The 71,217-nt window shown below is 46.1% G+C and overlaps 1 protein-coding gene across 1 annotated transcript; it reads right to left on the reverse strand.

Annotated features, from left to right (window-relative positions):
- Positions 1-6,953: 6,953 nt before the first annotated feature.
- DMBX1 (diencephalon/mesencephalon homeobox 1) lies at positions 6,954-27,735 on the reverse strand. Its single transcript, XM_068199158.1, has 5 exons — positions 27,617-27,735; positions 13,638-13,803; positions 9,379-9,557; positions 7,847-8,201; positions 6,954-7,379 (listed from the first exon to the last, which is right to left on the reverse strand). The coding sequence occupies exons 2-5, from the start codon at positions 13,789-13,791 to the stop codon at positions 6,979-6,981; spliced, it is 1,089 nt and encodes a 362-aa protein (XP_068055259.1). The 5' UTR covers positions 13,792-13,803; positions 27,617-27,735; the 3' UTR covers positions 6,954-6,978.
- Positions 27,736-71,217: the final 43,482 nt, after the last annotated feature.

Raw genomic sequence — 71,217 nt, forward strand, 5'->3', positions numbered from 1 at the left:
TGTTCTGGTTCTCTGCCTGGCTTAAGAAAAAGCCACATTTCTTGAGAATATCTAAAAGGTTATTAATCACTGTTACAAATGCACTTGCATTTCCATCCAGATTACTTTTTCCCTTCTATGTGTCTCCCTTTACATTATTTCTGCAGTTGAGAAAAGAAATTGGGAAATCATATTAATGGGGATGACATTCTGAAATGGAATAGTTTGGGTTTTTTTTTTAATTAGCTTGGTTATCAGATGACTTCAGGAAAATATCGATAAACTCAGAAAAATATTTTTTTTCCATCTGCTTTATCAGGCATCAAATTGGGCCTATACCCAAGGTGAAAAGCCCATGAAATCACTACCAACTTCTTGCCCAAGAAGTTGGACAAGCTGGGCAAGTAATTTCACCTTTTAGGTTCAAAGTAACCCTGAAAGAACAGGAGGTGCAGGACCAAGTCTGCAGAAGCTTTTCTGCCATCTCCTGCAGTACAGCCCCCATGGCTAGGTGTAGAAAAGGGGACAGGTCCTCCACCAAAAGAACAGAAACATCCTCAAAATCACATGGAAAGCCCAGTTGTTCGAGAGTGGTCCCATTTATTGTGCACCCCTGTCTTTAGAGATGTGCTGGCTGGTCAGGTCTTTCCTATCTCCACCTCACCAGGCAGGATTTTTTCCCTGGGGTGTGCAGGAAGGTGACAAGAGGTGCTGCAGCCACTGCAGTGGTGTCTTGTGACCAAGGGGGATTTTCACCTGCCACGCCAGCTGGAGATGTCCACCCCAACAGCAAGAAGCTGTTATTCAGCACCTTTTTGTGCAGCTTCTTCTGTGTGGCCCCAGCCTCATGTTAATGAATGATTCACAAAATGCATTTTTCTTGGTTTTTTTTTTTTTTCCCTTTTTATTAGCGGAGTATGAAAACAGGCAATAATTTTACAGAAAGCAGGACTGGCACAATTGGTACATAGCATCATGCTGCAGCTTTTCAGAAATGAATATAAACTCTTTTTTTCTTCATCTTCTTTTACCTACCAGAATAAATAAATATGATACACGTTTGAGTTCCTCAATAGTGAATTCTAAAGCACAAGGTCTTACACTACAGCTCAATTTTACAGCGATCTGTACAGTGTATTACTTTGATTTCCTTTTTGCAATTTAAAAGCCTTTGTTCCTTTGCAAGATGGGTTTGACATACAAACACAGATACACTTTGGAGCTAACTGTACACCTTGGGTCAGAACCTGGGGGGAAAAAAAATAAATTGATGGCCTCCTCGTGTGAGAAAATAAACGAAAAAGTTATTTTCCATTGCACAGACATATCTAAGGTTCTGCTTTATGGGATGGCCCCGCTCAGCTGACAGAGCAGCTAGAAAAGGCTTTGGCCATTCATAGGGCACCAGCTGCACCATTTAACTTGCTATGGGTTTAATCTGTGTCTTAAAGCAGTTTTGAAGAGGACTTCCAGCCTGGAACCCAGACTATTAAAAATATAATTGATGTTTTTTTTTTGTTAGTATACAGAAAATTGTATAATCTTTACAAATGAGTGTGGGGGTTAAGTGTTGTTCCCAGCTGTGCTCCAGTGAAACTGGTGCAATAACTCCACTCTGGCAAGTGAGAAGGGTCCTAATTTGTGCACCTCAGCTTTTGCACCTCTTCCCCAGGAGCCCAGGCCAGCCAGGGACGATGTGGATGCTGCTGCCTGAGCAGCTGGGAAGCAAACAGCATCCACAAAGTCTGTGGAAAGCAGGGAAGGGAACCTTCATCCCTGCTGGGCTGGGGTGTAACATGGTGGGAGAGTCACAGCCGCATGGCAGAGCAGGGGATTTTTTTGTTTGTTTGATCTTGCATTGCTGAAATTTTTGGGGGTTTTTCTTTTTGTTGTTTGTTGCACCAACCTCTTCTTACCCTTCCACTACAGATTTGGCCTGAGAGCAGACCTATGCAGAGAAATAGCTTTTTTTCACTCAAAAGAAAAAAAAATATAGATGTATTATACTGCTCTAGAACAGATCATAAAAAACCAGCAAGGGGCACATGGAAGGCTAAGAAGGGAAGAAATGAAAAATCAACACAGCTTGTAAAAACCAGCAGGAAAGTTCTGTAATTGACTTTTTTCAAGCTTAATTGAATTATGTTTCATAGCTACTGTAATTAAACTAATAGAATATGGTGGACTTTAATTTGCATTCCTTTTCTAGAGAGGTTTATTTAATCCTTTATGTGTGAACTCTTCAGAAATGTCCTGATGTTGCTCAAAATTGTCATGTCAGTGGAAGTACCACACATGGAACACAGGGACAGAAATAATTACAGTTCCCACATCTGTGTCCACCCACTTTGGTTTTTCTTGAGTAAAAATGAGCATCTCTCTGGCTGGCTGCAGTGGCAACACATATCTAGACCTCATTAAAATTCTTCACATGGTGAAACATCTAAATGAGAAAGGAGATGTGGAGGGATCTGCTTGCTTATGGTTATTTTCATATTTGGCAACTTTTTTTTTTTGTTTCCTACACAGCAAATGATGATCTTTCTTGGAGGAAATACAGGGGGAAAAAGTATCTCCCTTTATTCCCCTTCTTAGCAAAAAAAAAAAAAAAAAAAATTAAAAAGACACAAGAAAAAAAAAAGGAAAAAAGGATGTTTCCTTTCAGCCTCCCAGCATCATTATTGGATACTTTCTCATTTAGCATTTCTCCCGCACTGTTTAAATATTTACTTTTTTTTTTTAATTAACACTTATTAGACTTCTCTTGCAATGTAGAAGACATTTAACTACAAACTTTTGCCTTCAATATAATGACTGATTTTCTCCTGGGACTTGATCCTGCAAGAACCATGATAAAACCTTTATAAATTCACTAAGGAGGGTTTGGAGCTGTAGCTGGTTTGCCAAGGAGAGGCAAAGAAAACAAAGCCATAGGAAGGGCAAAAAATTGGCAGAGGAAATCTCCAGATCTATAACCTGCTTCCAAATAGGAACTAGGGAGACTTTTTCCAGATTTTTCACCACTGTTTTTAAAGGATGGGGCAAATTCTTTTCCTGGCCTACATTCCACACTGCATTTTTTTGGCATTCCTTTCATACATTAAAAAATCAACTTGATAATTTACCTCACAGAACACAAAATGTGTCTTTCTTTTCTACATTTCACCTCCCTGTGGGTGGAGCTGTCCTGGGAATGCCCTGCCCTGGCACCAGGTTGGCACAGCATCCAGTGGGGATGGATAACTCTTTTTCTCCCCTGTAACAGTTCAGCTGTAGGATCTCTGTGTTACACTCCAAGCATTTTATGCCTGGGATGGAAGAAGCCACGCTATATCCAGCTAAAATGTTTGTTAAGAAGTGTCAGATCTCTGTCTGGAAGTGAGGAGGGGAATGTCAATCTGTTTTGATTCTGAGACTCATCAGTGACTTCATTTTCCTCAATAGCTGGGGCTGGTGGAAGGAAAGGGGACAAGCAGAGCTCACATCCCAAACTGGGACATTTGCAGGGGTTCTTCCCACCTGGAGAAACATCCAGCTTTGCTAAGTTCAAAGAGGAATGATGTAGAATCAGTCCTTTCAGCCTTCCCAATATATACACAGGATTATACTGAAGGGGGAGTTACTCCCAATGTTTGTTCATAAATTTCTTTTGCTCAGAAATAGCCCAAGAGCTCAGAGACCTTACAACAGATAATTAATTGACAGATAATTAATTACTACACTTTTGCAAGCTGTGAGCCTAGATTCTTGCATTTTTGCATTTCCAAGTCAGTTTTGGCTTTTCAGGTCAGCTCACTCCCCTCAGGGTTACCTTCCTACAGTTTAAGGCTGACTGTAAGAAGGTAAACCCCAAACTTTGTATAAAATACTTCAGGGGTTCATCTGTATTTAAGGAAATCTCCTATTTTTTTTTCTATTTATTTTTAAACTTTAGGTATTTTCATCCTGATTCAGAATGGGAGAAATAATCTCCAGCTGGGAATTATTCACATGCCCTGGTCCAGGACCAGCTGCACCTCAGTCAGCTGCTGCTCCTCGCAGAGGCAGATGAGGAGGGTGCTGAACAAATACCCCTGATGGAGATCTGATTGTCTCCTCTCCCAGCTTCCTTCCTGAGCCTCACCCCAGTGTTGGTTTTTAATGGGGTGAAAGATGCTCCACTGGGGAAGTTCCTGGTAGCAGCTCCAAGCCTCTGTGAGAAGGAGATCAGCAGAACACAGGGATGAAGGGGTCAGGCTCCAGGGCTGGTCAGACACGTGAAGGCTGCCAATGCTAAAATGAATTTTTGCACCGAGGCACAGGGAAGAGTTTCCCTCCTTGGCTCGGTGGGGAAGGTCTTGTCTCCCTCCAGAGGATCATGGCAAATCTAGTGCTGGATCAAGCTTATCTCCTGTGCCCTCTGTCCTCGTCTTGCAGGAGCAGGCCATAAATCCAGGTGTCCTGACCTTCCTGTGGCAGACGCCGTGGTATCCACTGTGAGCCATGGCAAGGCTGTGTGTGCCCTGATGTGAGCTGATGCCTCCCTTTCCAGCCCCATGGGCAGAGAAGAGACACCTGTGTTACCTGGGACGGTGCAAGAGTCACTGCAGCCCTCTGCCTCAAACACCCACTGACATGAGCTGCAGTTTCATGGGCATCTTTTATTAATTAAAAAAGAGCTCAAGTGCTGATTTGGTCTCACACCCAATTACCTCACTTGTTCACTGGCACCAGGGAACAACATCAGAAGGGGTGTTAATTAAATTTGTGTTTGCTCTGCTCTGGTAAAGCAACTCCACAGCCAAGAATGGTGCAGAGGTCAGCAGGGCACAGAAAAAAATATAGGTGAATAGAAGCTTTCAAGGAAGGAGGAGGAAAATTAAAGCTTTGTTTGGGTGTCCCTGGTTTGAGTGACAGACAGCAAAAAAAGAAAGCTGGGACTTTCTTTTTGGACAGAGTAAATGTGCTTTGGTGGTTTTAATTTACTCAGACTCCTTTGAAAGCGGCAGCCAAAAATCTGCTTTCTACAAATACATTTGGTTTTGGCAAAGTGGAGAATTCTGCCGGTCACGGTGGCTGATTTGACACAGTCAGGAAAACTAAAGCATGAGAGAAAAGCCCCAAACTGAAGTGTTTGGCACAACAGAAATATTTATGGAAGACACTCTGTTTTCCTTGGAAGCTAGTGCAGTTGATGAGCTGCCCCCTCCAGAGGTCTGCTCCTGCTACAACTTTATCAGGGACAAACTATTATTTCCCATCAAACAGCTGTTCTTACATCTCTATTTGTGGGAGTTAGATGCTTTTTCAAGAAGTAATAATGTCGCTGAAAACACTCTTTCCCTCCACGTTTAAATAGGTAATTTGACCCCCAGTATGAAGCAAGGTGGGAGTGAGAGGGGTCACACTTGGGTGGCTATGGGTCTACACTTCAGGTGAAATCAATTCTGATTATCTGCAAAGAGACAGCCCAGATCTGCCCAGGCTGGGTGTCGACACACCCAGTCGACACTCTTGGGATACAAACATAGCACCTGCCCCAGAGTCACTCTGGATTTTTTGATCCTAGGCAATATTAGAGATGCAATCTGAATGTCATCCCTCCTTAATGGTCAGAGGAATAGCAGTGAGTCCAAAATGTTTATTTGGTTAGGAAAAAAAAAAAAAAAAAAAAAAAAAAAAAAAAAAAAAAAAAAAAAAAAGTGATTTAAATTGGCAGAAACATCCCTTCTCAACAAGGAAAACCACCCAAGGGTGAATGATGGGTCATTCCAATGAAATGAGACTGAAACTGTTCAGTGCAATAATTCTGAAGCTGGTGAATTTTGGTTACTTGCAAACCTTGCATTTTTGGCAAGTTCATCTATCCCCCCTCAGTTCCCAAAAGAATATAAAGCCCCCGCTTACACTTGCTTTGCCTCCAGCACTTCAGCATTTTTCACTTGTTACATTTTCACTTGAAAACCACTTTCTGGACTGAGGGCTTGAGAATAGAATTTGGTGATCAGAGATTTTTTCCTAGACACAGCTTGCATTAATCAAGTTTTTTGTCAAAGAACCATAAAATTCATGGTGTGTGAACACACCAGGAGTCCATATAAAATTTTAATTACTACCTATTGTCAAAGTAAGACCAAAATGCTCTCCAAAAACAAAACCCTGTAACTTGTAAATAAAGTTTACACTTCACTGAAGTCAAAGAGGAAACAATATAGATCAAAAATAATCTGCAAATTTGGCCTTCATTTTCTCCCAGCCAGCAGCATTTGGCCAATGTATTGTTCTCTTTGAGCAAGTGCTATTAAAAAGAAAAAGGAAAATGCTTGCCTTATAGGAAGTGCTTAAACAGGAAATTCACCTTCAGATCATTTCCCGGTTGTTAAAAAATTAGCTTTAGCAGAGAAGGGAGAAGTGGAGTGTTGAAGTGCACGACCATGTCTCTTCCTCATGAACACCTTTAGGATGCCGACCCAAGAAGAGCAACTAGCTACCAGCTGAGGTCAAGATGATGGCTGATTTGTAACTCTGATACTAGCTACTAAAATTGAAAAGGAAAGGAGAATAAAAGCAAAAGAGGTCACAGTTCTGTAACACTGACAGTAACACACAGATGATGGGTGCTGTCAACATCATAAACTATATACAAGACAAAGCAGGACTCTTTCTTCCCCCAAGAATGTAACAGCAACAACAAAATAAAAGGTGAATATAACAGAGTTGGCACCTTATCGAGGGGATGAGGAGAAGGGGCTCCTCCTGAACGTTACAGGCTGAACTCATGGAAGTCCAGAGGACAGTTCATCTGTCTAAACACAGATCCTCTCCCCCTTCCTCATTAAATATTTAGTGAAGACCAGGCCAGTAGCAATGTCTGACGCAACCGTGGTGCTAGTAAGATGTTAATAAACGTGAAGTTTGCCCTGCAGGGGAGTGCCTCACTCCGGGAAGAGGTGAGGGTGCGTGGGTATTCAAGGAGTGCCGTGTGTAGTGCCAGCCTCTGGTGCACCTTCTCAGGGGCAGTCAGTTGGGGAGGGTGTCCAGCCCCAGGGACGCCGCGTGCTGCTTTGCCCGGAGCCTCAGGTTCTCAATGCTCGTGGTTTTACTGTTCAGGCTCGGCAGGGAGCTGGAGGCCTGCAGGATGGGGGAGGACCAGACCTGCTGAGCGTGGGACAGCGACTGGTAATAGGACTGACAGTGCAGGGAGCTCAGCGGGGCCATGTTGACGTTCATGCCCAAGTAGGGCATGGCAGACGGTGTCCCCATTTCAAAGGAGGAGTAATGGACCAAGTTGTTGGTGGCTGCCATGTGCTGGCGGAACTGCTCCTGCAGGCGGAAGAGGCTCAGGGGTGAGGAGGAGTAAGAGTGAGTCTGAGCCAGGCCACTGCTGGACGAAGGCGTCACAGTCGCGCTGATAGGGGACTCTGCAGCAGGAGACAGAGGGGATGGGGGTTATTCCTACAGGCTGGTGCTTATTCACACCCCAGAAAGGTTTGGGCAGCAGCATGGGCTTGTCTCTTGCACTGAAGGGCAAATGAGAGAGGGTGTGACTGCTCACGAGAGCTAAATGTGTGCCTTTCCCATACCTGGCACCTCAGAGTGTAGAAATGGGGCTGAGCTCTCTGCTGCTGCTGGGCACTGCTCTCCCCAAATCTAACTGGAGCAGAAGGTCTTTGCTCTTTCAGTGCTCCAGCTGCAATGGACATCCTGCCTTTTGTGGGGCCTGTTCAGTGCTGAGGACAAGAAGACAAGCCTGGGCAGCCTATCCATGAGCACCCACTCCACAGGGAATATGGGACTACACCCAACCACCAGCATCCCCTTGGAAAGGGGTCCTGACCACCAGCCTGCCAGTCCTGACACCAACCCCCATCAATACACTGCCCCTCACCTGCTTTTGGGCTCGCTCTCTTGCAGTTCAAAGTCTTGCTGTCCACACCAGGGCTCTTGTCCACTTTGGCCTCATCCAAGGTGCTCTTGAACTCCTCCTCTCTGTCGGTCTGGTCCTCAGGTGCCGACTCGCTGGCAGACTGCTCCGACAGGGTCAGGTTGAGGTCTGTGCCCACCTCACTGGGGAGGCTCTGGACCTTCTCAGTGTCCGGGGTGGGAGCCTGGGTCTCCAGCACAGGCGGCTCCATCTTTCCCTCACTGTGGCTCCCCTCACAGTCCTTCTGCTTCTGCAGCTGCTCTTTCTGCAGGCTGCGCTGCTTCTTCCGGAACTTGGCTCTCCGGTTCTTGAACCACACCTTCCGTGCCACAAACAGCAAGGGAGAAAAACCAGTGAGAATCCTGCTTAAGGACAAATTCAGCAGCACTCAGCCTCAGAGCTTCAGGGGAACCCGAAGTAATGAGGTGCTGCAAGCCCATGTGCCCAAAGGCCATTCCACTTTGCTGGACCTCAGAGCTCAACTGTTTTCAGTGCATCTACAAATAACATTTCAAACAGACTAAAAAATATCCAGCCTCTATACTGATTCTTTAACAGGCTCCACTACTGATATTTTCTGGGGTTTGTTAGTTTTTTTTCCCCTAAATTGATTAGGCAGCTGCATCCAAAAAGAATGTCTTGCAGCTGTAATATCTGATGACATTACAATGGCTTACAGTCTGTTAAGTTTCCAAATGCATTTGGTTATAAGTGTATCAGAACTATGATGGCAACACTAAGTCATTACAGGCATAGACTGTTGTCTAGGAACTGCATTTAGGAAAGGAGGAGAGAATCCATTATTTTTTTAACCTAAATCAGTAGACATGTATTAGAAGAAATATATTAGCAAATTTTGTTTGTTGTTTGCTTGGTTAGATAAGGGGACAAAGTATTTTTTAGATCAAAATGCCTTGATACTTTTATAAAAAAACCAATTTTTTTCCACAACTTTTTCTCTTCACAGTTAAAAATATTTGCCTTTTAAAACACAAGAACTGCTTCACCAGCAGGGTATGAACTAGCATATTTTGCACTAATTGAAACTAAAAAGCAAACAAAAACAAAAAGCAAACCCAAACCTTGGCCTGAGATGTTACAAATATTGACACTGGTGGAAAACAGCAGCTGGAATTACTTGGGTCTCTACTTTTTTGAGAAAGCCAGAAAAGCCTCACAAATAAATAAATAAATAGACTTCTGTTGCTGTTTCTAAAACTTCCCCCAAAGAAATGTGAAAGAACAAATGAAAGCCAGTGTACACTTCAGACAATCCTAAATTTAAAAAACATGCGCGTGGATTAGAAGTTTCTTAAGCAGATGTGTGACTTTGGATAATTTTATCCTCCCCGCCCCTGCCTTTGACAACTTCACGGCCCCAAAATCTTTGGCTCCACTGGAAGAATCCTGGAAGGTCAAGGGAGCTGTCAGCTCTCTGGGAACCTGGCTGTGTTCTTTTTAACATCCCCACTGGCAAAACCCCAAAATATCAGTACCTGGACTCTGGCTTCAGGCAGGTTTGTGCACATGGCCAGGCGCTCTCTCATCACCACATCTGGGTAGTGAGTCTTCTGGAAGGTCTTCTCCAGGGCCTCCAGCTGCTGGGCGGTGAAGGCCGTGCGACTTCGCCTTTGTTTGCGGTGCTGGGATCCATAACGTGCCTCCAAAATGATGTCTTGAAATGTACAGCCGTTGGAAGACAAGAAAAGTGGCCAATTTAATTATTGGAATTTGTACGCTGACAGCCGAATAAAGCACTTGCTAACATCAGACAAAACTATGGAATGTTTTTTCCATTGCTTTAGAGCTAATAAAACACATACATATGGATTTTACTGGTTAACTGAGGTGTCCAAAGAGATAAAATCATAGCAGAGGGGTTAAAACTAGATGACCTTTGAGATCACTTCCAGCCCAAGCCATTCTATGATTCTAAAAACCTGCTCTGGAGAGAGAACCTCTTTCTGTGACAGCTGTGAAAGCTGTTGAGACTTCAGTGCTGAATTTGGCTGAAATAACTCAATCTGCTCCAACATCAGTGGGGCAGGACATGCGGATGCCCAGACCCTACCGCGGCATAAGCACCTTCCATTAAGAAACACAACTAAAAATGATGTGGGGACATTCACTCTTGTACTTCTTTAATGTCTTGTGCATAGCCCACTGCAGTCTTCAAGGCATGATATTGGAGAGCTGTTCTGGGCTCCAGTTCAGAGAGCATTTAGTCTCATGTGCTCTTGTGCATTTTGCTCCGAAGCACATCCTTCACTGAGTATGGACACTCTCCAGCATCTGGGGTAGAAACAAAAGCCAAGGCCACGTCCAGCCTGACTGGTTGCAAGCCCAGAGCTCATGTGCTGAGCTCTTCTCAGCAGAGCACCTAGTCACCAGGTCTGACTTTGCAAACCAAGCTTGGAAAATTGAGGGCAGAGAAGAAATTCAGACTGGGGAAAGTCTGAGGCCAACAGTAAAGGGCTTATTATTTTACCAGAGGGTTATTATTGCACAACAGTTAGTGGGAGTAGAAAGAGCTTAAATCAATGAAAATAAGTTACTTGAAAATGAAAAAAACCCACCCTTTATTATGCAAGCTGGGACATGCTGTGCTACAGCCCTGGAATGAAACAGTCTGGCAAGAGGTTTGCTCTCATAGAGGAAATGCAGAAAGAGCAGTGTCTGGTATCACTTTTAATTCGGTTAAGAATGTGACTTCTAGTAGAAGGGAGGAATGAACACATGAGAAAACAACAGAAGAGGGAGAAAAGCTGGCACTATCAGCACACGGAGCCCGATGAAGGCTCTGGCTGCTGTTTGTTTGCGCTTTTGTCACGAGCATCGTGACATGAATCTAAGCAATAAACAAAAACCTGCTGTCAGGCCACCCCCAGCACCACACAGCCAGGTCTCAGATCCACTGGCTAACGAGCGTAGCAAATCAGCTTTGCATTCTCAAACATTCCTCTTCCAAAACTTCCAGCTGTTCCATTCTAGGTCAGCACTCACAGCGCCCTTCTGGGGGATTGCCAAAGCTGCGTGGTTTTGGCAACCTGGCAGAGATGTGATCAGGCTAAAGGTCTTCAACAATATAGTGCTGGTTGCATACAAGAGAGTTTTGTGTTTGAGGAATCAGAGCTCCTTGGGGAGTTCAAATGCTGGTGATAAAGCTGCCCCTGTGGAGGCAGAGGGACCATCCTTGTGCATCCAGGCACAGCTCACAGTGCAGCCAGGCACTGTGAGGAGAAGGGGTACTCCAGCACAAGAAATGAAATTGAAGCTGCCCCAAAACATTTTTAAAAGCTAACATTTGTGTTTCAAGTACACAAAAACAGGAGAAAGGGCACTGGTTAAACACCCTACCTAAACACCCTACCTGCAGGCTGGAGTATTCCCAAATTTCTAGAGTAGAGGTTAGACCCACCAGCTCCCCAGAGGCAGCAGCTCATGCATTAAGTTTGGCCACTCCAGCGAGAGGCAACAGCAATTATTTTAATGTTTTAACTATGTTTTCAGGCTTTGTGCAAGAAGGAGAATATAAATTGCAGGTGAGGCTTTGCAGTTACCACCAGAAACCTCTGTTTTCTGACTTAAGGTCATTTGCTTTTGTGCTGCTTTATTCTGACTGTCCCTGGAAGGCAAATGAGATCTATAACCTGCACTGAAAGATATTCAGAAGTAACAGAATGTGAGGCAACTGCAAAGGAAACAGTGTGTAGGTATATAATGCCTACACTGCCAGTGATAAGCAGACAAGGGGACTGTGGGATTTAATTTGGAAAGTCTTCCAGGTGGCTTATTAATTTCAGAGATAGGTCAGGAAACCAATTGAATCTTCCGGTCAAGAATATGAGAATAGTTTTTTTTATTCTTTTTTTATCTTCCTCTGCTTTAGCCTAGTTGGGCCAAAGATATTGTCCTCCATGCCTCCACGCTAAAAGATAGAGATCACAAACATCTTTCAAGAGATCCTTGCAGCTAGAAAAGTGGAACCTTGAAATGCAGGGGCTGCAAGTTACATTGCAGCGTTCAGGGCCATCTGCTCCCATCTGACAACCTGCATAGTGAAAAGGGGCAGGGAACAAGGGGATGGATGACCAGGGCAAGGACAGTGCTCTCCTCAGCACTCGGCAGCCCAGCAGCAGAGCCAGAAGAGTCCAGATCCCTTTGATTCCACTTTGGTTATTTATTGATGAGGACAGTGACCCCTGCTCGTCCCTGTGCCACTCCAAAGATCCCACAGGCCACTTAGAACCATGTTAAGAAGGTCACAAATAGCAGCTGGATAAGGGAACATTGCTGGCACAAAGATCTGACAGCCAGCTGTGGCTCACCGATCCCAAGAGTCCAAGATCTTTATCATCATCCCTTTGTGGACTGCCCATCTGGGAGGACCTTCCTGAAACTTCTGCATCCTTATTTTGGCTTAAGCCATTATTTATGAAATTTAGCCCACCAAAGCTGTCTGGACAGGTAATTCTTCCCAGCTACTCTAGACTGGAAGGAATCCCTCTACAATTTTTTTTTTTTTACTTTAATATCAGACAACTAGAAAGCTATCTTAGAACAGATACACATTTTTAGGCAGTCAGGGAAGATAATTCCATTCTGGGGAAGTTTCTAGAATCACAAGTATGGTAACTTTTTACTTTAGCTTCCACATCCTCGTTGTCAGGTCTGCTTTATATCACTGCATCCAAGTCCAGACCAAAACAGTGATGTTGATGTGTTGATCACTTGCACTGCAGGAGCCTTTGATGATCTCAGCCAGGTCTGGATGTTTCGTGGCAGGCTGAAATTTAGAGCAGATAGATGTGCCCTACCACACCAAATATTCTCAGGTCTCCATCCATTATTTTTGAACAATTACCTCTACCAAATCATAAAATACTGTCTGGGCTTTGCACTTCCTATTAATGAGAGCATCAGTGCAGTGCTGTTACAACCATGGCTGAACACAGAAAACCAGCTCAGACGCTCTGTAGCAGCAGCTCCTGTCCTGCTGCCCCACCATCAACAGTGCTGTGTAAATGACACTGCCTGGGTAAAGTCATGTGTGAGTGATTTGAGCTAAAAAGCTGTTTTATGAGAGGCAGCAGGATCTGCAGTAAAGTGTCACCCAACACAAGGTCTAGGATGCCAAGAAAGAAATAGGTCAAGGCGAAACCCAAATGAGATCCAAATGAAGATCATCTCCCAGAGAGAAAAAGGGGTTTTTAGGAAAGAAGTGGAAAATAGTTGCATGAAGAGACAACGTGCATACACAAGCTATGGCCTGGGATGGCAGGAGGTAGCTGTCAGGGAATGCAAGACCTGGGTGCCTGAGCTGGGGAATCCAATTTACTTTGTGATCACCTTCACTCTTGCCCCTATTTACTAACAAGAAAGGGAAATTCTTTGCTGTTTTCTGTTTACTTGTTAAAAGACATTTCAGTGTCTTTTCAATCCCATACAGCTGAGCCATCTCTCCCCTGAGCTTCCCAGCTGTCTGAGGCCAGTCTGAAGCAAGATGCCAGAACACACTGGAGGGCAGGTGTCCCCTGAGAGCTTGGCCACGGGGACAGCACTGAGGAGCACTTGGCTCTCTCACACTCCAGGAGAGTTTCACTCAATGCAAGCAAAAAGGATTTTTTTTGTGCTGAGTTTTTTGGTTTCTTTGTGTGTGCTGTTTATTTTTGTTGCTGGTGGTGGCTTTTTGGGGTTTTTTTTTGGGTGGGGTTTTTAGAGCCAGGCAAGGGCACTTGCCATGAGTTGTTCTTACCAGCCAGTCTTTCTGCCAGGGTGAGGGCGTGCACGGAGGGCCGGTAGTCGGGGGCGTGCTGGGCCTGCTGAGCTGCCTGCTGGTGGAGGTTGTACATGGCGCTCAGCGAGTTCATGGCGTGCAGGGAGTAGCCGTTCACTCCATAGTGCTGCATGGTGACATCAACCTGCAAAACATCAGCCACACGAGACAGGGGCTTAGGGACGTGCTGTTCCAGCAGCCTGGTGTCTCAGCAGAGCTTTGGAAATGCTGAGCTCAGAACTGAAGTGCTGCATGCGAGGCTCGTGTCTGACCACACAACTCCAACAGGTTCTGGGACAGGAATGGAAATATCTTCTGTACACATGAAGCACCGTCAACACAAGTCCAGCTTCCAAACTTAAAGCCCAGAATCTGACTACATCTCACTCATGCTGATCAAAATATGGGAAATTAATTTTTTTGCATACCACAATACAGTTTATCACATGACAGTGACTTTTAATGCATTGTCCTAGCTCTATCCCAGGGCTAGCTGGGATTTTGCCCCTATCACTGCCTACAGTGGACTATTTGTAATCCCAGCGCTGCAATGTCAAATAATGCTTCTCATCTGAGCTCACTCATTTATAATTTGTTTCCATTCATTATTTATTTTTCTAACAGGTCTTCTTAAGAAAACACAAATGATATGGTGGGGGGGGGGGGGTGGGAAAAGAGCATGTGGTGGAAAAAAAAAAATCTGCACCATAATAGCACCAAAAATGTTATGGCTAAAGAGGGAATAAGGTTTGCAATAAATACTGACATTTCATAGCTCAATAGCAAGGAAATTATTTCAGAAAACTAATGGCTTTTTTTTTTCCTAGTGTGGGCTCTGCGTGAAACTTCAAGCTCTTTTTCCTTACAGACCATCTGTAAAACCAAGCTAATATTGATCTCAAAAGCCAAGCAATACTTCATTCATCCCTGTTGTAAATGACTGAAGGCCTCCAGGATGTCGTTTCTGCAGTTTGTAAGACATCAGAAAGGAAGTTGTGAAACATTAGCCACAAAATAAATTTTTTAAACCACCGTTTACATCAGCAAGTCACCATCTGGAAAGTCACTGCAATGAACAAACGCTCAGGGAAAGAGGGTCAGCTGGACTAACTTAAGGAAAGCAGACATCTTTGCAGGCAGCCTCTTAGAAAACAATTTAAACTCTGGAGGGAGGTGATGATTTCAGGAGAAATGCCCATAGTTTTAGGAGGAATGTGATGCACTGAACAGTGAAAATTTGGAAGAACAATTATCTGCTGTATTTTCTGTACTGCGAAAAGACCTTCATCTTTGCCTGTAAATTATTTACACCACAGAGGGACACACTCATGGTGAAGAGGCAGAGATGGAAATGAGTTGGTGCCACTGCCACTCCTGCTCTGAACTTCTGTTCTTTCCACCTTGATGTAAGAAGTACAAACATGAAGTGACCTTGTGTAACAGCCAGAGGCCAAGTGGGAGCTCCTTAAAAAGCAGCTGAATTTAGTACAACAGGGTTTGGGGCATCTCTTGGCTTCACCCTCACAAGCATCTCTGCACTCTGGTGCCCAGGAACAGGGGAGGGAAACATGCAACTGAGTTTGGTCATACACTTTTCCAGCCCAAGGATGACCCTCATGAATCTGAGTTCTGCTTTTAGGACTGTCTTTTCAAAGATGCTACAGAAATTATAAACCCATAATTTTGAAATTTAGCACTCTGCTTCATTCCTTTTTCCCCAAGTCCCTCATGCTCTGCTACTGCATCACTTCAGCACTGAGTGCCAGTTGAAGGTGGCAGGTCTGGGTGTGGTGACACACATCCTGATGCCAGCTTCATCTGCTTTGTGTCTGCCTGTTCACCCACTCTGGACTGACTCCCCATTCTTCTAAGATAAAATGTGAAAATGGACATTTTCGTTTCAGGTGTCAACTGAAACACAAGGATGCCATAGCTCTGCGCTAATGGAGCTTAGGGAAGATTTAAGCAATGACAAAATTGTTTGCTGGTTCTCTGATTAAGGTGATGGACTTCACACACCAACAGATTTTTGGCATTCTTATCTGTTTTCCTCACAATGGGGTTCACAGCGAAATTACAGCTGTGATGTTGCTTCCTGGGACTGCAAAGTTTTGCTGCTGGTGGCACGTGGTAAGGGACATATCCCAGTGACATGGACCACTGACATGGCCACAGAGGACATCTCCTGTCACCTGGGAAAGACTGACCTGTGGTGCAGCCTCACCCCATCCTTGGTGTGGTTCATTTCCCAAGAGCATCATACCACCCAATACAGTTGTTCACTGCCTCACTGTCACAGACAAGGGCAGGACTGGCTTTTCTGGCCAACACAGGCAGCAAAACAGAGATTTGCAACTTCCTTCTGCCTCCTACCCTCTCACCACCTCACTTGTGAACCAGCTGGCTGGTTGTACCAGCTTTGGCCAGCGGGGTAGAGGTCTCAAAGCTTATTAAGATCCTGCATGTTTCGTGAAAACCATCTGAGGACACAGAACCTATTAACTGCCCTGGGCTGCTGCCAGACCTCTGTCCTTAATAGAGGCTGGAGAATCCACACCGGGCTCAGCCTTGCCAGGAGATACGTGGGAGGCCAAGTGTCTTTGACTCCCAACTCACAGAAATGCCTGTTTTTCTTTTCTAATCCCCCTTGCATGTCATCGGCTCTGTAGCAAGCTGGCACATTAAAGGAAAAACGAAGAGGGAGAGGAGGGGAATTTTCCCATACCATACAGTCTTCCCAGGACACTGCCAGTGGTGTTGTGTCTGGAGCCCAGTGTTTCCACTGAAGCACTTGCTCCAGGAATACTTCGGCGGTTTTGATTGTTAAAAGATTATTTTATGTGTACATTTTTGGGTGGCCTAGAAGAAAGTGCATTAAAAAAAAAAAAAAGAAAAAAGAGAATGACTTCATAGGGGTGGACTCAGGATTGGAGTCAATGCCCAACACAGCTTTGGTGATAACTGCCTGTTATGCTGCAGTGCAGACAATAGGCAGAACTTCCTACTCACTTGTGCAGCAAATGTATCATCCCAGATTCTGTATAAAAAATGAGGGAATTTGCTGAGCGAGACGGTTCAGCCGGGTAAGCAAAGTTAACTGAGACCACAAATAGCTCCTGTTTAACTGTCAGCTCCGAGCTCACTCCAACCCCAATAAATTAAATATTTAAAAGACATCATGCAGCAATTTTTTTTAATGGAGAAAGCCATTTATCAAGCCACTGCTGTGTTTCACAAGCTGTCGAATTGTGCTTACACTGGTTAAAATAATCTTTATATTTCATTAAGCAACCAAATAAGCTGATCCCTTCCCACTGGCTGTATAGATGGTTTTAATTTTCAAAATCTGCAAATGCATCTTTTATGTCTCTGCGTGGCTGGAGGGCCTCAGGAACAGCCACAGCCAGGAGCAGGATGAGAGCAAAGTTTGAACTCCTGCTTTGTTGAAGGGTATGGGCTTGAGTAGCCGTGGATAAGCTGGGAGGGTTACAGGGTTCGTCCCTGACTCCCCTGAAAGAAAGGGGATTCCTCATCCTGATTTTGTGCATCAGAGATAACTGAAGAGTTAGGAGCAGCCAAGGAAGGAGATGGAAGCTGAGGAAAGGTGCAGGAGAACAACAGGTGAGAGAAAAATGCCCCTGCCGGAGCCTGTGGGCTGATGCTGCCGCGTTTGCTCAGCACAGGGGGTGGATGCTGCGAGCTGGCACCTCCTGGGCCGGTGGTCTCTCCCTGCACGGCCCTCCAGGGCAGCAGCAGAGACTCTGCCACCCCCAGCATCACAAGTCGGGCCCTCTCCCAGCCCCCCTCCATTGCTCAGCATCGGCTGTGAGCTCTCCTTGCATGCCCTGCACCGGACCCTGCCGGGGCTCCCACTCCTCCTGTCTTCACAATCCTGGCATTGCCACCTCAGTGCCAAAATCCCTCCTATGGCTCTTACCCCTCACTTATGTTTTGCTATGGAAAACTCATGGATGCTGTGCCTACCGTTCTTCCCAAGCCTGCAGACTTCTCAGACTGCAGGGGCCGTGTCCTGCCAGGATCCAGCTTCACAGACAGGACACGGGATTTCCCCTAGCTTTAGCTGCTGCTGTCAATGAGAAACCCAGCTTTCTCCATTCCTGCATTGCTTTGAGGCCGGGCAATGCAGGATTCTGCCTATCCCAGACTAACCCAGAGACCCCACCACTCTGTATTCAGCTGTTCCATCTGATGCAAAACAATCTGCACATTCACCAGCCAGAAACAGGAACCCTGTTATCCCAGGGCAGAGCTGCACTGCTCCAGCCAGCGTGGCTCCCATCCATCCCTTCCCAGCACTGGCCTTGATAACCTCAGGTTTCCCTGAAGCCATACAGCACAAGAGTGGTGCAATTTATGGTGCGAAGCCATACAGCACAAGAGTGGTGCAATTTATGGTGCGCCTCACAAAAGTGTGGCATACAGGGGAGATCTGACCCTGGGTTTTAATATTCTCAGCTTTGTACAAGGCTTTAAGTTTCCCTATTTAGCTGGCAACTAATTTTGTATAATTCTGCATGCAATTCTGTCCTGAGAGAAGATGTGAAGAGAGACCCATGCATTTCCTCACCAGCTGAAAACCCCTGTTCCTAGTGGCTTGTGTATATGTGGAATTGAGACAGATCTGAGAACAATTTAAAAAATGAGGTATTGAAGTTTTCTGAAAGGTACCTGGCAAGAAAACATCCACATTTTTCCTTCTATCAGGAAAAAAAACAATCAACAAAATCACCAAACCAAAATCACAACCAAGACATTTGCCCTACTCAAGCAAACTCTGTCAGGTGAGATGAGGCTGAGGCTGGATGTAGGGTATGCAGCTTTGCAGGGGCTTTGGACCATTAACCCTTTTCCCTCCAAACAGTCAATCATCCCAAATTCCAAGAAATACTGAGACTAAGTTCATAGATCTACATGAGACACTCAGGTGCCATCATAAAGAGTGGGGTAATAGAATCTATGTGTCAGAAATACTGAATGATTCCTAGAGGTTTCAAAAAAAGGATGCCAGTCTGCTTTTGACTGGGCACCATGGGGTGTTTCTTTATCACTTCAGCAAAGCTGTCCCAAAAATGGGAGGGTTGGTGATGGTAGAGAAGGTGTATGAGGCTTTCTTTACATGGGAAATAAGCTGCACCAAAAAAAACCAAACAAAAAAACCCAAAAAACAAAAAAAAAAAAAAAACAAAAAAAAAAAAAAAAAAAAAAAAAAAAAAAAAAACTGTGGACTTCAGGAAGTCACTTTCAGAAGGGAGTTTCAAATTTCAACACTATATTTCATTGCTTATAGAAAGATTCACCACAGATGCATTTAAGGTTTGGAAGAGCATGGCACAGCCTCAGGTTGGTGCTCTGATGCAAGGCACAGCTTGAGCACAAGGAAAAGATCATTTAAAAAAATCAAGCATGAAACAGAAGTCTGGTGCACTTGACTGATGTTCAGGGTTCTGCAGGTGACAGAAAAAAAATAGAAGTAGCCCTGTCAGGTAAAAGGAAAGTTGTGGTCCTCAGCCTGAGCACCTGCAAAGGTGCTACAAATCACTGCTGGTGTTTATGCAAAGCACAGGAACCCACTGTTCATTACTAGCAGGGAAAAACAGCAAATGGTTTGTGCTGCAACATACTTTCCCCCTTATTACCACTGGCAAAAAACATCATTGAAAATAGAATCACAGCAGAATATCCCCCCTCACCTCCCCCGGAGCTGTTCTGCGTTTTGATTTTATGCTTTAATTCCTTATTCAGAAACACTTCAAATCAGAAAGATAAATAACAAATCTGACTCTGTGTAACTCACATTCTAGGAAAACAGGCTCACTCTATAGACAGACACTGGTTTTATATGTATTTTGTACTAAATGAATTACATACCTGGGGGGTTATGAATAAATGATCCTAGCAAGAGATTTTCTTCAATTTTTTTTTAATAGATCCCTATATCTTTTAGATATATAAAGGCCCAAAATCACGTAAGATAATAACCAACACGTTATAAATCAGTTTTGTTCCTCACGTGAGATTACCGAATGTCTAAGGAAACAATTTCACCTTTGTAGTGGATGAAATACCAATAATTTGAACTACTGTAACACATCATAGTTCCTCATTCAAATGTCAAAGTCCGAGAGCAGCATGCACTATAAAAACAGGCTTCCAAAAGACTTTCTTTATAACTGAATTAAGAAACTGAGAACAGCTCCAAAGAATCCCCCAAGACTCTGCATTTCTAATCTTCCTGAAATATTTTTACTCCTGTGAAAATCCCTGGATTTAAATAAAGTTAATTTCTAAGTGCAGAGAGAAATCTTAATTAAGCAGGATCTAGTTAAACCTAAGTGACAATGCACCGAAAGCCAAACCTGACCAATTACACCAATTCTTGCAGCTCACACTCAGCTATTCCTAGTGACCTTGGTATAAATACATATTCTTTTCTTAAAACCAGGAGGATTGCTAGCAGCTGAAACCTGAAAATACTTCCAGTTAGGGACAGGGTCACTGTTTTCGGGTAGACGTTGTCAAATAATTGACTCTGAGGCTGTGCTGATGATGAGCACGGCAGCTGTGTTTGTAATGCTCATCTATTTGCAGTGGAAACATAATAGGATGCAAGAGGGCTTGTAATTTTTCTAACACAAACCTCAGAGCATCCTGCTGAGACAAGAAAGTTTTGTTGCAGGACCCTACAAATTCTCAACAGTAGGTTGTGAGCAGCTGAGGTAACAGGCCCTGGCTGACAGGGGTAACTCGCGTCATTTGCTGTGATTTTTATTTAAGGCTTTTGTAAAATCATCTTTTTTCACCCAAAAGATAACGGAATTGAGTGATTGATCAGACACTTCCTGGCAAAAGAATTTCCAATGCCTCTGTTTGCAGAAGAATTCTTCAGAGGGCAGGCTTTCTAGGTACAAAATAAAGAAAATAAAAGAAAGACATCCTTAAAGGCTCTGCTTTTGGGTGGGGGATAAGTTTCAGGGCTTGGAGCCCAGCAGCTTGCAGTGTAGAGCCAGGAGTGGCACCACTAAATATCACTGTGGTGCAAAATCCGGTGCAAAATCCCTTGCTTGTCACAATTTGCACAAGACAAGCAGTGCTGACAGATCAAACCTGGACAAACCTCCCTTCTCCCCTTGACAGCAGCACTCAGACCTCAGCAGAAGCTCTTGGAAATTATATCGAAGTGGAGCATTTTCATGGAAAAAGAAAAGCTCTTGATATGAAAATAACTTTGACTCTTGTTTCTCATTCTGCTTCCAGATCAGTCAGCAACAACAACAAAAAAATCCTACATTTAAGATTTCCTGTCATTAACACCAGAATGGAAACTGAACCCTGCAGCCCAGCTCTGCCAGCGCTGCTGCTGCACGCTCCACATCCGTGGATATGAAATGCGGTCGCATCCCGCTGCAGCCAGGCTCGCACGCTCCTGTGCTGCCCACCTGCTCTCCCTCTCCAGACCTTACAGCACCTCTGCCTCTGAATTCAGAACTTGGAGTAACCCTAAAGTACCCTGCAGTCAAATTGCTGAATTCACAAACTGCTTAAAGGGTTTATCCTTGGTGGTTTTATGAAAAGAAAAGCAACGAAGTACCTGCTCAGTCCTTCGCCTCACTTCTGTGAAAAAGGCTTTCTTGAGAAACATCATTTTGTTTTCCCTAACACCGGCAAAGGGAATTTTCCAAACCAAACTCTGCACTTTTCCAGGGCTGCTGGAAGCGTGAGGGTGACTGCCTGCTTGCTCTCTGCCCCCAAAATAGCTTTTGCCTGAAGCATATTTGATTGCAGATTGTTCCCATGAGCAAACTGACTGTCTTGGAAGGCAGCCTCTTGGGACTTCTGGTTCAGGAATCTCCCATCGCTGGAAGATGGAGCAATATCCTGGAGGATTTTACCCGTGACAGTCTCATTAATAAGACAAGGATCTACAGTTCTGTGTCAAAATATGTTTTTAAGCCTGTGACCTTTCCTGTGTCTATCCTGAGCACCACAATCACGACGCTGATCTGACAATCTAAGCCTGAGCCCTAACAAGGGAGATCAAACCCTGCAAGAAATGCACAGATAAGCTTTGTGAAGATTTTCTGAGGCAGTTTAAGACATTCCCAGCTCCTCTCCTGCTGCTCCGAAGTGCTGCAAGCTCGACAGCCAGGCTGGCAGGAGGGAATGCGGGCTTGCCCCGGGTAATGCCTCAGCCCAGATGCTGGGCTCCACGGGCAGGCACTGGGATGAGGCACGAAGGGAGGGTGATTCCTCCCCCCACCACCACTACTCATCAAGTAGAAAGTAAAAAGTTGAAGCTGTAAGTTCTGGGTGTTAAGCTGAGAGAGTTTGGTACACACATGAGGAGGGGAGCAATGTGTCCTTGTGAAGTGCAGAGGTTCCTGCCACACTGCTGGAGTTTAACCCTGCGGGCACAAAAGGACTTTCCTAGGTGCTCTTTTAGCTGATTAGATGGAGGGTTGTGAGGTTATGATGCCAAGTCCAGTTCTGCCCAAAAGTGATTTTGAGAGATAGAAAGAGCAAGCAAAACTTGAAAGCAACAGAAGCTGAGAGCCGAACTCAAGATGTTTCTGCAAGTTCAGCTGGACCATGCCTCTGCAGATTATTCTCACAGCACTGCAAACAAGAGTCACAAAACACAGGATGGCAACTGCTCCTGCTCAGACTTAAATCAGCTATAAGAAAATGACGCACAATCCTACCTTGGTCTAAAAGGAAAAAAAAAAAAAAAAAACCCAAACCTGAAAGGCAGCTCCACAAGCCATGCAACTGTGGGGGGCTGCTAATAAAAGAATAAACTAGAATTTTAAATTTTTTCTTCTTTGCATGTGGCAACACAAATTTTCATCCTGCCACTAAAAAAGATGCTTGAGCTCAGTGGCTTTTACAAGGAGGGGCTGGGGTGGGGGAAAGACTTGTGCCACCTTAAAACAGGGCCACAAACTGGAGTTAGTGGCAGCAGTGCCAGGGGCTGGGGAGCACCACGGGCGCATGTAAGGCTTCCTTTCCCGTAAGCGTTTGGATCCCTACACTGAATTCAGCGCGGCTGCCAAGGTAAGCAATGTATTTTGGCCACCAGCAGGTGATCTGTGCTCTAAAGAGCTGTGTGCTGTAAAGCAGACAGAGCTGCTAAATGTCTGCTGGGTTTTGTGGGGAGACTGAAGTCCCCCAGCAGAGGCACGTTCACCCACCTCCGGCTAACACACGCCAAGAGCTCCCAGAGCCGCTCCCTGCTCGCTCCGCCCGGTGCCCGGCACGGCTGGAGACACCAGGTTTCCACAACTCCCTTGGGAAGAACATTTCCTCCCTGGTGAGATCCATCAGCTCGTCCCCCCCCACCCAGTGCAACTCTGAGTCTTTCTTTGGAAGATCCTAGTGGAGTTCCCAAGCATCACACCCACACTTTCAGTTTTACAGCACCATTTCTCAAATCAGTATTTGTTCTGGCCATACAGAGCCTGCTGTTGGTCCTAAGAGAGCTGTGCCAGCTACCCACAGCTCCTGGTGTAAATATCCATTTCCCTCCCTTTGGAGAACTGCTGCTCCATCCTGCTCCCAGCCCTCCCTCAGAGACTCTCTCCTTCCCATAAGCTGCAATTCCACCAGAACTGCTTTAGGAAACAGAAGAAGTCTGATCCAAAACCTAATGAAGTTCAAAGGGAAAAAAAATAATCAATTTCAATAACTCTTAAAGTGAAATAAAATGGTGGGAAAAGGTTTGGCTAACCCCGGTGCACCATGAAATAATTCTTGACTATTTGGCTACATTTCCAAATTCTCTACCAGCACATTTTGATGGAAATTCTTCTGAAGTAAATTCGTTTATTAATAACTGCATAGGATTGGAAATTTTGGGATTTATTGAATCCCTGCTCCTCAGCATTTTTCCTACTCCTATGTTTTTCCAAATGAAGCAAGGTAGCTATAAACATTCTGTTCAGACACAAGCTCTGGAAACCAGCACTCAAGCTTTTGAAAGGGTTTAAGCCCAGCTGACATTCGTCAGTGCCTCAGTAGAAGCATTTTCAATGTGACAAGCTGAATTTTGAGATGTCCCTGAAAAGTCACTGGAATCTTAGATAGCTGAACAGTTTACCTATAGCATTACCAGTAAAACCAGCAGGGAGCTGTATCAGAAGAACTGGTCCAGGACCTTCTCTGCAGCAGCTTTGTTTCATCAGGGCTGGTTGTGAAAATGACAGAGGAAAAAGAAACTGTTGGCTCCGGCTTCTTTTCCTCTGATTTCCCTCTTTCTCAGCAAAATCTTCTTTTAAAGGATGAAGACATTGAACCAAACCCACTACAGTCACTCCCTCTACAACTATATTGTGCAATACTTGCCTGGCAAGCCTGCCCTTCTCTCTGATTTGTGGGAAGCTCCTTTGACTCTGTTTCTTTGGTGCAGGCAGTGACACTGGCACTAAGGAAAAGCAACATCTGCACCAGCTCCGTGAAACAGAGCTGTGCCTTCTGATATGCCAATAAGATCACTTCTCATGTGTGTGAGCATGAGGAGAATCTCCCATTTAGACATCAAAATCTCTTTAAACTAGCAGGAAAAACTGGAAAGCTGATCTAAACCATCTTTCTGTGTACTGGCAGTACAATTTTGGGTGTATTTTTGCATTGACTATGTTGGCATAATTTAATATAACCTCTCATCAGTCATGGTGGGTAACTCAGGGTTGAAGTCACTCTCACCCTTTCAGGAATTTTGTGCCCATTGCAGTACTTAGTTAGAATGGAAGAACTGAACCTAGAAACACAATCCCAAGGCCAAAGGGTTGTAGGTCCAGTCCAAGTCTCTCTGGCTGGGGCAAACAAGGAAATGGGATTGACTTACATCAAGTTACTCATGGGTGAAAAGTGAACAGGGAAGAGAGAAGCTAAACAGTCAGCAAGCCAGTTCTGAGATGTGGTCAGGAGAAACACAGAGCAGTGAGAAACTGCAGATTTACTCTCTGCCCACCACTGCATGGGGGGTGTGGGCCAGAGAGGGTGTAAAAACTCTCATCCTCACGGTGAGTTCCACCTTGCTCTCCCTAGGACAGGTAGGGCAGAGGAAAAGCCTCATCTGCAGTAGGGCACCCTTTGGGGGTTGGTTGGGGGGAGCTCAGCCTTTGCCCTTCATCGAGAACACGACCCACGTCCTGGAGGTGGATGAGGTACCCAGCAGATGGTGGTCAGATGTCCACCGGCTTGGAAACTCGAGGAGGAGATGAAAAAAAGTAGCAGATATTGCTTGAAAAATTGGGGAAGGTGGGTGCTGAAGGTTACCCCCGCAGCCCTCCTCGCCAGCCGCGGGCAGGCTGGGAAGCGGCCAGCAGCTCCCCCAGCCTGAGGAGGGTCTCACCCGACCCAGCTAAGAGCAGATCTCGCCTCTCTTTCGCTTTGTGTTCCCTGCAGAGGTGAGGGAGGGGGAGGGTAAATAAACCCCAAACCCTCCAGCCCTGCCTTTGGGGAAGCGGGAGGCTACTTCAGACAAAACTGTTATCCATTAACATCCAATTATCACTCGGTCCAAGCCATTAATTATAAATCAGCCTCCTAATTGGGATAATTAGCTCTCTGCTACTTAATGTAGTATGACTGATGCGTTTGGAAAGAAGGTAATCAGTCCATTTGTTTAGCGTTAGGCGAACAAATCCAACTCTCATGGTTTAATTTCAGCCGCAGCCTTCCCACCGCCTTCCCCCCTCTGCCCACCATCAGCATTCAGAGCTCATCGCAGCTCCGTTAATTGTTTGGGAATCGCGGCAGGGATGGGCACACGCATCTCCGCGGGGCTTTCGGGACAGCAGCGCCCAGCCCGGGGATGCGACCGGACTCGCCCCTCCCTCGAGGGGAACTGCTGGGATTTTGGGGAGGGGGTTAATTAGAGGGGACGGGTTTGAACCTGAGCGCGACCCCACAGTTGGGATCGTTCCGGAGAAGCGAGGGGCTCCGCTCCTCGCACCCCCCGTCACCTCGGCCGGGCCTCGCCTCTAGAAACCATTTCAGGGAGAGCGGAAAAACTTTCCTCTTTATTTTTTTCGCCCCCTCTCCTTTTCTCCACTTCCCCTGGATGTCTCATTAATGCCGGCTGCTCGGCGAGCCGCCGATAGCTGCGGGACATGATTAGATATTTATTACTGTCATTTACATGGAAAACTTGAGCTAACCAAGTGGAACTGGAGGGGGCCGCCGGAGGGGACGGGATGAGGCGGAGCGGGGACATTACTTTTTCTTCGGCCGAGGCGGCATGCGGGACACAGCCGGAGCAGAGGGTGCGGGGACAGCCCCGCAAAGCCCCCAGCCACGGGCAGGGGTGTTGGGCCGAGCCCTCCCCGGGTCTGCGGCTGCGATGCCACCTCGCTCCTGCCGCGTTTCGTTTCCAAAGGCAGCGGGCAGCGCTCGGTACGGGAATCCCACCGGGAAACGGGGGATGTTGCCCCCTCCCTCCTTTCTGCTGACGGCCCCGCCGAGGCGACCCTCGGGGACACCAAGGACCTGTCCCGAGATGCGCTGACCCCTTTTTCCCCCGAGGCGCCCGAGGTCGCCGCCTGGAAATAAATGGAAATCGCAGCCGGGAAAAGCCACGGACCGCGGGGACCGGATGGCTCCGTATAGGGCTCTTCTTGTCCCTTCTCTCCCCAAATAAAGGGACACGCACGGCAAGTGTCGCAGTCAAACCCCATCTCCAGCGGAGGAGAAACTTCCCCGAGGGCCTCGCTTTGGGCTAAAGCAGCCCGTGTGTCCGGTCCTCCGCAAGGCGTACGGAAGGTCACCCTCGCCCTCTCCTTGCCCCCTGCAAAGGGAACGGGTCCCGGGTGCCCCGGGCAGCCAGTACCGAGTGGAGACACGGACTTTTTTCCGCTCAAGTGCTGGCCGCGGCGGAGCACAACCCACCCCCCTTCCCTATCTGTTATCCCATGGCCCGAGGGGCGACTCTGGCGGAGATGTATGAGATCTCTTGCGGTAAAAATATGCATGCGGATCCCCATTTGGTTAGCCCTATAATGGAGGTGTAAATAGGTTTCGACTGCGAAGCCCTTAATTTATCAAGAAGGGCTGACAGCGCAGGTCCGGGATTTATACACCCCTTAAAGAGGGAGAGCGTGTAGGGGGGCCGCAAAGACCGGCCTGCCAGCTCCTTACAGGGGGCTCCCCGTCCGTTTTGCCGTCTAACCTCGCAACGGAGTGATGTGGGGGTGTGATTTGTCCTAGAAAGGCTTCTAGCGCTGCCGGCATCTTGCCGTCCCTTCCGCACTCAACTTCCAGCCGCACCAGAAAGAAAAAGTAATCCCGGAGCCACCCCGAGCGCGGCCATCGCCATCGTCCCCGGCTCCTGGCCCCGCTCGGGGCTGTTTCTGCCCTCGGCAGCTCTCCCCAGGCTGCGCAGCTTACTAAGACATCATTATGTAAATAGGGGGAGGTTGCTCTCTCCTCCCGCGGAGCCCGGCTAACGGAAGGATGCGCGTCCCCCACCATTCCCTGAGCCGGGTTACAAACCTCACATCCCCGCCAGCTGCCTAAACCCGCTCTGGAGCGGGCTGGCAGTTGGAGTCAAATAGGAACGAGGCTTCTAACTGGTAGAGGGAGTTTGCATTATTTTTTTTTTTTCGCGGTAGTTTGGATCCTTTTTTTTTTTTTTTCCCTTTTTTTTTTTTTTTTTTTTTTAAGCGCGGCATACTCCAAATAAACAAGGAAAAAAAAAAAAAAAAAAGAAAAAGAAAAAAGAAACAAAGAGGGACGGGGGAACAGAGAATTTGCGCTGGAACCCAGGCTGGGTTTCTCCTCGGCGGTGCGCGCATCCCTGCCAGCGGTCCCTCCACCGCCGCACATTCCCCCACGGACAGACTGCCCCTTCTCTCAAGCAATCCCCAAAGTCCTCTTCTCTCCCGTCGGCATCCCCAGCCCACTCGGACCCGCGCTGCCCGGGGGTGCGGGGGGGTTCTTACCTGGGGCGGTGGGGCAGCCTCTCGGCCCGCCGTGGGAGCGGGGACACGCGTGGGAGCGCGGCGCTGCGCCCCGGCCCGCCCTACTCCATCCGCCCGCGCTGCCTGCGCGCTGCCTGCGCGCCCGGCGGAGCTGCCATCTACCGGGAGTCAGCATTGGAGAAGGATTTTTAAAAGGAGCTTCATAGCGACCCGGGAGCTACCCAGCAAGATTTTCAATGGTCCTCCACCCTGTCAATCAAAACGGGGCTGCTGGTACACCCCCCACCCCCCCAACACTTCTTACCAGTCATTTACTCCAAGCCGAGGTGTAAACGCCTAATTAAATCCCTGGAAGCGGACGGGATGCCGGTGGAGGGAGGAGGGCTGGAGCGAGGACCGGGGGGGTGATGGGGTCCGTCAGGCGCAGGGAAGGGAAGCCAAGCCGTGCCTCTCCCCGCGCCCCCCGTTTAGCACCGCGCTGGATCAGACCCTGCAGTTTCCCTCTCCCCCGACGGCCCCTGGGTGGTGATGCTGGTTGGGGACAATCTCCCAACTTTAATTACAGAGCGTCCGCGGCACCCCACCCTCCTCCTGGCTGCCTCGCTGTCCCAGCTTTGTCTGCTGCACCCCTCGAGTACTCTTTAAAACGGGGGATTGGGGGAACGGACACGGTCGCAACACGGAGAATTCGCCGCCCGCCCCATCGGGGAAGCTCCGCTGCGGCCCTGCCGGGCCAGGGGAGCCGGGGAAGGCAGAGGGAGGGACAGCGGGCAAGGGGGACCCCGCGGAGCTTCGACGGGGAACGAACGAGCACTTAACGCTTCTCCCCGCTCATGATTTTTTTTTTTATACTTTCCCCCGAAATACTTTTTTTCCCTTTTCCTTCCTTTTGTAAAAAAGTGGAAAACCAGCTTTTCCTTTCCTTCTATTTCCTTTTCTTTCCCTTTTTACTCTCTCTGCGGGATTTTCGCAGGTACTTTCCCGTCCAGTGGCCGGGCTGGTTATCTGGCAGAGCTCACTAACTGGAGCGGTGGTTGTGTTTGCTTTTCAGCTTTGCCATGCCTTCGCAGCAGAAAGAGCAGTTTAAAGCCTTTAGAGAGATTGCTAATAGATGCCAGTTCCTTGCCTTTAGATTCTCTCCCAGCCCAGGAGGATTTAGGATGGGATTGGGAGACGAGACGCCATTTCAGGCTCCAAAACACCCTGTTTTAAAATGACTGCGGGTAAGAGGATTAAAACAATAATACCCTTCTCTTCTTGAAGGTTTTTTTTTTCCTCTCTCCCTCCTATAGAAAAGATTTCTTCTCCCAGAGCAAAACCGTTTAGACAGGAATTAAGGGAACAAGAAAGAATAAGAGGGGGGGAGAGGACCTTTTAATTTGAGCTTGATATTTTGTACAAATTCTGACCAAAAAAAAAAAAAAAAAAAAAAAAAGGATCGGGACACCAGAAGGCTCCAAGTGCCACTTTCTTGTATTTATTTTTATTGTATATATTTATTCTTTTTTTTTTAACCAGAGGTTATGGGGTACCAAGTGATCGTCTCGGCAAAGAAAGGGAGAGGGTGAACCTATTGAAATCTATTCCAACCTATTCGTGCCCTCGCTCCGCCGACGTCCCGCTCGCCCCCAGGAGCGAGGAGACCCCCTCGCCCCGTGCTTCCCCCCGCACCCTCGAAACCAAGCACCCGCTTTTGGCCACGAAACCGATTGGGCGAAACTCGGCGCATTGATCGCCGCGATCTCTTTTGGGGTAGGTTTTTCGGGGACCCGACCCCGGGCTGGCCTGGGCAGCACCCCGCAAAAACAACTTGGAGTATCCCTTTTTGCTTTTTTTGGGGTGCCCCTGCAGAGGACAGCACCAGTGTCACAGCCACCCGAGTTTGCCACCGGCACCTTCCCCTCTGCGCTAGTCACAACGACTTGGAGCGGGGGACGCCGGGGAGCCGGCTGGCGACGCTTCCCAAAATTCAGCGGCCCCCCTGGAAGCCCCTCCTCGCCCCTCAAAACCCGGCTGGGAGCAGCCCCGCGGACCTGTAGCTCGCGGAATTTGGGGCACAAGCATCAACCCCGGGGGACAAAAATCTGCTCCAAAGCCGGCAAACTTCGCGGGGCTGCTGCGCTCCGTGCAGCGGGGAAGGGGCTCCCGTGCCCGGGGGGCTGTGCCTGTCCGGGCTGGGGCAGCGCCCCTTCTCACTTGTTTCTGAATTGTCGCTTGCAGCCAGGCACGAATTTCCAACCCTTGCGACCGCGATGTCACCATTGTCTCGACTCTGCTCCCTGAGAGCACGGGAGATTTTGTAATTACTTCGACGAAAAAGCCTGTTTTAATTCCTCCCTTCCCCTCGAAGAAATAATAAGAGTTTCTTTCTGTCTTCAGAATATCTTCCCGAGCTCTCCAGCGACGGGATTTCTGCCGTTTAACCAGCCCCCATAAATAAATAATTGCGTTTAATTCGGCTCTTATTTGCAGAAACGAGAAAACAGCGCATTTAGCGCAGCTCGGAAAAGTGACCCCACTTGTCTGCAGAACTGACTTATCACATCTCCCCCCCGCCCCGAGGTACCGATGGGGCAAAGCATCAGAGAATCGCCACCACTCGTGTCCAGATTACAGGGTTTCTTCTCCAAAACGCGGACAAGCGAGGGAGGGGTGCGGAATGCGCAGGAGGAGGGAAGGCAGCCCCGGGGGGACCCTCCCAGGAGACCCCCGCTCCCCCCACGAGCCTCCCCATCCACCCCAGGGCTCCTCAAACTTGTGTCTGGCACCAGGTCTGACACAAAACCTCGGCTCGGTTGGGCGAGAAATGGTTCTTTTCACCCATGCCAAAATAATTAATAATAATAATAATAATAATAATAACAACAACAACAACAACAACAACAACAGCAACAACAACAACGGAGGAGACGAGGGTAGATGCCGGGCAAATTTTTCTCTGTGAGTTTTGCCTCACAAAACAAAATGAAATATGGAAATAAATAAATCTGCCACCCAGACTTGATCCTGCACTTCGAGATGGGGTGGGAGGAATTTATTAGTTCACCATATAGTAAGGATATTTTAAGTTTCCATTATATTAACTGTAATATTTTTGGCAAACTGTCTGGGTCTTTACATGTACCAAAAAATCCCCTTCAAAGCCAATTTTTTATGTCTTTCCTAAGTAAACTGTGAATTTCAGGCTTCCATGTAGGGTCTAAGCCCCCTCACCTACATGACAGGAAGGACAGCTGCTACTTTTAATTTGAAAAACTGCTTATTTTGTGGGGAAAAAAACCCAAACAAAAACCTAACCAAACAACAAAATAAACAGTGAAACAACCAGGGTTTAATGTTGGAACAAAATTGTGGTTTTCTCATTTTATTTAGAAATATATATAATTTTCCTATCTCGGGTGTTGAACACACACCACTCCATCCCCATCCGTGCAGAATAATGTATTTGCATTTGCACAGAAATCATGGTCCTTTCCTTCAGAACAACTAAAATTAAAGCCAAGCTGGTTATGTTTTAAACAGCTAATGCATTAACTCCCTCCCTCTCTCTCTTTGTGATTTTTTTTTTGCTTGTTTGGTCATTCGAATTTTTTTTTCTTTTGCCTTTTTTTTTTTTTTTTTTTTTTTTTTTTTTGGGTGTGAATTTTATAATACCTCTTGCCAGGACAGTAAATTGTGTTAAAGAGGTGAAAATTTAATTTTAGGCTGAATAATGAGAAACAAAGCTCCATCTTTGGAAGATAGACAAGAAAGAAAACTCAGAACACTGACAAACATCCTTACCCCTGGTTCTATGGCAAATACAGTGCAAGACATTTCTACTTGCCTCAAATTACAATGGCAACAAAGGTCTTAAAATAGCTACTTAACTAAATCAAGGCCACTTTGCTGCTTGGTTTTGTTTTGGATTGTTTTGGGGTTCCCCACCCCCCCCCCCCCATCTCTCTCTCTCTTTTTTCTTTTTTTTGTTTTTTTTTTTTCTTTTTTTTTTTTTTTTTTTGGTATGGGGCATCTTTTGGGGGTTTGAAATGTTCCAGACATTGTCCAGTACTTTGTCCCCGACGCCAACCGCATTCGTGTGAGACCGAAAGGGGATTAACTTGTGAACTTTTAAAAATCAGAACTTAAATGAGAGGCAAATCTAGGCCACAGCTCATTGTGGGAACCGTTTCTTAAGCAATTAAAGCGAGAAGAAATTCCTCGCAGCCTTTTTCCTTAAAGCAGCTTTCTGAAGGATTTAAGGAGGACTAGTGTCCGGTCCATCAAGAAAGATTTAAACTGCACAGTGATATAGAAAATCTCCACTTGCTCTTATTTAAAGGGGCACTATCACCATTTCCATAAGACCCTTGACATTGTTTCTTTAATCTTGTTTATAAACTTAAACAGATTTAAAAAGTTTTTTTTTCTCTTCTCTGCCTCCCCTTTTTTTTTTTTCATGAATTCATTGAAAATATATTTGATGCAGTATTTGAAAAGAGACCAAAATAGGCTCTCAGTTGGCTCGCAGTTAAGGATTTTCTGTTACTAAAAAGTCTCAAGCCACAGCTTGCTACATTTCTCCTTTTGCTCTTGGAGGTTTGGAGGAAAGTGAGATTAGTGGGAAGAGGAATTTATTTTTTTTTCCTCCGGGGTCAAGTATGCAATAAAAGTTTCTTTCTCCCCAAATTAGGAGGACACAAAGCACCTTTCCCCCCTGAAATCGACTCAAACCTTCATGCAATATTTGTGGTTTAGCACATTTTCCTTTGGCTGAGGGTAGAATTATATTCTAAGCAGCCTCCTGTAATGTCAGGTTTCTTTCTTTTATTCCCTCCTTTCTCTTTCTTTGCCTCACTAGTGCTCCCTCCTTAAGTCCTGGCTGTTTGGGCTGGTTCCTACCCATATTTAGAGGTCAGCCAGTATTTCTTACAGTTTTTCCAATTTGAGCTAATTGACAAGGTTTTCTGCACTGCCTTCAAAAAAAATTCCTGCAAACCTTATTCCAGAAAAACCAGTTGTTCCCCCTTAAGTCTTAAAAAGAAGAAGAGGGGAAAAAAAAAGGGAAAGTGAACACCTTGGAGTCACCAAAGCTTTTGGTGCTTATAGCTAATTAATAGCCCTAATGATATTTTTCCAAGTCCATGAATACATTATGTTTGCAATCCAAAAAGCGTTAGCCCCATTCAAGGGTACTTCAACATCTGCTCATTTAAGGGCAATTAATCATTTTGATATATGGTTTAAAATTGACTGCTTCCAAGGGACTTTTTTTTTTTGACAAGAATAACAAAGCAATTTGCCAGGAGCCATCTTCTGGACATGTTATTAGCAGAGCCTTCATCTTAAAGAGGGTTTAAAAAAAAATCCTCAGATTTAGGTACCTGCTTTAAAGGGAACCCAACACCTTCTCTCTCCTCCTTGCTTTCCTACACTTCCTCCAATTCTTCATCCAGCTTTTCATTCCTCTGTGAAGAGCTAGAGAACACTTCCATCTAGACCTAAAGTTTAAACCTTGACTGCAGAGGCATGTGAGTTTATAATTTTTCCCATCAAGGAGAATGTGAACTGAATATTGCAAAATACAGAGCAAGCTCATCTCCTCCTCCTATTTCTGCTTTCTCTTAATTGTGATAATAACTAGTTTTATGGTTTTGAGTAAAAAATACTTCATATTCCCTCATTGGTCTCAACCTTCTCTCAAATGCAGCTGAGGAATTTTTTTTTTTTTTTTTTTTTTTTTTTTTTTTTTTTTTTTTGCTATTAACTGCAGTTTGTAACTGTAATAAGCCATTCCTTAGTTTAGCCTATTTTTCAAAAAATACCTGTAAGGAATCAAATCTACCAAGAGCATTAGGTGAAAACAGCCAAAAAGATCAATTTTTTCAGCCTGTGGTTCCTGGTAAAAGTGTTAGCTGAGAGAATGTAAAGGGGAAGTCTCTCCCGTGCAGGGAATTTAAAGTATAGTTATGACAGGCAGATCTACTTATTTATTTATTCAGTGAATCCCAGCTGTGTTCAGAGGCTCCTGCCAAACAGGGGGCCCTTTCCAGCCCGGGAGCTGCAGATGAAGGAGGGCATCCAGGGCAAAAGAGATAAGCAGGAAAGGTGATGAGAAAAGGCAAATAAATAGAGGAGCAATGAGCCCAGCAGAGGCAGAGTCCCGAGGAGAGGCCTCCCTCAGCTGAGTCCCTGCCCTCCTGGGAGAGATGGATTTCAGGGTCCATCTTCCCTTGGGGACACTGCACTTCTGCTCTGCTGTCACAAAGGCACAGGTGTCTCTCCTCCTGTCTTTTCACAGGCTGCCTGGAAAGAACCAGCAAAACCGAAATTTTGCAATAATGTGTCAGAAGGGCTCCTGTTTAATTTAACATGTTACTGATTTATTTTCTGTCTTGATGCATCAAAAATTGCCTTTTTGTTAGTACCTAGGTTGGATTCAGAGCCCTTTATCTGTGGCTTTATTCTGGTCTGGGGCCATCCAGAGCCCAAGCTAACCCTTATCCCCATGCAGTTTTTATTCATCAGTCTACAGCCAATGAAATGCCATTATTTGCTTTAAAAAGGTTATGTAAATGAGTGGAGGTGATTAAAAAAAATCCCACTTCTAGAAGATTTGGGTTTTTATCAGGAATTTGAAGGCACCCTCCAGGTAACTAAGTAGCCTGGAAAAAAAATCCAACCAGGGAAGAAATGTGGGTGGTTCTGAGTTGACTCTGCTGCTGTGGTGTGCTGCAGTTGTAGTTTGGGTATGAAACATCTCCTGTTCTTTCGGGATGGAGTGGTGGGGGCAAGGGACGTCACCCAGGTCATGTGGGGGACACAGCATGGGTGGGAGGTTGGTCCATCAGCCACCACATGGCCAAAAAGACCTGGTAGATCCTTGGTTTTAGATCTCCTGAGAAAAATGTTCTTCCTCCCCAGTGAGGCTGCAGAAATGACAATTTAAAGTCATTGCAGACCCTTTGCCTTTGTATTTTGATGATTTTTATTTTCTTTTTTTGCTGCATTTTACAGACAAAAGGCAGGGAAGCATCTGAACACAAGCTACTTTTCAGTCAGGCCCACAGATCAGGAGGGCTGGAGCACAGGCTGAATGTTCAGTGCATCTGCTGCTGCTGGAGGAGGAGCTGGGGAAGCCTGCCCAGCCCCTGGGGTTTATTTATTTATTTATTTATTTATTTATTTATTTAGGTGTCCGTCTCACCCATGGATTAATTTAGGGGAAGATAATCTCTGGGGGTTTTACAGTAGTCATACGGAAACCTGGTCCAAACATACCCACCCAGGCAGCTCCACAGACATCCTTGATGGCTCGGCTGTGCCTGGAATTTTAATATTCTCCACACTCATGGAATGCACGGTGGGATGCTGCCTCTCCTCTGGCAGGTGTTTCCTAGCCAGAAAAGCCTTTCCTTGCCTGTTTGAGAGGTGAAGAGCTCTCCACTTGGCCACTGGTTTATTATTCAGACCCTGATGGGACTTGGAGAAAGAAATGTGAATATGGGGGAAGGCTGTGATAGGGATGTTACAGCTCCTGGAGCCAGTTCTCCAGCTCCTGGAGGGCTGGGAATTTTATCCAAGCAGAAAAGAAACTGCAGAATGTTGCTTAAACTCAGGGCCTCCCCATGGGCTTGGCATGGAGAGACTGCATTTTCTAGCTTGAGACCCTTCCCACATGAGTAGCAAAGGCGGTTAAGTAGCAAGGCAGTCTCTGCTTGGGTTCCCTTTGCAGCATCCCATAATTTGGGCAGCCCAGCCATCAACAGCTGGGGGGATTTTTTTTTTTAAGAGCACAAGGTAAATCCATATGAGGACCTGCATCCTCTGGGAACAAATGATGCACCTGCCTGTGTGGGCACATGTCATGTAAGGAGTTTGGGGCAATGAAGGTGTTTCTGACCCTGATTTTCCTGAACCCTTAAGCCACTGTTGTATCAGCCCTCTGTTCCTTTAGCTGAGGTCCAGCTCTGCACTGTGGGGTGCTTTGAATCCAACATCACTGTCTGCTGTGGTTGATCCCCCCAGAGAGCTGCTTCTCCTTGTCCTCAGGAAAGACATCACACTTGCAGCTCGGTCGCTCTAAATGTGCACTCAGGCTCGATTTATACTGAGAGCTGGGTTATCCCAGCTTTCCATCACTGAAACCAGAGGAGGGCTTTGCCATTGGCACCAAGGATTTGTCCCTCACCAGCAGATCAGACCCAGAGCTGGGTCTCCCTAGCCATCTTTTCAGAAAGAAGCCCAAATGTTGATCTCTTGCACAGCAGTGCAGGCTCTGCCAGCCCTGGCAGTGAGGCTGGATGCAGTTCAGTGCTGTTTTGCTGGTGAAAACCCCAAGTAATTTATTCAAAAGCGATGATATTTATCTAGATTTACATCATTTAGCACTAAGTTCAGTCCTTCAGTAACGGATGCTCAAATGCATGACTGCATTTATTTTGTACCTACCTCTGAGCAAAATGACAGATACGTTTCCTGGGGGATAAAATCCATCTCCCAGGCACACAGCCAGGCTGGCCGTGTTTTCTGCAGCAGAAATTTCAAGGACATAAGAGGACTGGGGAAAAGGAACTTTTCCTCCCAGATCAGGAGCATGGCCCAGTGGCCACCTCCACCAGCACCTGTGCACCAGGGGCTCCAGCCCTTGTGTTGGGTTGTTTGAGCAGCTGGAGGAAGTGTTTCAACCCCATTTCCCTGCACTGCTGCCAGTTTTGGGGATGTGTTGGCTGCAGGCACCAGCCAAGTCTGTGCCATCTCCTGTGCCACCCCACCCTCAGTGGGTTTCTCGGAGGGGGTGACGGAGGAGGGGAAAGGAAAATGAGCCCTGCTCAGTTTTGTGTAACACATGACATGAAATATGCTAGGTAAACACCTCATTAGAAATGATTTGTCATCTCTCTGCCTCTCTCAGCTGCATGTAACTCTATCTCCAGACTATTATAGTATCAAATATATTTTACAAGAGTTTTACCTACAGGTGACTTGCTCTTTATTACTGGATGTAGGCAAAATCAATATTTTAGTAACTAGAAGATCATTTATTTTGCTTTTTGAAACATTTTTCAACAGTGAGAGAGCCGCTAAAGCCTGCGAAGCTATGATTAAGAGCCCCAAACTCTACCTTCCTTTCCTTCTATGCCTCCTAACCCATTTATTGACTTAAATAGGTAATTTCCAAACCCAGAATATCCTGAACAGCCACTGCTGGTGCACGGGTTTTTTGTTTGTTTGTTTGTTCGGTTTGTTTTGTTTTTTGGGTTTTGTCTCTCCTTGCAGACAGATAATTATTTAAACTTGGATAATTTCAAGAGGGAATCAATATAAATATACCTGTCACTAACTGAAATAGAAGCAGATTCTGGCCTTTCAATAAGGCTGCTTCTGCAGTCCCACACTGGGGAAAAATCAAAAATTGCTCAGAACTGATAATGCATTCCTCCAGCTCCACAGCCCTGATGGAGTTCAGTCAGGCCAAAACCCTGGCTGCTTTTATGTGTTTATTTTACCTTCTGATTTGTTTTGAAGGTCATATGATGCAAAGATGATGGAGAGGAAGTGCTTCTTGTTCAGAGAGGTTTGTCCCCGAGTAACAGTGCTCTGCTGCTGGCAAATGCCCCACAAGGAAAGGAGAATGCTGCTGGGCTGGTGCACAGGAAAGACAGGCTTTGGCCTCTGCTCCCCAGCCACAAAGACTTTGTTATCCTTCAGGTTTGTGGCTCCTCTTGCAGATGATAGAGCACTTAATCAATAAAGAAATAATCTCAGGCTGAAATGTCCATGTGCTCCGATGCCTGGGACTTGGAGGGAACAAGTGACTTTGCTCTATCCATGGAGGTGAGTGCTGCCTGGATAAAAACTCAGACTTTAGATGCCCAAGAAACAGCTGAACATCTGTAGTCTACATCAGCCTGGGCTTTTATTCACCCTCCTGTGAGCCAAGAAGAAGGGCATTCCCCTGTGTAGAGGTGGGGAGGAGCAGCCAGACACCAGCAAGAATGATGAGGAAAACCCTTCCTCCAGAGAACCACTTCTCCAAGCACCTTTCCCCCACCCTGGGATGCACTTCCCACCCATCCCACCACCTCTGGCCACTCTGCAAACTGCTGGTCCAGTGAGACCCTGTCATGTGGTCACTTTGGTGTCAGCCAGACCACCCAGGGTCCTGCTCCCAACCCATTCTCCCTTCCACCAGCAGGAGTAGGACTTTCCTTATGGCAAAGCACAGGGAAAAGCAAAACAGAAGATATTTTTGCTCACCATCCCTTTGGTTTTAACAAAACTTTTCAACCAGACATTTGGTATCAAATGAGCAAAGGTGTTTGCTTAAAAAAGTACATATGCACATCCTGGTGTACTCACATTCAAACACAAGGGCAAGTGTATAACCTACAGTTTTTAGACTATAACATTTAGCATCTGGAATGCCTTTTGATAAAGTCAAAGACCTTCTGAATCACTTAATTTTCCAGAAAAATCTGATGTAATAGTCTACTTGTGACAAGAGAGATTTTTAGAGTTTCTTTTTAATGGGTACTATCTCTTTAGTAAAATGTAATTTCCTGTTTTGGAGGGAAGAGCTTGATTCCCTCACTCATTTAAGCAAGTATACTCTTTTTTTTTTTTATTCTGGCACAGCTGCACAGGGTCACACACTGGGGTTTGGAGGATGAGGATCCTTTAGACCCTGCAGCCCAATATGGTGATACATGTGTAGTCTCACAGCTTTGCTACGAGTCCTGTGGGTATCAAGGCAAGACCCCATGTCCCCCAAAATCAAGAAAGAGCTGAGGACATACATAAATCCCCACAGGATGGAAATAAGTTGTCATTCAGGAGTTTTGCTGGATTTGAGTTGGGGTTTATTTTTTCTTTCTCCTCGTCCCTGCTTTTGAAATGATCTTGTCATGCAGGTAGGGTTGGCAAGTGCAATACTCCTTTGTATTTTGATTTGGGTAGGGGTAAATCTCCCATGTGTGTAAAACCTTAAGGTTATGGAGGTTCTCTGCCTCCTGCCAAAAACCCCCACGGTCTCTCTCCTAGTGCTTGGAAATCCTGTTGGCAGAGAAAATGAAGTGCCATCATCTCTTGGTGCTCAGTCTTGATTTATTTCTATTTTACTTACAGCTTTTTTGCAAGGATATCATCACATGAGGCTTTTCCAGTTTATTCTGCTTCCTACCAGAGTCATAGCAGAGGACCTGGGTCTGGCTGATGGGTTATCTCACCAGGACATGCTAAGATTTAAGCATCTCCCAAAGGTGGGAAGGCTGAGGATCACCGTTCCCTTACACAGCTGGCTGGTGTTTGGATAAATGAGATTCCCTCGTCTCCCAGTGCTGGGCTTCAATTATGTCTGGACCAGTGCTGTGGCTTTTCACCAGGTTTGCTGATGATGGTCCAAGTTTCACTCAGGAGAAATGCAAGTTTCACTCAGGAGAAATGCTGCCCGAGCCCCAGTGAGGCCTTGCCTTCCCCTCACTCTTCTCTTGCCAGCCCCAGCTGAATTTTGGCCACTTTGGAGCAGCCTGTGGCAGGAGCCTGGGAGGCTCAGGCAGCCTCACCCCCTGTGCCCCAGCACCCACCGTTCCCACTGCAGGTCTGGCCATCTCGCATTCACAACGTGTCCAGCAAAGTTTGTGTCAGGGGGTTTAAACTTTGGATTTGTGTGACCAAGGAATTCCCAGTTCTGTTGCATGTGTTCCCCTGTCTCTCCCTCTCCCCCCGTCTTTCTCTTGGCTGTGAAACAGCACAAGGAGACTCTTTGTATGCTCCTAATCCTGAAGCAACACAGCTTTAGCAACATCCAGGGATAAAAGCACCATCAAACCACAACTTTATGGGGGCAAATCTCCTCTAATCCCTCGCTTTAGCTAAACAAAGCTTCTTGCCCTAATCCGCTATCGCTTTAAAAAAAAAAAGCTCAGATTTTGTTTTTAGTAAGAAGATGATCCAAAGGACTAATTTTAAGAGAGACTAACCAACTCTGACAGCTTTTAAAATAGACGACAAGAAAATAGATGCAAACTTTCCTCTCAATTCAAGGGTTTTCAGGCTATGCAATAAGAAAAATATCCAGGGTTTAACTGCTTTCCTTTAAGCTCACTTTTATTGTATTAAATGCTCTGACCAACTCAGATTCAAATCACCAGGCCCAAATGCCATTTGATCTTTAAAGAGAGAGTGAAAAAGTGTGCATATTATTCCCAGGAAGGCAGTCCAAGGAAAATCAATTATCATAAACAAGGATTATATTACACACACGGTCAATATGGAAAAACAAACATGATGCTGATAATGGGCTGAAGAAGTGGTTCACATCTGAGGCCACTTTGACTGCATTAAAGATAGTTCTTTATTAATTTCAGGATGGTTGTGTGTAAGTATGGTAATGAGGAGAAGTCAAGCTCTTAAACAGTCAGGCCAAGCTTTCACTCCAAACACGAATCAAGTGTTGAATTTTCCCTCCTTTTAAAAAACTTTTTCCTTGTGGGATGCAGAAGTGTTACAGTTTGACTTGGGGGCTCAGTGTGTGTGTGCAGCTTAGCACTGCTTGGCTTCAGATGTGGGAAAATGCTGGGCTTGGAGGAACCAGGGGTTACCCCTGTGGTTTCCCGGGGACCCCGCTGGTTTGAGCCTCTGCAGTCAGCAGGTGCCTGTCTCACTCCCACCGTGTTCCCTGGGTGCTGCAGCAAATCAGCTAAACCCATTGGTTTCTTCCCCTGTTTATTTATATCTCAGCACTTACTGTGAGGAATTTTCATTATCCATCAGCATCTAGTCTGACACGCAGCAATCTGCCTGCAGGATGAGGAGGACGAAGAGTGGGGTCGTTGCAGCATCATGGTTTCATCCTTACTCATGCTTTGCTCCCAGGGAGCAAGTAAAATGTGTACCCACGTTTTTCCAGCATGTTTAATGCAGCCTGACCACCTTGCTGATGTGAGAAGGGGGACCTTATCAGGTCTCTGTTCCCTCAGCACACCTGGGTGAGAAGGGATGGAACCCCACCCATCTACTCCCATGCTTGCCCCAAACTGGGGATGGGACCTTTCCTTGTCACAGATCCTTCCTGCAAGCTGGCTGGGGAGCAGAACAAGAACCCAAAAAAGCATTTCTGTCCCCAGGGGAATTCCAGCACTTTAAAATGTGCTTTGGTGCTAATACCACTGGGAAGTCAAAATTATCTGTGGATAATTTTGGCGTTCTGACATCGCAGGATGTAAGCAAACACCGAATACAGCATGAACATGGTATTCAATAAAACTGAAGCTGTAGGAATATTTTGACATAGCATAAACGTAGAAGCTTAACAAAGTGAGGAAACTCCCCACCGTGTGGAAACTTGCTGAAATGAAGCAGTTTTGATGCTCAGTGTGCAGAGAAACTCTGGGCAGATTCCTTGGATGTTCTCCCATTATGAGAGGCTGTCAAGCATGACATCTTTTTGCCACGTGTTCTCTGATTGCAGTCAGATGGGGAACAGTTCTGCCTGACTTGTTGGGAACGTTCCCCATAAATCCAGCTGGTGGGGAAGCCCCAAGCCCCTTCTTGCTGCAGATCAGCCCAGCCTGCACCAAAGGCCGTGGATCCCACCTTTGAGGGAAGCCACTGATGGTCTCCCAGATGTTCCCCCTGGTCCCTGTGCTGGCACTGCACCCGCTGGCTGCACTTGACTCCCTGTGCAGCTGTGACAAGAGCGTGTTTCCCGAGGCCCTTGGCTGCCTGGGAGCTTTGTCCTCAGCCAGAGAGACGTGTATAATCTTTGGCTAAGCTCCCCCAGGACCCCCAGCCTCTCTCTGCTCAGTCACACTGAAAGGGCCCTTTTGAAGTCCGCCCAGCATTGCGGGGTGTGTTTGCCCTCAGATGGCACATGAAGCCAGTAAACACCATTTCTGAGCAGAAATCTCCAAAGTCTATATCCTTTCAGCCTTAAAGTTTCCCTTTCTCATTGACCTGTGCCCAGAAGTGACTCCTGATTTGAATAGCAAATAGTAACTATCTTTCCCTCCACATCTAAGCTGTTTTCTTTTCTTCCTCCCAAAGCAAGGTGGGAGCTTTTCACTTCCCTCTTTAGAGCAGCTGAGGGGAAGGGAAGCAGCAGAGTTGGTGGGTACTGAGTGGAGCCCCAATGCTGCTGATGCAAAGAGCCTTTGTTAGACTTGTTTTCCCCTCTGGAGGCCCAGGCAGCAGTGGTTTTCCAGCAGGTGATCATGACCCTGCAGACATGTTGTGGTACGTAGCTGGGATTTTCTGGAAGCAGGCTTTGGTTTGGCCAGCATGGGTCTGGACTGCTCAGCAACAGATGGATTTCACAACACCTTGTGTCACCTGCTGATTTGTTGTGTATTCAGCACCAGATATGGAACAGGGAAACCCCAGTGGAGGAGAAGGATGATCAGCAGGAAACTTTAACACTTTGAACCTCAGAACACAGCCAGAGTGAAAATACACCCCCTACCCTTGTCCCAGCCCCATGCTGCAGAACAGGAATGAGCCAGTGGGTTGGGTCTTGTAGCCTATAGTCAGGCCCACGAGATCAAATGTCAGGTGGGACAAAGCTTCTGAAAGGCATTGAGTTGATTTTCCCCCCCCAAGTATGCTTCTCCTCCCTGCTGGCCCTTGGAAAAACTGGTTTTCACAGGCCCTGGAGGATGCAGCCCTGAGGATGGGGACTCTGCCTTTCCCAAATCAGCCACGGGAAGCTGGCAGGTAAAGGGGGCTCTAAAGAGCTCTACTGAGAGTTGTGGAGGTAATGGGATGTTTTCTGTCCCTCTGATGGGGCAGCCTGGGAGAGTTTCCACAGGTCACTGGCACTTTGCCTTTTCAGTGCTCTTCCACTGGAGCAGGACAATGGGGAAAGCGCCTTCATTTGCTTTTGTGCTAATGAAGTCAAACAAGCATCAGGGAATTTGCACTGGGGATCTGTATTAGGGGTTTGATCTGTATTAAAAAAAAAAAAAAAAAAAAGTTCTTTGGGTAAAGCTTATCCCAAAAAGCATCTGGTAGGCTGAGGGCATCTCCTTTGTTTTCAGAAGATGGGTAGTGAGTGGGAGCGGGCAACATTTTTTCATTTTTTCCCTAGACTTGGATTTGAATCTATATTTTTCCTTTGTTCAAGGGGGAAGTGATGGGATGTGAGAATACCCAGTTTGATCTCAATTCTGGTAATCAATCTGTTCACTGCAAAGACAGTTGCAAAAGCCTGCAGCCTGGTGAGCAACCCCATTTGTTCTCCATCCCTAAATCTCCAGGTCCAGGAGTCACGTAATAGCGTTAGACTCTTCACTTTGACTTTTAATCAAGCTGCAGGAAGGGACCTATGTTTCATTTCAAAAGCCTGAAAACGAGAAAGGAAATATGTGACATTATGCTTTATTTTTCTTTTTTATCTCTTGACTTTGAAGTCCAAGCTATGGGCAAGGGCACAGAACAACCTGGTGGGAACATTTTGAGGCTTTTAAAATTAATGACATTTTGAGGCTTTTAAATGCAATTATTCAGCATGATATTTTGTAAGATTGTAAAATCCTCTTTGTTGTCCAGATGAACCCACCTGAAATCTGTGGAGTTCACTGTACTGATGCTACTGTGATATCACTTCTACTTTTCACCCTAAAAAATTGACTGGGAGCTGACTTTCAGCTCCATGCTTTGAATCTGAAGCCTGGAGCATCCAGCTCTCTCCTTCAGCCTTTTCTACTTTTTATTACTTTTCTTAACATTGGATGTGAATAGCTCATAAAACCCCCAGCAAACAGCAAGCAAGCAGCAAACCCAAACATGTCCCCATTGCAGCAAATGCTGGAAGAAATAAATTTAGCTGAAAAATCCCTGTCTTGGTTTTTTGTTATATTTCTTTCTCTTGGATAAGGCAAAAGAAGGAGGAAAAATTAAAATCCCTTGGTTGCAAAAATGCCTTCAGTCAAGTTCTCTCTCTTACTGACAGCTCAGTTCCAGCTACAGAAGTCTTAATGATATTTTGGCCATAATGCCGAGAGAAGCAAGAAAGCCCCTTCAGACACTGGGAGCTTTCACCCGAGTGGAGCAGTAAGAAGACAGCTGAAATGTATCTTTGAACCCAGGCAGGCAAAACTAGTTTGTTGTGGTGTCCCTCCTCCTGCCCACATCCATTTCTCCGCGCTGGCACGGCGGGTGCTGGTGGCACGTGCTCCAGTGACTCGGAGCTGTCCCCGCAGTGTGGTCAGGGATGGAGGGCTGGGTGCCACCAGGTGTTTCTCTGTCTGAGGTATCTCCTTCATCTGGCCTGGAGGTGCTGGTAGGACACAGGGGGTGTTGCCTTTGGCCTTTTTAATTGTGTGGGTTGTGCAGGTATCCCGTGGCTGCAAATCTCACCCTGGTCACCCCAGCAATATGTGCTCCCAAAGGTTCCCGTGGAAGGAAAGCAGCTGGACTTCCCCTGGCCAGAAACTGCTCACCAGTACCTGTCTCAGTGAGCTGTGGCACCTCGTGGCTTTGAGCATTGGTTTGTGTTGAACTGAGGTTGAGCTAAGGGAGAGGCGACTGCTCTCCTCCCCAGTGTGGGTCTTCCAGCTCCCCTGTGGTCCAAGCAGACTTAAGTTGGATATTAGAGAAAGGTTCTTCACCCAGAGGGTGGTTGGCCACTGGAATAGAGAAGTGGTCACAGCATCGGGCCTGACAGAGGTCAAGTGTTTGGACAATGCTCTTGGCCACATGGTGTGACTCTTGAGGATGGTCCTGTGCAGGACCAGGAGTTGGTCTCCATCCTTGAGGGTCCCTTCCCACCAGCATATTCTGTGACTCTGTGATCTCCTGCCCCAGAGTTCCAGCCAACCATACTGAGCCCTCAGTGGCTGTGTCTGGCAAAAGAGACTGATCTCACACCCCTGATTTTGGACCTATACTCCTTTTTTTCTGCTGCTGACACCAAACCTGCAAGCTATTTCTCATGGTGACCCTGTTCTTGGAGCAACCCCAAGGTAATATGGTATTGCCTTCTGTGGGGACAAAGGCAAAGGGCTTGGCTGTGCAGACTGTGCTCCCTCCTGTACCTCTGCCTTGAGAGGCTCTCAGAGATGTCCCCTCCTCTGTCCCCCCCTGCCTTGTGTCCTTCCCAGGACTGAAGGCAACACCAAGCAGTCCGGTAAAGGTGTTTAGAAGTGACACCTTGGTGCTCCCTGACACCAGCCCTGATGCTGCTGGGCTTTGTCTCACCCCTCCTGGGTTTGGCAGTGGACTGGGGTGCTCAGTTAGGAGCACAACTGTTGTACTTGCAAGGCTTTGAGTGCTCACTGAAAGTAATTTTCAAAAATTATATTTTACCCCTTAATCAAAGTCTTTATCCATATGTTATAGTTGCCCTTAGTTGCCCTTCCTGACCTTGGGCTGGAACCATTTGCAGATCTCTCTTGGCTATTGGCTGATCCTAAGTAATAAGCACTAATGTTTGAGCTTCAAAATCACTTGCAAAGTTGCAGTCTGGTAAAGCCATCTGGTTGAAATCTGTCAGTATTTATTATCCACTGGAAGTTTCTCTTTGGACAGCTCTGATGCTGCCTTTCATTATCATGGAAAGCTGATCATATTAAACTAATTACAGGGAATAGCTGATGACAAGTTGCTCTTTAATCTGCTATCTTTTTTTGGATCAGAATTAAAGTACTTTTCCAAGGCCTTGATTTTTGGAAACTCCCTGGCAGCAGTTGTTAGCTGGGTTCAAATATTTACAAATCCGTATATCTTCTGTTGCTCCCGTTAGGAATGAATAAGCAGGGATTTGTTAGTGGGGCTGAAATTCACCATTGTTTTAGGAGGTTTAATATTGTTCCTATGTGCTGCTTACACCACGTGGGGTGGACAAGAGAGGCTTTCACACATTCAAGCTTGCCAAGTCAATTTTTCTTAGGCAATGTTAGGCTGTCTTTGAATCAACATAATTTGTTTCCCATCCCTAGACTTGGACATATCAAAGTATTGCCAGTCTGGTCTGTAAACTCATCTTCACTGTGAAGAGAGAACAGCCTCTGTGCAGGATGGTCCCTGCCTGAGTCATTACAGACACCTGAAGGTAGATGGGGCAGATTGTGGGGCCAAGGGGGCCAGATCAGGGCACTGAGGAGGTTTGTGACCTTGCAGGAATTGCAAAATGGATTGGAAGGAGCCACTGAGACCTGTGGATGGCTTAGGCTCTGCCTCCCTGATCTGCTTGCTGGTGGGTTGTGTGTGGGATGATGTAACTGCTGCCTGCCCTACCTTCCTTGGAGTAAAAGTCAATCCCTTGTGGGGAGGCAGGAGGGAAATCTACGCATTTAGAATCCATTTTCTTTGGATAATGCTGTTTTTAGGTTGTTAACTGTCTATGTCCAGAGTTTGGAGGATGTAGGTCTGTCTCTCTCTATGGCCTTCAACAGTGTGATGTTACTGCATCTGCTCACAGTCTGCTGTGAGACCTGGACAGCAGCTTCTCTGCCATGGCACTTCAACTTCCCACCTGCCTTTTCCCTCCCATGTGGATTTACGGGAGAGGAAGGTTTTGGTTCCTAATGTTTATACAGCCTGATGAGGACACAGCTTTCCAATTACCTCCATACTTTACAAATTGCTTTCCTGTAACATGATGTAATTTATAGCTTGAGCTCACTTCCAGGTCCCTGGGATGTAACTTGGTATGACTGCCTCCATCCATGCAAACAGGAGCAACCAGAGTCCTTCCCTTAGGGCTTACTCAAATACACTATATTTAATAAGAGTTAATCCCTTTAACACAGTTGCTGGCCTTGCCTTTTAAAATTGGATTAAGACTGATGCACTGTAGAGAGTTTTTAATGCCAATGAACCCAACCTGTTCTAGAAAATGGAAGTTGTAAACATGGTATGGATTCTAAGATCAGTCTAACCTTAAGAATTGGCCTTGGGAAAGGCTGCACAAAGGCCTTTTCACACCTTTAACTCTGCAGGACCTGAAGGCAAATCTGTGGATAGATGAGCAAGGCTATGAGGAGTTCAGCTGATTCTCTGCTGCTCTCTCACTGGCACAATTAAATGGCAGCAAGGCAGAGAAAACACTTCCAGTGCAAGTGTCCTGAGGAGGAAAAGCACCAGGATTTGGACACCAGAGAAGCCAAGCCCTAGAAGTGACCTTAAAACTGAGTAAAACTGATGCAGATTTGAGTCACTACTGGATCAGAAAAGTGAAAAAAAACCACAGTGTGTGTGATTGACAAAGGGTTGTGACATCTGTGGGCTAAAAAGAGCTGTAGAAGAAATAGTTCTCATTCTCCTAGAAATGCCTTTGAGAAAAAATGCTAAGCTACATGCTTCTGAGTTAATTTTCTGAAAAGTTCATATATCCTTTTATCCCATATTTGGGCATAAAGTATTTTACCTATAAATTTTAAATGTAAAGTAAGGATTCATAGTTGAGCTTGAAGGGAGAAATAAGGGCTTAGCCCTTGCTTTTCACCAGGGCTGGATGCTTGAACTCTTATTTCCTCCTTTCCACAACGCTGAAGTTTTCATCTTCTCTCTTTTTCAGAGCAATGAGGAAAAGGACCACATGTGGATTCTGTCTGTGCTGGATCTCCGGTACAAATGGAGCAGGAAGGAAGCTGTCCCATGGACAACACCTGGACTGCACCATGCACTCAGGACTCATTCATGGGGCATGGCACTGAGCAAGGCTGGCATGGACAGCCAGGGCTTGATTTCATTTATTTCCTCCATACCTTTCATGGTTTTTAAAATATCTTTCACTTTCTTAAGCAGTAAGGGGAAAGAGGTGTTTGCTTAGCCTCCTCTGTTTGCCCCATCATTTGTAGTATGGAGCCATAAAATTAAACCCAGGATATCTTTAGCCTGTTGATAGGCATTGGCAATCTCACATCCCTTTCCCTAAATGGAAGGGGCAGCTCACTCACACAAGCAATTGCCAGGCTGCAGTGGTATTTGGATGGGAGGGGAAAAAAAGGAATAAACAGACCTGGGGAACTCCAGTTTGACATAAAAAACAACATGATGGATAGTCCACAGTGACCATTGGCTCTAGTGGCTGGAGGACAAGAAAAAAAAAAAAAAAAAAAAGCAAGCAAAAAAAGAAAAGAAAAAGCCAGGACAAGCAATCTGCAAGCAGCCTAGGAAGATTACTGCCATAAAAGCAATGCTGGAAGGGGCTAGTTATCAAGTGGAAAACAAGAAAGTACAACTCGCTCCCCAGTCACCAGATTTAGGGGACTCTGGTTGGAAGGCTCATACTCTGGTGGGCCATTAGAGCAGAAACAGAAATGGATGCAGTAATCCAGAACATATTGAGTCTCTAGGTTGCCATGAAATATAATGCAGGGAGAAATGAATTATTTTCCAAGGGAAGCTGTAGAAAGCACATATATAGACTTTTTTTTTATTGGGACTGTGTTATCAACAGTCTCTCTTAATAGTCGAAAACAGCTTCTTATGTTTTTTATAGAGTTTTAAGGATCCCTCTGGACGTGTCTGGAGGGGCTGGATGGGGGGACCTTCAGGAGGAGGGAGCAGGGGAAGAGGAGACGGGAAGGAAGCGCTGTAAGAGTGAGCACAGCGCTGATTTCCTTGTGCTGTCTCAGCATTTGGGTGTGGTGCTGCATTATGTTAATTTTGCCTCATTCCTTGCACAGAAACTATGTCACAAATCGATGCTGTTCCGTGTTTAGCCATGCTGGCCTTGAGTGTTTTCCTTTGCAAGAAGGTGAACCAACACATCTCCAAAAATTAGATAGAGGTAAAAGAAATGTGACTTAATGTTGTTTTCATCCACCCTGGAGCACCCACAGGGGATGGTAGAAAGGCAGCTGGAGGAGCCCACAGAGGACTAAACTCCTTCTGGTTTTGGAGGTTCAGGGTCATCTTGTTCTCTTAAGCCCACAGTTAAAGAATGAAAGAATCTTGTGAAGTCCCTCTCATGACATTGATGGGACTTTAAAAGTTTGGGAGTGAAATACTAAGGGAGATCTAAGAGGTTTTGATTTTTTTTTTCCATACACAAAGAGCAGTCATATACTTTAACACCTCTATCCACTTGTAATATTAACTTCTGGTGAAAGAGCTGCTGGTGGTGATGTGAAGTTGTCACAAAATGAATTTTGAGATTATAAAAATATTGTGTAGTAAGGTCTCTTTTGCCTTGTCACCCAACTTTGAGGCTGTCTTGTGTGCACATCATGTTTGCAAGGCATTTTGGCAACCACAGGTAAAACAAAGAGGAAAGGGAAGGGGAAGGGGAAGGCACAAGAAATGGGTAGATCCCAAGCAAGCTGAATTGTTTGTTTCACAGGAGCTGAGGTTTGAAGAGATCAGAGCCAAGGACTCAAATCATAAGGGCTCATAGCAGAGATTTTTAGTCACAGCAGAGTCCTTCCAAGAAAAAACCTCCGAGTTCCCATGACGGACGGAGCACACAAAAGCATGAAAATCACTTTGCTTTGCAATAGCCTGCCTGTGTCTGGAATTGGGAAGCTGCCTACAGAAGCAGCCTCTGAAATGTAAAGACTGCTGCATGCAGGAACCAATCCATCAGCCAGGAGTGCAGGGATATTGTCCTCAAAACATAAAGTTGGACTACTTGGAGTAAGAGATAAAAAATTTTAAAGGAAAAAAAAAAAAGAATGATCAGTCTAAAACTCAGAAATTTCTTGAAAAAATGAATTATCTTGGAGAGAAAACTTGATTGATGCTCTCTGTCTGACCACTTAACACTCCTGTGCATTTTTCTCCCTGTAACTCCACAAAGCTGTTCAGCAGAAGAGTTCATAGCTGCAGTTTTTACTGTTTCAATATTTTTTAAAGTGCCTGTCTTATTAGATTCCTTAAAGTTCAGCTGATGCTCTACACAATAGATATCAAAGAATATGGCAGGACAGTAAATAGAGTCTCATTTCATCGCTCTCAGGGGAGATGCTGGTAGCAGGATGGACTAATATATACAAAGGGAATTCTGCACAGAGTACAGATCAAAATAATTTCAGAGACCCAGGCAGTGATCTGGCACACCATGCAGTCTAAATTACCTTTTTTTAAAGAGCCAGAGAGGTGCTTATCTCAGCTTAGCATTCACCTCTTGGGTTGTATCCCGGCCAAAACAGGGATTCCTGCCCCAAGAGCCAGCCCACAGCCCTATGGGTGGATGGGGGCCCTGGCAAAGCCCCACTGGGAAGCTGTGGGATGTGGATGCTGAAGTGAGGTGGCTAAATGGGCAGTGCTGCCTTCCTAGACAGGAGGGGGTTCCTCCAGCTGCTGGGGCAGAGATCCCGGCGTGGCACGTGCTGGAATTTCTTTCTTGCTGTGCCAGTTTCTAGGTCTGGTGGGAGCATTTGGGGTGGTGGTGGGGGCAGATTGGCACGGATTTATATGCCAGCCTTGTCTCTAGCTCTGACTCTGCTGTTCCGCCTGGGCTTCCTTCATTTAGAGCCCTTTGTTACAAAATGTAATGGATATTGCCCTAGGAGCCGTTTTCAATTGCTCGTGACGACGTAAGAAACAATTAGGCAAAGCATATTTTTGTTTATATCCTCACTGCCTCCTTTCCTAGGAGAGATTTAGAGATCCCTGGCTGGTTGGGTTATTAAAATGTTGCTCAGTCTGAATCTCGCAGCCTGGGTTGGGGTTGTGGCCCCCCCAAGCTGCATAGGGGTGGGAGGACTAAGGTAAGGGGAGAAACAGGAACTGAAAATAAAAAAATGAGCGTAAAACCAGAGAATTTAATTTTTCATTTTCTTCAAAAAGGTTTCCAAAGCTGCCCTAAGGGCGGTTTGTAGGCTGGTATTGTTCTACTGAGAAAAACCTGTGTGGGGCACTTCAAACTGCGCCATGCTTGGACCTGGGACTGAAATTCATATTTCAGTGCTTGTGGCTTGTCTGCCACAAGCAGATCCTTGGCAGATGATCCAGGCAAGGGTGGAAAAAGAGGTGGTGGTGGAAGAAGGGATGGCAATACTGCAGAATGGTGATGCTCAGGGAACCCCATGGCTTGGGCTGTCCATCCCAAGCTGGGTTGAAAGCTGAATGCAGTGGGATATGCCCGGACATGCTATCCTGGTCCTGTGTGTGTGTTGAGGAGATACAGAAAGGGACTGAGAGACAGTAGGAATCCTTCTGCCTCCCTTGCTCCCCTGAGGGATACTGATGGTGGGTGTGAGCTCCCTTGGGTGTTCTGGAGTGGAAAAGTGTGCTCTTAGCTCAGGTACCCACCTGGAAATGTTGTCAGGCAGGTCCTGAACCCAGTGGGGAGAAGGCCAAGGGAGAGCCCAAGAGGGAGAGGGGCTCATGAACGGGGGAGGAAGGGGAGAAAATCCCACCTGCTGCTTAGGGAGAGAGGTGACACAAGGTGACAGAGCCCTGAACAGCATCATGAGCAAAGGGATGCGAGTCCATGTGTGAGTGTAAGGACAAGCTCTGTGTGAATATGTCTGAGAACGTGATCCCAGAAGTTGCTACATGCTAGGGCCTCCCACAGAGAGGATAAGAAGCAGGGATTGCTGTCACATGGGCAGTGGGGACACCAGGCTTGACCTGATCGGGCTGATCCCTCCTTCCTTCTGACTGATCTCTACTGGATGCCACTGGTGGCCTATCTCCTCCAGAGCAGGCCCAAACAAACTGGTTTGCTGGAGTCATCCTTTGGGAAGAGGGCTCTCCATCTATTGGACATGTTGCTGCGTTTGGACCCCTCCTATTAACAAAAACCCAGCCAAGAGCAGTCAAAATGCTCCTGCTCTGTGCAGGCAGAGCCAGTGCAGCCCCCATTAGGGAGGGCAGGGCCCTTCATCAGCTTAACGAGCCCGGCGATCTGCATGCAAACAAGGGCGGGCGGGGGGCAGCATTCATCACGGCAGAAAGGGCTTGGAGATGCCCGCAACACATGGCTTGTCCTTGGGAAATTGTAGCCCGAGGATAACACAGTATTCGGACCTTCATCTGGCACAGGGAATAAACTGGAAGCTGCCTTCCCCAGTCATTTCAAATAAATCTCAGTTACTGATACAAAAGGCTCTCAGGGGGTCATTGATAAACCTCAGTGTGAAACCCAAACAGCACAGCTACCTCCTGGTGGGGAAGGAGCAGGTTTAGAATGGGTTAATTAGAAAGATAATGAGCTAACAAGGCTTCATTTCTGTTCAGTGGCTCAATGAGGAATTCATTAGAAAGGCTTAATCTAACTGAACAATCCCAGGGTTTAGAGAGATTGCCCATTGATTGCCAGCCCAAACTGTTTATTTACAGGTTTTTGCTGGCTGAAAGGTCTCATTCCTTTATTTCTAAGGCCATTCGGATGTGCCATAAGGATGCCGTGTACCCAGCAAAAAGCAGCAGCAATAAAAATCCAGCAGTAAAGCCAGATGGGAAGGAGAAAGGGATCAATGTTCCCAGTAACACCAACCATGTCATTTTGGTGTGTTGCCCCAGCTAAGGATGAGGGCAGGGGAGTTTATATATGGGGTTTGGGTGCCACTGGAAGGAGAGGAGAATTGAAACATTGAGAGAGAAAAAATGGAGCACGAACATCATGTAAGTGGGGAGAGGGGCTGGAGCTGATCCCTCCAGGCTTTTCTATTTCTCACTTCGTGTCATAAAATGGATGTCATTTTGCAAGTCTTTTTCAGGGGCTTTCAAACACCCCGGGGAACCTTCTCATTTTGGGAGTGTGAGGTGCCTCCACGGGGTCAGGGAGAAGCCAGGAATGTGCCACTGGACGAAATCTCCTGTTTAAATCTCTGCAGACAAATCCCCTCAGCCCTCTCGCAGCTACGTTCTCGCCCTTCCTTTATGGAAGGAGGTGGGAATTTGCACTGCAGGGGCAGAGGGATGGGCACCTTTCCCACCACAGGACATGAGTCTCCAGCACGTCAGGCACCAGTGAGATTCTCTGCAGCCCCTCATGGTTCCCCGTTCCGTTTGTAAAAACATACTTTTCATGTTTTTACAAACTGAATTGATGCTGGGCTGTGCTGCACAGACATCCCAGGAGGATTCTCTGGTTGAGATCAGCTTCTGATGGTGCCTCTCTCCTAAGAACTAGCAGGTTCATACCATTTCAAGCAAAACCCCTGTTAATGCACTGTTTGGGCAATCTGGCTGTTTTAGAGATTTTTCCTTCACTGTTATGCTGGTTTGTTTGTTTGTTTGTTTGTTTTTCCCCACATGGAAGCAAAGCTGTGTGTTCTTCTGCTGGAGACTAAACCAATGTGTTTAATGTCCAGGAATCTTGGACCAGAACTTTATGAGTTTCTTCATGACCTCACCCACCCTTTTAATGGTGCTTTTTAGCAGCATGTGACAGGACTGTATTTAGTAGGGAAATGAGTGTCCTGGACATGGGTATAGCCCCTTTGACAAGACCATCTGCCACTGTCAGAGAAATGACAGGATGATGAGCCTAGACCTGAGCAAAGTTGAGAAATGGGTGCTCGCAAATATCCCTTGGTCATCTTCCAGTGCTGTAAAAATGCAAAAAACCCTAGAGTGCCTTTAAGTAACTGGGAGACTGGTGCTGACCTGCCTCCAGTGTTTTCAAGCTCTCTGTGGTGGGTGAACATGCCCTGTCGATCAGAACCATTATTATTTGTGCCACTGAACGAGGCTGGTGGTAATTTCTGGGTAGAGTATGTTAAAGTCACATTATATTTGCTGAGCTTTTAAAAATCTTGCTTGATTAATAGCCTTAAAAAAAAAATCTATTTTAGTGCCACATTAACCACAGGCCACAGTGTATTAACTGACAAAACCTAAATTGTTCTTTAATATTCCTAAAGCTGGTGTTAAGCACAATAAGAACAATTTTCACTTTCAATAAGAATCTGACCCTGGGTTTGCCCTCTGCCCTGACCTGGGTCTTTCTCTACAACCATGAGGGACCACGTGGAGTCATTCTGTTCTCCCTTGAAATGATGATAATTAAAAAGCATTTGCTTTCAGTTTTTTTTCCATCTGATTATCTCTTCCCCTTTGGTCTCTACTCCCTTCTGGATGTGCAGCTGGATTTTCTGTATTTTTTTTTTTTTTTTGTGTATTACTGGTGAATTCCTCTGTTCTTCTGGTGAATCACAGCACACAGCAGCCCAGCTTTTATTTACTGTTGGATTGAGCTTCCTGAGGTTTATTTATGGCAGAGAGAAGCAGCACAGCCCACTGTACAGTGTGTTATTCTGTTGATGTGCTTGTTAGCTTAGGGCAAGTTAATGGCTGTCTCTCACCTCAGTTTGTTTGCCCACGCTGTGAGGTTTGAACACCAATACCTGTCTGGAAACCACTGGGTGAGGTTTTAACTGGGTGACTTTAGCTGTAATTACAATAAAGGAGGTATAAAAAGTAGGAAAAAATTGAGAATAAGAAGCAGAGGGTTTTTTTTCCCCTCCTTGCAATGTGTTGTTAAAAGGAAGAGCTTCATATGTCTCTGGTGCTGATATCTGGACATTTTTGTGGTTAGCCTCAACGACTTGTAAGGGACAATGGGACTTGTAAGCAGTCAATGATTTGTAAGGGACATAAAACCTCCTGCTTCAGGGTTTAAACTGATCTTCAGGTGTTAGGATATTTCTGTGTAGTCATGGTCTGTCTGACACCAAACAGTGTTACAGCACCTCCTGCTAAAGTCACTAGTGCTGGTTCCTGGTTGGGATGGGAAATGTGAGCCAGAACGTGGTAACTCCTGGCTACCTAAAATTGCAAACACAGGGAGAATATTTGGAGGAAATAATTAGTTTCCTAATTACATCAGTTACATCATTGTTTAACAAAATCTGTCCTCCAGCACCATGACAGCTTGGGAAGCAGTCACCTTCCTCCCTGCCTGCTCTGCTGTCTTTCCCTGCCCCGTCAGTGCTGGGGCACTGCTGTTATCTCAGTGACCAAAACAATGAAGCTTAAAAATGCCCTTCTCCTTTGCCTTTTAATCCTGGATCAATTGGCTGATCAGCGTGGAGGGGATGGAGGGGCAGATACTTCTTAAGCCAGCCCTAAGGAGTGGCTGGGCCTCCCATATTTAGAGCAACTGAGGAAATCAGGGCATCTTCTGGATGCCCTGCCATTTGGAATTAGAGCAGCTGTTACACATCTTGGACAATCATCCCTTGGAAATGCTGAAAGGAAGAAAAAGGACTTGTAGCACTTGACTTGTTTTCTGAAGTGACTGACAAATTTGCATGCTTCAAAAATAAGTACAGAAAGCAGAGATTGCCTATGCAAATAGACCAAAATAAAAGGGGGAAATAAGTAACTTCATTTACTGATTTATTCAGAGAACAGCAGACAAACACCACTATTGTCAGTTTGGACAGCTTCTGTAAGGGAAAGAAAAGACTCAGATTTCAGCATTTCTGACAGTCTACTTCTTTAAAATCCTTTAAAGTCTTGAGCCTGGAGCTCCCCTAAGAGCAAGCTGATATAATTCACTACCTGCAGTGACTGTGGCCAGGATCTGTTTTATGGGTTTGGCTGCTGCAATATTAAATCAGTGTGGGTAGATTTGTATTTTCTTCAACCAGAGGACTCGATAACGCTGCGCTGGTACAACACTGCAAAATATTTACTGGCTCAGAGAAGAGCAAGGGAAGAATTCCTGAAGGCAGAATTGATGTTCCTAACTTGAAGATTTCCTTGCTCTTGGTTTTAGGTACCTGCTCCCCAAGAGAAGTAGTTGGGGGGTGGAAAGAGCAAAGTGTATTATTGTCTCTGTGTTTCCCATGCATTGTTCCCTATGAAAGCATCTCCCTGCAACCTTTACCTTCTGTTCAGACGGCCCCAGCCTGTGAGGAGAGAATGGCAGATTTGTGCTTTCTAAGCTCCAGATGGGGCTCCTTTCTTCTTCCTCTGTAAGTTAATGGTGTCTTGCTGAGACCAACTGGGCATGTAAAGATTTGGGCAAAACTCACAGCAGTGGTCTCATAACCTCAAGGCTTTGCAGTCGCATCCCAACGTGACGGCCGGTCCCCAGCGGAGCTTGGCTGTGGCTCTGATGTGGTGCAAAAGGAGATGGGGAAGGTTGTGTTGATTACATCTGTTTACCAATGGTTAAATAAATTAAAAGCCCATTGCAGACCACCAGCAGGCCCTGCTTTCTGCCCAAGGTCCTCTTTGGACGCTGGTATCCTCTCTGTGTGTCAGTATTGCCAGGGTGGCTCTGGTTTGGTCGGGATGAATCTTCACAAGTCAAAATAGGTGAGATATGAGCTTCCACCTTTCAGCAACACCAAGAGGCTGAGCCAGATCCTCCCATTAGAGCATGGCCACACCAGTGAAGTCACTGTGTGACTATAGGGCAGCTAGATCAGCTCCCTCCTTGCCCATATCCTATGCTAAAGATAAAATGGGAAGAAACATTTGTGGGACCCTGTCTAAGACCTTGGCAAACACTGGTAGAGGACAAAAATCCTCATGCAGAAGGATATTTCAGTGTTGACACAGCACGGGAAGGGTCTGCCCCTGATCATGGTCCCTGCATGCTGGGATTTGTGTAAAGTCACTGTAAGGGACAGTCACTGTCCTGAAGAACACGTGATCTTGATAAGTGGGAGAAGAAATGAGCCAACGACAGACCTGGCTGCAGTGATGGGAGGGTGGGGAAAAGCTTGGAAGAGGATGTGATTTCCACCCATGAGTCTCATCCAATACTGTCATTCCAGCTGGCAGAATTCTGTGGGAAGGAGGCCTGGAGGGTAAGGAAGACTAAGTGGCCAGCTAGGGCTCCTCTAATTTCTTTGATTCTCTGAGCTAAGCTGTCAGATCCCTATTTGAGGATTTTTTTATAATTCATTCCTAAGCAGCCAGATTACCAGCCATATGGACAAAGGATACTAGAGAAAGATTATTAAGATTATTAAAACAGATTATTTTTGCCATGAAGCAGAAGTTGTGATCAATGGGAAAGGCTTGAGCCAGGCAACCAAGACAAGAGCTTTCAAAGTTTTACTTGTTCAGCTTAATCTCAGAGCTGCTGGTGGTTTCTTAGCAGAGGTGGGTAATCTGTTCTACTGGAAAGTCTCTGGGTGGCTGATATCAGGTGTTGCCTGTTATCAAAGATGGGGAAAGGGATGTTCTCAAGACTTCGGATTTGCCCATACATCACGGTGTGCATGTATGGAAATTATATGTGTGAATCCTTTTTGCTCTGATAGAAACTTGTGTTGCAGGAAACACTTTTGGCAAGAGAGAGGGAATCTATTCTTTGCTTGCTCACCCTTCTGGAGAGATGATCTCCCTTCTTTCCCATCATCCATCACTGTATCTGTGATCCTATAAGCTGGGACAGCTGACCCCAAGTGACCAGAGGGACATTTCAGACCCTACAACATCATACCCAGCATATAAAGCTGGGGAGAGAAGGGGGAGTTTGGAGAGGTGGTGTTGACTTTGCCTTTCCTGGAGTGTTACGTGTGATGAATCCCGGCTTCCTGGAGATGGCTGTCCATGGAAAGTGGTGAAGGAATTCCTTGGTTTGCTTTGCTTTGCTCACACATGTGGCTTTCACATCACCTGTTAAACAGTCTTTATCTCAACCCACGATTTTTCTCACTTTTACCCTTCCAGTTCTCCCTCCCATCCCAGCTGGGGAGTGGGGAGTGCTGGCGTGGGGCTGCGTTGCCAGCTGGGGTTAAGCCATGGCAGAAGGCTCATCCACAAGTCACTACAGAGAAACTTGCAGAGCTACCAGGCACAGACGTTGTTATTTCTGGTATAAGTGCTCTTGTTTCAAGTTTTTTCAGGTGTGAAGTTTCCCCGTTCGACAGCCCATCAATCACATAGGGGACACCATTAATAAATCTGTCCATGATTCTCCCCTGAGCTTGAAGAAAGAAAAACTCCAACTGTTAACAATTATTATAGAAAATTAACTCCATGGCTTTAAACTAAGTCTCATTGCAGGCTATTTTTGCATCATAAGGATGGGGGCGGGAGGGGTGGGTGTGGAAATCCCCTAAGATCTGCAATAATACAAATTTAAATTTCTTTGAAAAAACAGACATTTAACAAAAGTTTTATCCTGAAAGCAGAGGCAACTTCAATGGCTTCTCATACTGGTCTGTTGAACCCAGCTCCTTGCTAGCTCCATTTGATGGCTGGACACTGCAGAGTGGCATAAAGGGAGCATTACATTTAAAAAGCTAACAAGGCCTGCTGCAATTTTCTAGGGTCACCCCATAAAAAATGTTTCCCCATCCTTCCTGAATCTCTCACAGCATTTTTGCCATGCTTAGTTATGTCTTTTCGAAAGCCTCTGATGCCAGTTTCCTGACTGTCAGTAATGAAGAAGGTAAGTGATGGAGGGTTCCTTCCAACTCTTAGCAATCCATTCCAATGGCTAATTACCTTGACTGCCAGTGATTTGCAAGCCCTGACTGGTTTGAACCTTGTTGGTTTCAGCTGCCAGCAATGGATGTCATTGTGTCTTCGTCTTCTGGATTAAAAAGTGGTTTATGCCATGTGAAGGAACCACAGACTGTGATTCTGTCTGTGGTTCATGGGAGGCAGGAAGGGTATATCCGTGGGTGGAAGCCCTGTCATCCCAGAGGCTGCCCTGGAGAACAGCAGGATCATGCAGGAAATTTGCTGGGGTTTTGCATATATTTATACCTGCTCAAGGACTGGCCTGGCTTGCCTGGTCTGATCTGTGTGCACACGTCAGGCAGTTAAGATTAGAAACGCAGGAGCTGTTGTGTAAGAGGTGCAGTTCCCTCTGCCCAACACCAGTTCTGGGCCACCACAGATCAACAGGCTCCTCTTTTGCCCCATAACCTTCTGGTCACCTCTGCACATGACAGAGGTCTCTCCCTTCCACCCATGTGGTTCTCAGGACCTCATTGCAACCTTCCTGTGTCCCTGCTCCTCCCAAATCTCCCCGTGCAGTTTCTTTTGCTTCCCTCTGTCTCTGTCGGAAGCTTTGTCTGTGCTGATGAATCCATGTGCAGCAGTAGGTTATATTCATTTGTCTTCTTCTCCCGTTCATTTATCATGGTGAGTGCTCTGTTGTGGAGAATCCTGATAGAAAGTCCTCTTATTCTCCTGGTTGGCTGAAATACGACATTTCAATCAACTGATTGCTTATTAGTGTGACCTTGCTGGCAAATCTAGGCAGCACCCAGAAGGGTGAGCATGGAGGTCTCCCTTTGTCACTCTTCTCATATGGAAGAATGACAACAGCATTTTCCTTTCCCTCCTGCTGTCTGCTCTTTAGAGAGTTTTGCCTTGGCTTTTATTTTCACATTGTTTATTTCCCCCTGTAGAATCAGGTTGGTCGTGGTTGTGGCAGGGCTTGAACACCTTCAAGGATGGAGACCCCCCACCTCTGGTGTCCTGTCCGAGTGCTGCACCACCTGCATGGTAAGTAATTGTTTCCTGCCCTCAAACGTGAACCTCCCAAGCCACAGTTTGTGGATATTTCTCCATTTTATGTTGTTTGGCACTAATGAGAAGTGTTCTGGACCTGTTCTCTTTCTAAATACACCCAGTTAGCTATAAGAAGCATTAGAGCCCTGCTCAGAAACACAGAAACAAGTGACCTCTCGAAGTGCCTTCCACCTTTGCTTCTGTGAGTAGGAGACCCACCCTGTGAAACCAACCCAGCTGCCCACTGGCACTTGGACAGGGACATCTACAGAGCTGCTCCATGGTGTAAATGGGTGTGATTTGCCCTCATTTTTTCTAGCACAAGTGATGCCTGCTCGTGTTTTGGTTTGTGTATGTGACACATCTTCCCTGTCACAGCCGTACTGAGAAACACGTCAGTCCTTATAAAGTGCATATTACTTGCAGGTTCAGGCTTGCAAACACATGCATGGGTTTAACCTTAGGTATGGCAGTAGAAAGGATACCTGTACTATTCAATAGTACATCTCACCATGATATAAATGTGGACACTACTCTTTAATACTTTCCCCTGCATCCATCCATTCAGCAGCAAAAGACTGAGTGGAGGAACACGATGCAGCCGAGCTCTTCCCCATCACCAGTGAGAACAAATGGATTCCAGTAGCAAAGCACACCGTGGCTTTATCATGCTTTTGACAGGTAATTTTCTCCCTGGGGAATATATCTGAGACTCCCTGAAAACACTTCTCAGTGGCTGGAATGAAGTTGTTTCACTCCTGGCAGCAAGGAACGAGCCTGGCAGTGACACTAGCTTGTTGCTCTGTGTCTCTCTCTGACCCTGAGCCCCATGCTCCTGAAAGCCTGGTGAAACTCTTTATTATCCCCTGATTATGTCAGGTGTCCTCACTTGCCCAGTATAACCATCAGGCATGTTATTTATTACAGTGTTTTTCCACTGACCTGTTGTAGGCCCTTCTCTGAGGCATTTCACACACCACTAGGAGATAATGTTCTCTCCCAAGAGTTTGCAGCAGAAAGGCTTATTCAGCTGTAAACTCAGTTAAGTGCTGCCCCTCTCTTGCTAGCAAAACCAAAATTCAGATGCAAGAATTGTGCTGAATGCAAAAAAGCAGATACAGCTTCCACTGTAGGGAGAATCAACACCACAGGTTGAAATGAGCTGGTAGGAATGTACTGCAAAGAGAAAATTCAGCCAGGGAAATAGGGGAGTGGGCCTAGAGAGAAACTAGGGAAAGTAGAGTCTCCAGCAGAAAATCATGGGCTATACAGTAAAAACAAGGAAAATAACGTTTCCAGCTCTCACAGGGATATGAGTGCAAATAGTCTACCATCACAGGCTCTCTGGAAGCTTTCAAGTCTACCCAAGAGGACTGAAAAACCCAGCATCCCAAGTCAAGGTAGAGAAGTGGTCCTGCAGGGGCACCTGCAGAGCCATTCAGTGTCAGTACTGTATCAAAGCAAGGGCTTGAGCTCCATCCCTGGGTTTTCCTGCTCAGGAGGAACCCAGACAGCAAACAAGATGGCTTAACATGGTGATATTTCCCAGAGGAAATGTGTTTTGCTTAGGAAAAATGCTTAGTTTTTCTCTCTTTTCCTGCCTTCTCACTGCCTCCAGCTCTTTTCATTTTCAGCCAGTTCAGACCAATTCCTTAAACTGACACAACTTCTCAAGAAGGCACAAGGAAGGGGACAGGAATACACGAAACTGTAGTACGGGAAGGGAGCAGAGCACAGCAGTCCTGTTAAAAGGAGGCTTCAGCTGGGGCAGAACCCTCTCCTGAACTGGTGAATGGTCATAGAAAAGACAAAAATGTTTGCTGGACATCGTTCATTTAAAGTCTTCCCCCTGGGATTTCAGTAAACCTCTTTTGGATTCAGGGTCTGGTATACTGGAAAATCATTATTCCCAGTGGAGCTGAAATGCTGGAGCTGTGCAGAGCTGAGCAGGTGCTAGTGAAGCCTGATCCTGGCACTTCCAGCTCAAGGCCCCAGGAAACCCAGGCCTCTGGTTGTCATCTCACTTGCCTCTCTCTGTATCTCTCTTCAGTCAGTCCAACTGGGTCTGACAGCATTGGAAAGCTTTCCTCCCTCCAGGCCTTCGTGGGTCAGTGCCCGAGACTCAGACCTGCTAGTAATGAGCCCTATAAAGAAATAATGAGCTGGAAAGAGAGGAAGAAATGGAGGAGAAGTTCCTCCAGACATTTTGGGGTTTTATTGCTCTTTTTTGTTTGGTTTTGTGTGGGTTTTTTCCCTATGGCTGTGATCAAGACTTGCAAAGGTTGGTTTTTTGGGGGAGATGTTTTGCCACCTTATAGCCTACTCCTGCTGGTTTCCTTGTTGCCCTTTGGAAGATTTAATTTCTATTAAAATACAGGAGTCTTGAGCAGTTGAATGGTCTGAATTTCACCACCTGAGCAAAGCCACTAAATTAACTCATTAGATGCAGGTTGCTCCCTGAAAGAGTTGAATAATGGCAAACATATTTTTGGCACCATGGTTCACATCCTGGGAAAACAGAAAGAAAAAATTATGCTGGGGACACTTTGTCAAGTTACTGCTACTCAGGGCTGCAGGGAGCATGAAGTGCAGAAAGCAGCCTGTGGTTGCTACAGGTCCCTCCTTTGCAACAGCCTTCTGGAGGTGCTGGTGGTCACTGTGCAAGGCTGGGGGAATAATTCTTCCAGCTGGGAATATTTATTTTTAGACATAAATCACCTTTTTTGGCTGTGGGTTGCCAGTGTGGCCCTGAAACCTGCACCTGGTCCCTATTGGACCCCTTGTCCCATGCAAGTTCTTGACTCCCAGTCATTGAGCCAACCACACCCATTTTGGGTGTGGTTTTAGTGGTCCAAACTCCACCACTGTCTTGCTTTTCCATGTGTAAATCTGTGCCTGACTCTTTTGCTGAGGCAGACTGCAAAGGGAGGAAGGCTGGGCTGTGTTTCCCTGACCAGTTGTACTGTCTGTGCCAAGCTTTGGTAGCAGGGGGGCTACAGGAGTGGCTTCTGTCAGAAGCTGCCAAAAGCTTCCTCCATGTCCAGCAGAGCCAATCCCTGGTGGTTCCAGAAGATGGACGTGCTGCTGGCCAAGGCTGGGCCAATTAGAAGTGGTGGCAACGCCTCTGTGATAACAGATTTGAGAAGAAAGAAATAAAGTTATTGTGCAGTTGTAACTGCGGCCAGAGAAGAGCAGAGTGAGAACGTGCGAGATGAACAACTCTGCAGAGACCAAGGTCAGTGGAGAAAGAGGAGGAGGAGGTGCTCCAGGCACCAGAGCTGGGATTGCTCTGCAGCCCATAGTGAAGACCATGGTGAAGCAGCTGTGCCCCTGCAGGCTGTGGAGGAGACTCAGGTGGGAGCAGGTGGATGCCTGAGACGAGGCTGTGAGCCCATGGGAGACCCATGGAGAGAGAAGCCCACCTTGGAGCAGCCTGTCCTTGATGAGGAATGGCCCACGCTGCAGCATCTTAAGGGGGATGAACTCATGTTGGAGAAGTTTATGGAGGAACTGTTGCTTGTGAGATGATCTCATGTTGGAAAAGTTTATGGAGAACTGTCACCTGTTGTGGGACCTGATGGTGCAGCAGGGGAACGACTCCTCTCCCTGAGCAGGAGAAACCACAGGTGATAAATTGACCATAACCCCCACTCTGTGGGGGTAGCTGGGGTAGGAGGTAGAGCTGGGAAAGAGGGACTGATGGAAGAGAATGTGTTTTCAAGGTTTTCTTTTAATTGTCATGATCTGATTTTGTTAGTAGTAAATTCAGTTGATATCTCTAATTCAAGCCTATTTTGCCCAAGAGGATATTTGCTGAATGATCTCTCCTGGTCCTTATCTCATGAACCCTCTGTTATATTTTCTCTCCCCTGTCCAGCTGCAGAGGGCAGTGAGAGAGGGGCTTGGGTGTCTGACATCTGGGCAGTGTCAGCTCACTGTACCAGCACAGGGCCAGCTGCCAGGGCTTGCTAGCTTGGTGATGGGGGGAATGCTGAATGAGGGGAATGATGCCCAAGGGAGCAGCTGAGGGAAAGGCAGTCTGTTCCTCTTTGCAACTCCCAGCTCAGCTGGGCAAGTTGTGCTGGTGGGTTGTTGGTCTGGTGGAGCCCAGGGAGGGGGCAGCTTGGGCTGCAGCACCAATCCCCTGCTCCGTGCACCCCTCTCCCAGGCCTCCCCGAGACCCTGCTCCCCAGACGCAGACCCAGCCTTGCGAGCCTGGCAGCTCTGCTCAATTTGAGCAGACCTACTTAAAATTCAGCTGGGAGATGGGCTCCGGCTTGTTACAATGCCATTGCTGGAAATAGAGTCATCACTGGAGACTATTCCTTTTTACAACTTTAGGTATATAGATTTCCTCTCAATTCAATTTATTTTTATATAGTGTCTTTAATACACTGTCTCTCCAAACGCTTTAGCAGATAGAATTGAAATAATGAGATAACGCTTTGCAGGAGTGTGTGCAGCCGCTCTCAGACAGGCAGCGGGTGAAGCGATAGATGGAGATGGAGCAAAGAGTGCAAGGTGGAGGCAGCATCACTTGGAAGCAGCAGTAATATGAGCAAACATTCACACAGACTATTTATGGTGAGCACAAGGGCTGATGGATATGAAGAAAAGCAAGTAGGCAGGTGTGATTGAAAAAGGAGGAATTAAGGAATAATTTCCATTGAAGAAAGATGGCTCTAAAAGGGAATGGATTCAAGGGAGGGATGTTCTTAGCCAAATGGATCAAAGGAAGTGAAAGCAATCCTTGATTCTCTCTGTTCATCAGGAATGGAAGTCTTGTTTGCTCCTCCATCACAAGAGATGGACACGGGGTACTGCAGCTCCACTCCACACAAGTGCTGAAATTGCTGCGTTGCCCTATTGACTTGCCTGGAAATGGCCAAGTGTGCAAAGATGCAAATGCACCCAGCTGGAAATTTCTCTCTGAGTCTGTTTTCAACAGGTAATGAAGATAGGAGAAGTGCAAAAGGTTTTAGAGGAGAAGAACCGGCCAGAAGGGGAAACTGTTTCTGTCTTATTAACACACGAGTGACAGGACAGACTGTGAGAGGACAGGTGTTAGTTAAAAATAAACAAACACAAAACTCTTTGGTGAAAAATGTAAACAAAATTGAAAAGGAAACTGAATTTCATCCACTTTGTGTCACTTTTACTCAGCAGGGAAGAGCAGCATGAGAAATTGCAGCACTTTTTGTTTTCATTACAGTTTGGACTGGCAGGGAAAATGAAATCATCGGTTTTCCTGTAAAAGGGACACTTCTGTCACCTCAACCACGGTGAGTGATGGGAGAAAAGTTGAAAATCTTTCTTGGACTGGTATTTTTGGGCCTAACCAGTGATGACTAAACCCAAGGGTAGTTTCACTGGGACTTAAGGGATAAATCTTGAGTGACTCATGGCACTCTATGGTACCAAATAGGTTCAAATCTCACCTGGAAAGGAGAGGGGAGCTGGGAGGTTGATGAACTCAACTGGTTTGCACAGAGACAATATCCCAATGGATGGATGAAGGGATGGATGGGTGGATGGATGGATGGAGGGATGAATGGATGGGTGGATGGATGGAGGGATGGATGGATGGATGGATGGGTGGATGGATGGATGGATGGATGGATGGATGGAGGGATGGATGGATGGATGGAAGCTGCTCACCTGGCCCTGCCTCTGCCCTGTCTGGAGGAGGCTGCCCACCCCCTGAGCTATTCAGAGGGAGGGGAGAGTGAAGTACTGACAGTGAGAGGAAGGTGACCCAGGGCATTGTCTGCTGAAGCTCTGCTGCTGCATCATCCTTGTGGGAGTGATGGGTGCCAGGAATCCAGCAGGTTGGCTCAGCAGGGAGCAAACCATTACAGCTCAGTGGGATTACAACTGGGGCCTGCCTGAAAGTGTCAGGGGAAGACTGTGGAGAGATAGAAGGGACTGTTCCTCTTCCCAGGGCCTGTGGGAGAAGAGCTTAGGAAGGTTCCTCATTTGCCAGCTACTTCTCCTTTTCCAGAACTGCCATTAAAAGCTCAGTGAACATCTCATATTTGCTCTGAACACACCAATGTTTTAGGTAATGTGAAGGTGAACTGGACATTTCCTGCACAAGAATTCCAACCTGGATCCCCATTTCTCAGTGATCTTCAAAACTTGAAATAGTTTTATCTTTGCAGAGGATGGGTGGCAGCTCTGAAAGCAGAGCTGAGCCAAGCTGGGAGTGTTGGGATGTAGGGTTTTGATTTGGAAATAAAGGAAAAGGTACAGATATGTGAATTTTGATTATGTTTAATTTAATGAGTTTTGAAAAGATTTGGAGCTGAATTAAAAGTAACAAAAAGCCATGGAGATGAATTACCCTTATATTAAATTCAATTGGCTTTTCTGCAATTTGTTGCATAGAGAAGCCTCGTTAATACATTTTGCAGGTGGTTGGGTCATTTGTCATCAGAATCACACTTTATGGAAAGCCACTTTCCTCCCTCTTCAGTTATTTTGCTTTGAAATGAGTTTCCCTGGGTCCTGTCTGCTGGCTGAATTGGAGCTGAATTGGCTTCAGAGGAGCCACAGGGTTTCATGGAAAAGAAGAATCTGGCCTGTTATTTTCTATATATTTATAAGTTATCGTTATATAACATGGTCTACAGTTAATATCCCAAGTATATGTAGCCATAGCCCTCATCTGTTAGAAAAAGCCTTGCCCTGTATTATACTTAATAATTTTTATTGTTTCCTTTTGTTTTTCTTAGGAGCCAGTGCAGCTTCCGTCTCCAGAGGGAAGAAAGGCTGGGAAAAAAAAACCCTAAACAAATACAAAAAGCTTATTTCGTTTGCATTTTCCTAATTTGCTTTTCTCTGGCTCAGACATGTGTTGCCTATAAGCTATTAAAACTCTTTCTCTAGGGTTATTCTCCCCCCTCCATCCCCCATCTGATATTCACAACTTCATTCTGCCTGGATCAATGACTGCAAATTTGCTTTATGACAACTTGAACAAACCCATGATGGATCAGAAAGGACCTCAAAGTAGGCTGAAGCCTACTCAAGTCAAGAGCACCAGACACGTTTGTTAAAGACCTCATTGGCCTCTGATCCTTGGGTTGCTGCAGTATTGATTTTTAGGGTCCGAGCTCAATTGTGCTGGAAGTCGAGTCATATGGAGCCGCGTGCTCGTGGGGGAGACAGGAGCTTTATAATGGGAACGGATCGATGGGGAATGATTTAGCACAGAGGGAGCTGGAGGCCTAGCAGGAAAGTTAAGCAATAATCGAGTTCTGGGCTCAGAGCCGTCTCAGGCTGGCGTGCTGCCTGTCTCAGGCTGTGTGCAGGGCTTGGGGGCTGCCACGCTGGGCTCCACGTGGAGGGCTGGCACCAGCCCTGCTGCGTCTGTGCGGGGAGTCACGGCGCTGGTGCTGCTAATTTTTTGCTTCCCCAACACTCTCTATGTTTAAAATAAACCAAATTGGATCCCCAGATGCTGGGCACCAGGACCTGGTGGTGTTAGTGTGCTGCAACTCTGGGCTAAACCCATAAGTGACTCTAAAGAGGCAGAGGCTGAACATGGAGAGAAGAGCACCTGAATAAGGAGCCCATTTTGTGCAGCACTGGAAATGTGGGGTTTTATTTTTAAACTGTGACTTTCTTGTAAACAGGAAGATTTCCCATTCTCTAATCCATGAGTATGGATGAGGAATAAGAGACACTTGAGCAGGGATTGGCTTTCTTCTGTGTGCCAGCATGCAGCATTCTGGGGCCCAGGTCTATATTTGAGTTACCCCCAAGTGATATAACACAAAAATCCAAGCAATTCCACTAGAAAGAAAAGGAGACGGGTCCAGCTTACATTTCCCTCTCTGCTGCTGCATGCCTCAGTTTACCTCTGTGATGTGTAAGTAAAGACCTGCTTTGAGATGCAGGTGGGACCTCTGAAGTGCTTCCGTGTATGACACACACAGGATTTTCTAAAGCAAAGCAGGTTTATGTCTAAGGTGACTGTGAGCAAATTACCTCAAGGAGCCTTTCTTTTATTTCTGAGCCCTCAGGTCATCAGCAGTGTGGCTCTGCCTGATCTATGGTGGCATATCTGACCTCATTTAAGTCCTAAAGGTTTCATGGAGTGGGGAGTTGTCAGAGATGGAGCTCAAGGGTTAAAATCCACTCATCATCCCAGCAAAGTTCTTCCTCTTCTGACTCATTTTCAGGGGTGTTGAGATGCCCCTGTTCCAGCCACGAGCCAGGATTTTCCCACACAGGAGTTCTAGCACAGCACCAAACTCATGGGTAGAGGGGGAGATGAAATGTGCAATAGGAGCAGAAAAGAGGCTTTTCCTGCTCAGCTCAACTGCAGGTAATTTCCTTCTTCTGTGAGAAAACTGGGCCTAGATCTCATAATTAAAGCTATATTCTCTAATAGCAGTCCCTCTGCAGCCTGTGCTGCTGCCTGCAGGCACTGAGACAGACTGGGAGGACAGACTGAGACTTTTCCAGAGGGATGGTATGTGCACAACTGCTTTCCTGCAGCAGAGTGTGCATGTGGGGTGTGTCAGGTGAGCTGGACAAAAGCAGATGAGTACTGATATTTTGGTCTTTCTCCCCTTCCCACCCCATTCCTGCTCACCACCACCCCTGTCATCCATGATGCGCAGTCTGTTGTTAACCCTATAAAAGGGTCCAGAGCGGCTGAGGGTTCTCCATCCTTGAGGACACTCAAAACTCAGCTGGACAGGGCTCTGAGCAACTTGATATAATGCTGAAATTGGATCTCACCTCATAGTGGTCCCTATTTGTGGCAGGAGGCTGAACTGGAAGCTGGACAAGTCCATACCCATCTAAATTATTGTTATCCTATCAAGCTGTACATGAAGCTTGGTTTAATTGTTTCAAACCCTTCTACTCCAACTGGAAAGACTGGTTCAAGGTATTTCTCTTTGAAAAGGTTCCTCTTTTCCAGTCTGCAGATATTCATGATCACTTTCCAGCTACTCAGTGTCCCTGTCTCAACCACAGCTACCCCTCATGTGTATTAGTGGATGGGTCTGGCAGAAACAGGGTGAATCTCCCTAACTTGACAGAGAAGAGTGGCAACACAAGCTGGCTCAAAGCCCAAGGAACTCCAAAAAAAGACAACTTGCCTAGATTTGTTTCGACCTTGTGTTCAATTTTCAGATGGTTAATTCTAAGTGTGCCCATGTTTCTCCAAGTTTATGCTGCAAATAAATGTATTTTCCTTGTGTATAATTCCTGACAGTATTTCTCTGAGGGCCTTTGCCTTCCCTGGGTAAACAACTTATTCCATGCCACTGATGCTAAGTGACTGCTGGTAATGATTGCAGCCTGTGAGAGCAGGTCGAGGGATCTGGATAAGTGCAATTAGCAAATCTTTGCTTGGCAACTCACAATATTTTGGGAAAAAAAAAATAAGAGAGAGAGGGAGGTGTCTTAGTGCAGTGACAGCTAGGTGCAGCTTGTGCTCTCAAATCTTTGCGCAGAGGTGGGAAGAGGCAGCCAGGTTTCATGAGGATGGGCAGATTAGGAAGTGTGGGGATTAGCAGGGCGTAATTACAGTGCCTCCACTGTATATTAAGTGTGTGAAACAATATACAGGCACTCAGCGTACGGCAGGCATTATGGCTGGGTGTCATAGTTGACGTTTTTAATATCCATTATTCAAAAATTGATTCCATGCCTGACTATCAAGCTGCATCCAGCTGTAATATGGGTGTAGCACCACACAACAGCACTGTCATCTGCTAAGAGCTTTACAAACATTAGCTAATTCTGCCTACCCTCTCCAGCAGAGACAGGTATGGGCTGCTCGTTCTGACTGTCTGAATCCCAAGGGAAGGCTGGGATTAGGTGAAGGTGTTCTGGGAAGCTGCTGCAGATGATGAGGCCAAAGCAGCCATTGGTGTATGGGGGGTGAGCAGCACAGACAGTGGCCATAACTTGGAATAACCCCCAAATTCCTCCAAACCCAAAGAAAAACACCTCCAGTACTCAGAGATGCTGAAAAATAGGACCTTTACAAAATCCCATGTTTTGTACTCTTTTTTTTTTTTTTAAGTGTTTTTAGGGAAGTTTTTCATTTTGGCATTCTGTAATAATCTTTAAGAAAGGTTTTCATCTGGAAATCCTTTTCTGCCTATCTTTGTTTTTTTTTTTTTTTTTTTTTTCCACTTTGGCCCTCAGGAAAAGAAGAAGCAAGAGCAAAAAAGGTAGGGAAACCAATAAGCAAATGATGGTGGGGAGAGACCAAAACAAGAGAAAAAGATTTTTCTTGTTTTAGTGGAATAAATGTGCATTGTCAAAAAGATGGGCTTTTTTTTTTTTTTTTTTTTTTTTGCTATTGAAATTCTCTGATTTAAAAATTAAAAAAGCTTTTTTTTTTCCTACTGAAAACACCTATGACTCAGAAGATGAACTGATTTGTGGTTCCTAAGTGAAGACAGCAGTGTTATCTTAGAGACCCTGGCTGATTTTTGGTGGGTTCACACCTCCTTGACGGCTGTTGACAAACCAGATTTCATCTTCCTCTTCCACCCCGACTTGACTCCAGGAATTTCCATTCCCAAACCTCTTTAGGCAAATCCTCTCTGAAGATTACCTACATTATCAGCTTCTCCCTGGAGAAGGCTTCCTCTCCTTTGCTATCAATTAACAACAGCTCTCACCAACCCCTCGGTTTAATTGCACCATCTTTAAAAGGAGCCCTGACGTTGATGTGCCTTTTTCTCCTATTTTAGTTTCTCCCTCTGAATTATTCTGTTGCTTCTGACTGCAAACACCAGCACTGAAATCCTGGGGGATTAATGGACTCCTGCCCTCCTCTCTTGGCCCTGGGAGCCTCCTCCCCACAGGCGTGCCAGCACCTCCCCTGAGGGCACCGAGTCTCCATGGTTTGTATCTCAAACTCAAGCAATCTCAGGAAACCAAAGGGGTGGTTGTGTGGAAAAGCTGTTTTCCAGTCGTGTAGTCCTTTCTGCTGGGGATCTGTCTGGAGGTTGTGTGAAAAGTGCATGTCTGTGTGAAAGGTAGGCTCTGGCTTACCCCAACAATCTGCACTGAGGCTGAAAATGTGAAATGCAGAGCCACTCAAGGATCAGGTGGGATCTTAATCTCAACAGCAACAAAAGAAAATGCAGTGCAGACTCTCCATAACCTGTTTGTACCAAAACCAGGGTCAAACTGCCCCTTGTGTGCTCCTGTTCCCTTCCTAGGTTGCCTCAGCTCCTTTTGGAGCTGCTTGTGCCACAGGAAGGTTTGGGAGTGAATTTTGCTCAAAAACTTGGGCACCTCAGCCTTTCCAAGACGCATTTTTTTCCCTGAATGGATGGTTTCCAATGGGAAAAACCAGTTGGCTTTGATGAAAACTCTCTGTATCTGCCTGGTTCAAGCAGAGTGAGTGCCCTGCTCTTGTGGATATCTGAGGCTTGATGTCTCTTTCCAGTGGGGGTGTAAAGCTGGAAGGTGAGGACAGGGTCCCCCATACCCACCAGTGCACCCCATCTGCTGCTCCAGTGCATACACCTCCAGTACTGCAAAGAAACCCAGACCTGTCCTTGGGCCCAGCCTCATTTGAAGGTTAAAAATAACACAAAGGTGCTTAGAAAAGTTAAAAAAAAAAAATAGAAATTAAACCACCCCCACACTTGAAAGAAACCTACCCCTTTAAGAAAGGATTGAACGTAATCTATTTCCAGCGTACGAGAGATCGGCTAAGGATTGCTGGGACATTTTCACTGACACAAATCTACATAATCGTTTTAAACTTCTCACCATTTCTTCCGATTATTCTCTTTCTGTCACTTTAGGAAGCTCTAAAACTGATTTTCTCTCCGTAATCTTCCAGTATTGCTTAGCACCCAAATCTCTAATATTTTAAGAAGATTATTTCATTTATAATTGATTGAGTGTATTTGCCAGTTTGGTACTTCAAAGATGTTGTGCTTTAAGGGGTTCAGGTAGAGCATTACTAAGTTTCCACCCCTTACCCCCCAGTGCAAAAAAAGAGGCAGAAAAATTCTGCATCCTGCCTGACACTTGATGCTTTTTTTTTCTCATTTTAAAAAATATTATTGATATTATTTACATTTTCAGCATGCTGAATAGCTAAAAAAGGAATCCTCAGAGATGAAAGGCAAATTGAGCTGCCTCCAGCTGCAGGCTCGGGCCATTGCAGGGAGCAGTTTGATGAGCAGTGATTGCAGGCACTCCAGCAGCACCACATCTCCCTCCCAGGGCCTGGCTGCCCACCTTGCTGTTCTCGCTGCCAAAGGGACTGGAGAACTGTTAGCAGTTAAAATGTGTTTTATTTTTATTTCTTACCTTTC

The sequence above is a fragment of the Anomalospiza imberbis genome, chromosome 9 (assembly GCF_031753505.1).
Source record: "Anomalospiza imberbis isolate Cuckoo-Finch-1a 21T00152 chromosome 9, ASM3175350v1, whole genome shotgun sequence".
NCBI classification, from domain to species: Eukaryota; Metazoa; Chordata; class Aves; order Passeriformes; family Viduidae; genus Anomalospiza; species Anomalospiza imberbis.

Coding starts and splice junctions, on each gene's coding strand:
- DMBX1 (XM_068199158.1), bottom strand. CDS start 13,791: ATGCAGCACTATGGAGTGAACGGCTACTCCCTGCACGCCATGAACTCG. Junction 9,558..13,637: donor CCTGGCAGAAAGACTGGCTG/GTAAGAACAACT, acceptor GTACATTTCAAG/ACATCATTTTGGAGGCACGT. Junction 7,380..7,846: donor GAGAGCGAGCCCAAAAGCAG/GTGAGGGGCAGT, acceptor CTCCTGCTGCAG/AGTCCCCTATCAGCGCGACT.